A 72,089-nucleotide genomic window follows, 5' to 3' on the forward strand; every position below is an offset into this window, starting at 1 on the left:
TGACATCTCCCTCTCTCCACAGCAGCCTGTGCAGGCTTTTAAACCCTACTCCTTCATCGTGTCTTACCATGGATTACACCAGGCCCTAGAGCACTGATCCCTGCTCTGCCCTCCACTTAATGGATTGTTTGCTTTAAAGCGGGGAAGGGAAGGGGACCTCTCTCTTTCACTCTCTCGTACCCATCCCTCTTGCTTTAGCTTCTCCTTTAAAGCAGAAAACATCTATTACTTTTCCTCTGTGACGATGAATGAGCTCTCTCTCTCTCACTATGCTTTTTGACTCTGGTGATAAAACGATATGCTCCTCACCTCACAATCTCCATGTCCCTCCCTCCCATTGGTCTTTTATCTCAAATTCATTCCTTTGATTACTAACACTTATTCAAGCTCATTTTAATTCAAGTAAAATGTAGCTTTATGTATTCAAATAATGTGCAGCAAAGGTAATTCCCATATAATCTATCCAATTTAATTGAGAAAGAGTTCACCCTTTCTATAGATGTGTTGTAAGAGCCCTATTGTGGGAGTGACCGAGTCTGACTGTGGCGAGACTCTAGCTAATGGACTGAAGCTACATGTTTGGATGCATGAAGCCATCTTGGCGTTTGCAAACTTTAGGTGGCAGAGTTTAGGAGAGCACGCACAAGCACAAACACACAGGCCTGGGGGCAAGTGATTAGAAGGATGAACAACTGGCACTCTATTCATACAGCCACTCAGATCGTTTTTGATATAGAATTGGTACAATCTCCAAGCCTTTACCTCCTTAATTACATGCTAAATATTATGCTTGACTCGGACAAGACAAGGTTGCCGATAACTATTTCATACTTTGCAAAGAAATGTATTCTTGTGCATTGGGAAAATGAAAACCCACCCGCTTTTCACTTGTGGGTAAAAGAAGTTGCAGGTGTTTTTCCATTCGAAAAATTGAAAATGGACTTAAGAGTATAGCGGTCCCACATTCTTGAAACTACGGGCTCCTTTACTGTCTTTATTGGGGAAAAGATTTTAAAAGGTGTTGGGCATCCTGAGACCCAGCGAGTATCCTTGCTTCATAGAAAGAGAGGGAAAGGAAATAATAATAATAATAGTAATAATAATAAGAATTGTACTAGTTGATCTGGAAAAGCTCTGAAAATATAACTGTTTTATGAAAATGTATCTGCTGCTATTTGCCTCCAAGTTATAATGCTAACTGTACATTAGCTAACTGCATTTGCTGCTGATAATGGTACCTGTTGCTATTTGCTATTTGATTTAGTTTGACTTATATATGTATGTTATCTTTATATTATTATTATAATTCTTTTTTGGGGGTCTTTATAATTGTCTGGGGAAAAAATCATTTAAAAAGTATAATAATAAAAGGATAAACAACAGAGAGTGAACTGTTCATCTCCCTGTCCTCCTCCTACTCCTCCCTCCTTCTCTGCCCCAGCCTGGATTGCCAGCAGTGGAATTAATTAGCTGATGACATACATAACATTGGCTTCAAAGCACTTCAAGGCATTTTCTTAATAACAGGCTGCTGTGTAACTCCTTCCGATGATCATGAATGTCGAGCCAACCGCATTCAGCTGCAGTCCTCTAACACTCAGACCTGGGTTCAATTACTATTTGAAATGATTTCAAGTAYATTATCTGTGCTTGATTGAGCTTGCCTGGCTTAATGGAYTAATAGAAAAGTTCAAAAACTGTAAATCCCACCCACCTGGCACTCCAGGTAGCCTAAGCAAACATTTCAAGTATTTGAAAGATTTCAAATAGTAACTGAACCCAGATCCGCTACCAGGTCAAGCACACTATGGGTAGCATCCGAAATKGCATCCTATTCCCTATGTAGTACACTACTTTTAACTAGGGCCCATAGCGGAACATTTTGGACTGGGCCTAGACATTGCATGGCCCTGCTCAAAAGTAGTGCACTATGGAAAAGGGTGCCATTTCAAACTCAGCATAGCCATTCTTATAGCATGATTGTCATCTGAGAGGTCCCTATAGAGCCGTAGGTTGATAAGTTGATGACCCATCAGTTAAGTGATCCTGCATGTCAAGATTCAGTATAAAGAGTAGTGTAACATCTCTACCTCTAAATTATGACTGACTAACTGTCTGTGAGTGACAGGATTGAATGATGATGATGGATAGTATAGGTCCCAAACTGKTTATTATTATGGACGACATCTGAAAAGGTGAATAGGCTACTTTGTAATCAGAACACATGCAGGCTAATGTGCCATCATATATATATATACACTACCGGTCAAAAGTTTTAGAACACCTACTCATTCAAGGGTTTTTCTTTCTTTTTACTGTTTTATACATTGTAGAATAATAGTGAAGACATCCAAACTATGAAATAACACATATGGAATCATGTAGTAACCAAAAAATTGTTAAACAAATCTAAATATATTTGAGATTCTTCAAATAGCCACCCTTTGCCTTGATGACAGCTTTGCACACTCTTCTCATTCTCTCAACCAGCTTCACCTGGAATGCTTTTCCAACAGTCTTGAAGGAGTTCCCACATATGCTGAGCACTTGTTGGCTGCTTTTCTTTCACTCTGCGGTCCAACTCATCCCAAATCATCTCAATTTGGTTGAGGTCGGGGGATTGTGGAGGCCAGGTCATCTGATGGAGCACTCTATCACTCTCCTTCTTGGTAAAATAGCCCTTACACAGCATGGAGGTGTGTTGGGTCATTGTCCTGTTGAAAAACAAATGACAGTCCTACTAAACCCAATCCAGATGGGATGGCGTATCGCTGCAGAATGCTGTGGTAGCCATGCTGGTTAAGTGTGCCTTGAATTCTAAATAAATCAGACAGTGTTACCAGCAAAGCACCCCCACACCATAACACCTCCTCCTCCATGCTTCACAGTGGGAAATACACATGTGGAGATCATCCGTTCACCCACACCATGTCTTACAAAGACAAGGCGGTTGGAACCAAAAATCTCTAATCTCCAACCGGTCTAATGTCCATTGCTCATGTTTCTTGGCCCAAGCAAGTCGCTTCTTATTATTGGTGTCCTTTAGTAGTGGTTTCTTTGCAGCAGTATAACCATGAAGCCCTGATTCACACAGTCTCCTCTGAACAGTTGATGTTGAGATGTGTCTGTTACTTGAACTCTGTGAAAAATGTATTTGGGCTGCAATTTCTGAGACTGGTAACTCTAATGAACTTATCCTCTGCAGCAGAGGTAACTCTGGGTCTTCCATTCCTGTGGCGGTCCTCATGATAGCCAGTTTCATCATAGTGCTTGATGATTTTTGCAACTGCACTTGAAGAAACTTTCAACGTTTTTGAAATGTTCCTTATTGACTGACCTTCATGACTTAAAGTGATGGACTGTTGTTTCTCTTTGCTTATTTGATCTGTTATTGCCATAATATTTACTTGGTCTTTTACCATATAGGGCTATCTTATGTATACCCCCCTTACCTTGTCACAACACAACTGATTGGCTCAAACACATTGAGAAGGAAAGAAATTCCACAAATTAACTTTTAAGAAGGCACACCTGTTAATTGAAATTAATTCCAGGTGACTACCTCATGAAGCTGGTTGAGAGAATGCCAAAAGTGTGCAAAGCTGTCAAGGCAAAGGGTGGCTATTTGAAGAATCTCTAATATAACATATATTTAGATTTGTTTAACACTTTTTTGGTTACTACATGATTCCATATGTGTTATTTCATAGTTTTGATGTCTTCACTATTATCCTACAATGTAGAAAATAGTAAAAACAAAGAACAACCCTTGAATGAGTAGGTGTTCTAAAACTTTTGACAGGTAGTGTGTATATATATATTTTTTTTTTTCTCCCTCCCCTCAGTTGTCCTATGTAAGTGGACAGCCTTTTTTGAATGACAAGCTATATGCCAAAGATGGACAGGACTAGGACAGACACTGATAATTGGCATCATCATCTAGGCTACTTAGTTCASCCGATGCCACGATGAAAGAGAGATAATGTAGTAGACTATTATTGTAGCCTGCTCCCTGTTTGCCAAAGGGACGCAGACTGAGAAAGTATTATTTCCTGAACTACTTATTTTAGTTACATCTCGGTGTCTGGGGTTCGGAAACCACGGCCCCAGGACGCTCGCCGAGGGTGCCCGCCTGCGTCCTAGAACTTGAAGCGTAGGCTACATTTACTATGCATCCGAGCGCTAAGAAGACCTGACACAGCTGGCTACATTTGCTGCTTCGCGCATAAGCGATCTGAAAACGCAGTGCTATTTTCGTTGTTGTTAATTTGATCCGTGTTAGGACCTCGGTTCACAGTTCGGTCAGCCTTCCCTGATACTATTTTCYCGTTTGTTTCAGTAAAGGTTCTCCCGTCACATCGCATTTAGGTCGAGGAGCCCGTGAACTGTGAATGCACCGTGCGCAGGGACATGGGTTGCGCAGAGGTGCCTGCCTTGCTTTGCGCGCTGGGTCCTTGGCTCCGTCGAATTCAAGTGATTCCATGTTCTATTTAGAAACGTTTTCCTTTCTTGTTATAAAACTGTAGGGATTCATGTAAAAAAAAAAAATACTTAGTTCATTAGTTACCAGATTAAGTAGAAATGTGAAAATAATAATAACCCAAATAAAATTGAATTATGTTTTGTTTTATTAATATTAACATAATGTTTAGTCAAAATGCAACTAAAGTGAGATTATATGTTTATTCAAATATATTGTCACAAAACATAGCATATCCTACACAAATCGGCGTGCATGCAACAAGACGAAAAGGCAATTCATCTCAGCACTCTAAAATCACTTTTATTAAAGTCTAAACTAATTTTAGAAATTTGAAAAGCTTATACATTTTTCTATTTAAAAACATAATAACAATGAATAATGTTCTATTGTTATTACTATTTAAGTTACCTGTTTTTCTGCAGTTATGTCCGATGGGCCGTCAACAAGTTTGGTCAGCATTTATTGTGCCTGCCTGCTCGCGTGCGGTTGTGCGCATTCTAGGACGAATTTAGGCTAGAGTCTCGTGGCAAACCATTGAGTAGTGCGCAGTTCTGATAATTTCATTCTCCTATTTTCCTCTGTTGTCATTAATTATTCAAATRTAACCCTATGTTCAAATGAGAAAAATAATGGAATTTTTATTCACCTCAAAGGGAGCATGCAAAATAGGCCTACCTGGTAAATAAATATGTACAGTATTGCGTTAATTTCATAGGCTATGAAAACGGGATTTTATTGCATATGAAATTTAATTGTACAGTATTACAATAGCCAAATTAATTATACAATTCTATTACAGTTTTAGTACAGTTTTAATATTAGGCCTACCTATTTCAAATTGTGTATAGGGAGAATAYCTGTAGGTAACCTATGGGTTATCTCTTTGCACCGTGGATTTGCTCAAACATTTTCAAAAATACGTTGTTGTTCAGGCGTTGTACTATTATTTAGACTATTATAATGAAATATATATTAATTACCGGTTTACATTATATTTACAGGCATACATCTTAGATCAATTTACTCTTGTTACAGGAAAACAAAACAGTTTATTTAGTAGGGTGACATTTCTTATAATTGTAAAAGCACAATGCAATCCCAAATTTGAAGCAACACAAAATAATTGTTTTAACCAGTTTTTTCTGATTGAGATTAAATATGGAGATATTTTACAATTGAGATCTGGAGGTAATGTGGGCATATTTAATGTATTTTAATGATGGTATAGTCTATAATTACATTTTTCTTTACAGAGCTTCCTCGCACAAGTACACTAGACCATTATATTATAGGCCTACTGGACATGCGGTTCACGCGAGGAGAATGTCATGCGCCGAGGACAGAGACGAGAGACAGAATACAAGAGACAGATATGATGTTTGGCACTAAAATTCCATGGCACTTTTCCCCTTTAAACAGCCGATGGCAGTTGACCTAAAAAGGTTAAACAGAGGCTAGCACGTGTTGTTACACCACAGCAGAATTAGGTCATACTAAGTTCATGGAGAATGATACATTTCATAAGCGCATTTTTATAGCCTACATTTCCAAAACATTTAGGCTAGGGGAGGGTGAGTTTGCACATCGGAGAGATGAAAACATATTTTGATGTTAGGTTCACTAAATTCACATTCATGGCGACAGGCGTAGTCACTATTCATGCGTCAGTCTTTCCTATTTTTATCAGACCTCGGTCTTATGTGATGGAATAACGAGGGCAACAGCACACAGGCTACATTGTACAGCACAACAAACACACACACACACTCGGTCGAAAGGGTTGCTACCCTCCACATGTTTTTAATCACAAGAAAGATCCTCAATTAAATGTTCTTACTTATAACAAGACAAACAATGCTTTTGGCCTTTTATCAAATAATGCAGACAAAGGCATATTGCCTTCCACCTCTACTGGAATTCATCCTTATCATTTTATTCCAWAAGGGAACGGATAATTAACTCAACAACAGCACAGACTATTGAGCATACAGACCGGAAATACATTCACCCTTCCCCATTTCGCCAGCAGACGTATGAATAAAACCTTTTTCAAAATGTTGTGAAAACAACAGTAACAGACCATGTGCGCGAGAGGATTGCGCTTAGAGCAGTGCGCAGGGAGAGCGAGTGAGCAAGCACCGGGCCAGCGTCAGTGCGTGCCCATGCATGTTTTCCGTCAGAGCGCATCATCTGCACCAGTTTGAAATATAAAGCCTCATGTAGCCGTGGTTGCTGGCGTTCTCTCTCTCAGATTCAGTTTCAGATAAACTCAAGACCAGACCACGGGCGGCAGTTGCCATGGCATCGGCAGCATATTTCTAGCGCTCTCTCTTTTCCTGTTTGATGCCGTGTGAACTCTTGACCTCGCTGTTAAAAATCCCCAGTAATGGATATGGTTTCATGAGCAGGATATGGACTATATTACTATTTTCCCAGCACACCATGTCACTGTGTACATTTTCCACGAGATCTCGTTCCAAGCAAGGTGGGATGATAGCAGTAGGCCTATTAGCCTACTACTTCAACTATAGAATAGGCCTATATATTCAAGCAGGCATTGTATAGGCCTATGTGTTTAAGCTACAGAGAAAATAACCTGAAGACCATTGTGTCAGCAAGCTCACGGTACACTCTCAAATTGACTTGACTAGGCTATAGCTCTGCTCTTCTCTGCATTACACTCCTGTTCTGCACACTGTGTATATAGGGCCTAATTAGTCTATTTTCACTGGGACCATGTGTTGTGAAATCACTCATGAAAATCCACTGTTGTGGAGGATTGAGCTAAGGGGGCACTCACTGCCAAAAGCCATTTCTGCCCTGGCTGGCTGGAGCCCCAAGCCTCCAAGCCTCTTACTCTGCACCAGTCTATAGGCTAGGCAGTAGGCTACAAACTCAGGCCTGCTGCCACCGATACATCAAACAAACACAACCAGAGCAGACACACTCTAATCCGCTCGTCACGGCCTAGCCAACGAGCCAATGAGATTCCTCTCCCTCCCTCTCTGCTAGCCTCTTGTATTTGCCTCTGGTCCGTTTTACTCATCTCTGCTCGCCCCCTGTGTTTTCTCTCTGTCTCCCTCCTCTCTATCTGTCTCCCTCTCTCTCTATCTTCCCTATCTTCTCTCTCTCTCTGCTCCCTCCCTCCCTCTCACTGCATCCCCTCTCTCCATCTATTTCTCTACCACTTTTATACACCCCATCTACTCTACTCAATACCTAAGTAAAGGAAAACAGTCGTTACAGGCCAGGCCAGACAAGAGTGACTTCATTATACATACATAATCAATGTTTAATCTCCTCTCCTGAAACTGGCGTTGCTCTTCGCACTCTCTGCACAACCATGATATTTTCATCCCGGTAATCGAGATAAAACCAAATTTAATAACTTTCCCTTCCATAACCTGCAAAAAAAGAGAGAAAACATTCATATGGTATCAGACAGTGCCAGATGCCTCTTTCAGAATTTGGATTTTTTTCGGTAACACCTGGGGATATTTGAAGAGTACCTACATAACACATTCATAACCCATACATAATACATTCATAACCCATACATAACACATTCATAACCCATACATAACACATTCATAACCCATACATAACACATTCATAAGCAGCACTCTGCAATACACTACGGCAATACACTCTTGTCACCCTTCTAGAATATTCGAAAGTTCTAAGATTCTGGCTTGGATACTCCTCAATCAACATCCCTACATTACCTGCAGATAAAAGTAACATTTTCAACACATATTTTGTTAATGTTTGGAGGAACCTTTTTACAGTTACATATAGAATTACTTGCAGAGTAAATCTTGTATAGGTTTGAGGTAAATCTGTGTGCTCTCTCTGTGAGTATGGTGTGTGTGGTGTGTGTGTGATGTGTCTGATTGGTGTGTTTGTGTGTGTGTGTGTGTGTGTGTGTGTGTGGTGTGTGTTGGTGTTGTGTGTGTGTGTGTGGTGTGTTGTGTGTGTGTGGTGGGGTGTGTGTGTTGTGTGTTGTGTGTGTGTGGTACAAGTGCGTCCATACATGTGTGTGCTGCGTGCGTGTCGTCCCATGCGCGGTGTGCGTATGTGTGTGTGTGCGTATGTGTGTGTCTATCTATCTAATTCTCTGTCAGTCTGTCATCGGGATTTGCGTTGCAAAGCGCTGTGCAGAGCTGCATAACTCTTTATGTAAGGAGGTCTCAGATGGGGTGAGAGGGTCAGAAGAGGATGGGATCAGCCCAGTGTTTGGACTTGTTTGTGCGTGTGTGTGTGTGAGAGAGGGCGAGAAAGAACGAGAGAAAAGCTGAGGAGATTGAGACAAATACACCAAAATGGGATGCATTCAGCCAGGGACGCAACTTCACTGGGGACGTTTTTTTTATCAGTACAATGTGATACAGAAAAAAAGCAACCGTGTGCTTGAGGACCATGTAGACGCYTCCAAGCGGTCGAGTAGACTGTTTGGAGTGTCCAGCCGGCTGGATTTAGGACAGTGCGGACACCACTGAGCGGGCTGATAGGCTGTGTGAAGGCATAGCTTCTGGAAGGCTGGCTGGACCAGCACGGGAGAGTTGAGCATAGTTCAGTGTGTATGTGTTGCGCTTTTTCACCGAGTTGTAAAAGCAAGCAAGCAGAGCAGAAACTGTCTACTCTTTAGTTGACTGATGTAGCTGACAAGGTAACTGCAGTTTAACTTAACATAAAAAACGAAACTAGTATTTATGCGCAGTGCTGAGCTAGTATTGTAACTGACGTGTAATGTTTTATCCCCTCTCAACTGAGATGAATGAATTAGCTATGCTAGCTAGTAGCTACCACAGCCAGGTCAGCTCTAGCCTCTAGCTACCTGTCAGATAGCGATATGAGGTGGCTATTATTACTATCTAACAGCTGTTGTTTGTATGGACATGTTTTGTAGCCTTTGTTTCGTACAGTTTCAACAGAGAGCTGACCAAAAGTTGGCAAATGTTAGCTATTCTTTTTGCCTCAATCACACTAGACGTGAATCAAACGATGAAGCCATCGGCCAAATGATTGAAGATTGATATTGTGCCATTTTTTCAGTGCAATGTGAATTTTATTAGTCAGTATGGCTATGTAACGTTATTGATCTGTCAGTTTCCCGAGTTAATTCTCTACTTTTCACACTGACAAAGTAATAAGCAGTTCTAAAGTTACAGGCTTCACTGTCATGGTGCACAKTAGAGGTCTGTGTCGGATTTCTTCATCCCGCTCCTGCCCGACTTCCACCCGGTACCGCAAGAACTGGTCCCAAACCCAAGCACAGTCCCGCAATGTTATTTTAGGCGTATGTGACACAGCCCACTTGCCAGCCATGGTCCCAGGAATTTTGCGCCCTATAGGTGATATCAAATGTGCAAAAATCACTTAAGAAATATGTTAAATTACCAGAGATTCTCACATGGCCTTATATTAAGCTATCTGTATTACTGGGCTGAATTAGCCAATATGCTAGATGTAGTTTGAAGAGAGCAGAGTTGGAGAGACGTACACTTTCTCTTGAGATATTTTTATAGCTGTCACGTTCCTGACCTGTTTTCTGTTGTTTTGTATGTGTGTGATGGTCAGGGCGTGAGTTTTGGGTGGGCATTCTATGTTGTGTGTTTCTATGTTGGTTTAGGGTTGCCTGGTATGGCTCTTAATTAGAGGCAGGTGTTTTGCGTTCCTCTAATTAAGAGTCATATTTAGGTAGGTTGTTTCACTGTGTTCGTTGTGGGTGGTTGTTACCTGTCTCTGTGTTTGTGTTCTGCACCAGATAGGTCTGTATCGGTTTTTGTCACGTTTGTTATTTTGGTAGTTGTTTGTAGTGTTCACTGTTCTTTAATTAAACATGTTTAACACTAACTGCGCTGCATTTTGGTCCTCTCCTTCACCCCTGGAAGAAAACCTTTACAATAGCCTACAGGATAAATATGGGTGATCAATATTTAGGCCTTTCTAGACAATGTAGTAAACTATAGCCTAATCATAGGCCTATTTAGGAAGTACATTTCCTTGGAAAGATAACTGCCCCATGCTAAAGCCTACTCTATTTAATTGAGACCACACGTGCACCTGATTGCGCAGGTATGGCTACTGAACTTGAAGCAGCAAGAATGATGACAGCGACCCTTGCTAAATTTTGCATAGGCCAATAGGATATAGTCTATCTTTTAGGGGGACAATTTGCAGGCCGAGACAAATAAATGGGTAATCAATACTTATTGAAAATGAAAAGGTGCAACGCTCGCTCACCATAGTAGACTAACCTATGTATTTATTTACAGACACTAGTAAACAATAGTACAATCATATTTAAGTTAATTTCATATTTAAGTTAACTGCCACGGGATTCTCCGCCCATGTAGGCCGCCTACTCTATTTCAATGAGACCGCACATACTGGCCGCACTTGAACTCTCACGCCCAACTAGGAGAGGTAGGCTACTGAAGTTGAAGCAGTGAATTCTGAGTGTGTGAATAATGTGAAAAATATGTGCTTTTAATACAATAGGTAGGCTCACGCATACAAAGCAGAAAGAGGACCGTTTCCAAATAATCTGCGGGACAACAAAAATACAATATTTTCATCCCAAAGTCGGCTGTCTGTCTCCCTCCTGCAGAACCTGCTGCAATGATCTCTGTCAGGACCKTCAGGCATCCCACGGGAATGCAGCCCTCTAGTGCACAGTCAGTACACAACACTGTGCTCATCATGTCTTAGAAGGATCAGATTGTGACATGGGTCCCAGCAGGGTCAGACAGCCAGGGAAGACCAGTCTACGGAGCTTAGGGGAATTTTGCAGTATATTAACAACATCATTGAATTATATAAAGTTTCATCTTGAATTGACGGCTAGGCCTACAGTAGCTACATGACAGCAGCTTAAGCTTAACGCTACAGTCTGGGATCTGGCAATAATGTATAAATGTACAACAAGGTAATTGTTTGTCATGCCTCACCTTAGAAGGATCAGATGGTGACAAGGGTCTCAACAGGGTCAGGCAGCCAGAGAAGACCAGTCTGTGATGGAGCTGAGGTGAATTTTTGCAGATACAACCACCTTATTCTCTCTGCGCAGTAAACACTGGACAAGCCAGATGCCATTTTAAGCCAGTCTGACAAACCTCCAAAGTTGATTTCCAAACTGTATCAAAGGTTGATAGAGGCTTTTCCCGATGACACATCACATGTAAAACAAAGGTGTGAGGAAGACCTGCTAGAAGCTATTGATGATGATGAATGGATACAGATGTGTTTGAATGCCCAGTCAGGTTCATATCATCTCAGACATAAATTACTGCAGTTTAAGACCATCCATAGAACGTACTATATGCCAGTGAAACTGACTGTCACGCACTCAGAAATGTTATTCCTCTGCTGGAGGTGTAAAACACAAAAAGGGGACATATTTGCATATGTTATGGTCTTGTGAAGGCTGGCTGAAATCTGTCAATGAGAATGTTCTTTTATCTCAGCAAGTCTACAGATTCTCCCTGTTTCTGTTTGCTTGGAAATGTTAATACTGGAGACTGTTGTCTCTCTCCTGTGTAGCCAAGCATTTATAGTGACTAAGAAATGCATTGCCATTAATTGGAAGGTTGGTTATCCTCCCACAATGTCAAGTTATGTATCACTAGCTTTGATTTATTACCAGCTTAAGGGTATACGGGGCAATTTTCATAAGGTCTGGATGGCTTAAATGGATTACAGTATGACTAAAGGAGTCTGTATTGAAAACATGCCCACGCCAGGGGACATACCTATTTAGGAAATCCCTAGCTGTTGGGCTGCTCAGTCCTGGCCCTGGGGGTCTACCGTCCTGTGAGTTGTCACTGGCCTAACACACCCAAAACCAATAATGAATGTTTTACTAAGATCCTAAAGCTGAATGGGGTGTGTTGGGTTGGGGCGCTGCAGGGTGGTGGACCCCTAGGGACAGGTCGGGGCGACCCAGCTATATTGTGTGCAAGTAAAAAGAGCTCTATACTACTATTAGGCCTATGAGATTAAATATATGGAGGATTTGCTGTTTCTGTGTGTTTTTTTGGTTGTGTTTTTTTGTTTCTAAACCTTTTCACTTGGGAAGTAAAAAAATGAAAGGTGGGAACTGGGAAGGAACTTCTGTTGGGAGACAGTTTAGTTATTGACTAGGCTGGTAGGGGTATGGCATGCAGGTGGCTCGGGCTGGCTGGTCGGTCTGGCTGACATTTGATATAGAGAATAAAGACAATCGAAAGTCTTTATATTTTTTGAAGACTTGTACATTTGTTAGGCTATTGGTTAAAGGTGCAACACAATATTACTTTTTGAATTACATTTTATCTCGTTCAGTGTTATTAATCACTTAAACATATGTAATAATAATCTCTTACCTAGCTTGATGACTGTGGACATTTTTGCTTACTTTTTGTTCTAAATAGATATGGCATATTGGATTGGGTAAAAATGCAGGGAATCAGCTTTAGATGCCCAGGTTATGCCAGGTTATGTCCCCCCCCCCACTTCTAAAACCAAAGATGCGCCCCTGCATTCAGCCATGCACAGCTAAAAGGGACAAACATAAATGGGGAAATAAATTATGCACACATTTTTTTTTAAACGGGAAGAGAGAAATAGAAATAGAGGGCATGAGATAGAGAGGGATGAGAGAGATGAGAGAGGGATGCATACAGATATCTGGAATGAGAACGGTTATAGATACCAATGTCTTTGATTCTTGATCCAGCCTGACATTGACGGAAGCGATGATCTGAACTGTGAATCGCAATGCTTGCCTGCCTGGCTTTGACCTGTGAACAGTACAAACAGTATATGAAACACCTTCAAATACTTTAGTGGCGCTTGATTGGGCTTGCCTGGCGTAATGTAACCAATTGAATAGTCCCCTAAAAGTGCAAATCAATCCTGTCTATCTGACACTCCAGAATAAGCTCAATCAAACACTCACAAAAGTAATTTGAAAGAAAATAATTATAATTTGAACCCAGGGAGGTCTCATGCATTCTTCCCTCCCCCCTCTTTCCTCCCCATTTCCCCTGTCTCTATCTCTTTCTCCACAGGGTTAGGGTCATGGCACCCCAGGCGTTTACGTAGAAGGACATGTGAGTTTTGTTGACCTCTCTATCTATCCGTCCGTCCCTTATCTTCCCTTTGTTTCAAGTTTTAATGTCACATGCACAAGTACAGTGAAATGCTTTTCTTGCAAGATCTAACTCAAACAATGCAGTAATCAAGAACAATGTAATACTAAAAATAACAAGGTAGAACAAAAACACATATAAAAACATATTAAAATAAGAAATAAGAAGAACACGATAGAATAATTCCTACCGTTCTTCCTACTTTCCTTCCTCCCTTCCTTCCTCCGCCCCAGAGCTCCCTGTCAAGGCTCCGCAGTGGTCTACGGCGATGACGTTGTTCGTTCTTTCGTTCATTCGTTCATTCGAGGAAAGCACCTTGAACTCAGCAACCACCCCGGCGGTCATGCTCGTCACGTTGCGTAACTCCCCCCCCCCCCCCCCCCCTCCCTCCCTCCCCCCCTCCCCACCTGACCTCTCCATGAACCGTTGCATCGCGCCGGGGGTGACGCTAAACCGTCCCGTTCAGGAGGCAAAGAAGACAGAAGAGCAACAGCGCCTCACCCCTGTCTCCTTCTTCTTCTTCTAAAATCTATATCATAAATCTAAGCAGGCAGACGGCTGAGGATACAACTTTCGTGGTGTATAGGGGTTTGGGTTGACAAACAGGGAAATATGCATGGTCATAGCCTATAGTGGCACTGTATAGGACAGTGTACTTCATGTCCCAAAATATACAGAACAAAAATATCAACGCAACATGTAATGCGTTGGTCCTATGTTTCATGAGCTGAAATAAAAGATAACAGAAATGTGTCAATACGCACAAAAAGCTTATTTTGCACACACATTTGTTAATATCCCTGTCAGTGAGAATTTCTCTTTTGCCAAACTAATCCATCCAACTGACAGGTGTGGCATATCAAGAAGCTGATTTAAAAAACATGATCATTACACAGGTGCACCTTGTGCTGGGGACAATAAAAGGCCACTCTAAAATGTGCAGTTTTGTCACACAACACAATGCCACTAATGTCTCTAGTTTTGAGGGRGTGTGCATTTGGCATGCAGGAATGTCCACCAGAGCTGTTGCTAGACAATTGAATGTTCAGTTCTCTACCATAAACTGCTTCCAACGTCATTTTAGAGAATTTGGCCGTACGTCCAACCGGCCTCACAACCGCAGACAACGTGTAACCACGCCAGCCCAGGACCTCTACATCCTGCTTTTTCACCTGCGGGATCATCTGAGACCAGCCACCAGGACAGCTGATGAAACTGTGGGTTTGCACATCCAAAGATTTTCTGGGTTATGGGCAGGCATAATTTTATTGATGGCAATTTGAATACCACAGAAATACCGTGACAAGATCCTGAGGCCCATTGTCGTGCCATTCCCTTCATCCGCCGCCATAACCTCATGTTTCAGCATGATAATGCATGGCCCCATGTTGCAAGGATCTGTACACAATTCCTGGAAACTGAAAATGTCCCAGTTCTTCCATGGCCTGCATACTCACCAGACAAGTCACCCATTGAGCATGTTTGGGATGCTCTGGATCGATGTGTACGACAGCGTGTTCCAGTTCCAGCCAATATTCAGCAACTTTGCACAGCCATTGAAGAGGAGTTGGACAACATTCAACAGGCCACAATCAACAGCCTGATCAACTCTATGTGAAGGAGATGTGTCACGCTGCATGAGGCAAATGGTGGTCACACCAGATACTGACTGGTTTTCTGTTCCACTCCACTACCTTTTTTTTAAACGGTATCTGTGACCAACATATAGATATTTGTATTCCCAGTCATGTGAAATCCATAGATTAGGGCCTAATGATTTTATTTAAATTGACAGATTTCCTTATATGAACTGTAACTCAGTAAAATCTTTGAAATTGTTGCATGTTGCGCTTATATTTTTGTTCGGTGTACATATATATATWTTTTTTTAATGGAAACTTCTACGTCATCTCAATACAAGAATACGTACATACATTTTTTTCATTGTGTAGTGCTTTTCAAAGAATCTCAAAGCACGTAAAAAGTGAAATAACAAACACAACATTTTAATGGTGGAGATTAAAAGCCTCGGGTCAGTTTAGGATGAAATGGAGGCTGTTTGGGCTGGAAATGCAGTGGAGGTTCAGTGGAGGGGGCATCAATGGAAAAGCCAAAGCTCTTTAACAGCGCACTACACCTGGTTCACTCCATTGGAGCCCCTTCTCTGGCACTGGTCCTCCATTGCCAGGAATGTAACACCCACCTGGGTGATGCCGTGGCTGCTGAAAAGCGCACAAAAAGCCACCACATCTTGGCAGTGGTTAGGAGCATTCCCTGTACAGTGCCTGAACTTCCTTGGTTACCTCTGGACACAGCATGCAGTCCTTGGTTTCAATACTTCCAAACATATTATTCGAAGCCAAACAGCCAGCTAGCTAGCTATCAAGCCAAAATATAGACTTTTCATCACGATCCTGCAACTCTGAGAGTCAAGACCACAGGACATAATGAGCAAACCCTAGAGCAGCCTAACACCCAAAAAATAAATAAAAAATGTAACAAAACACCCTTAAAAATACTAAAAATATGGACAATATTTACAGAAGAATGAACAGAAGTGGAGAATAAAATGAAATAAAATGTGTTGAATAAATGTATTTTCGATTCAAGAACAAGCAGAAAAAATATTTTCAAGAGCGAAGAGAGAGGGGTTGGAGATTTCATTTCACTATGACACCATCTTTTGGACAACAGCGGTCACTGCATTTCAGAGCGTGAAGCCCAACAGAAAAATCTCCTCCAATCCTTTTCATGTATCTATTCCAAAATGCACTACTCATATGTTGACTAAAAACAAATGGAGCTTTGCAATCAGCTCAAACCAATCCAATAGTTACAATTTGACATGAATGAGGCTAGCAAACAATAGCACAGCAGGATTTGAACACTCTCTCCAACCAGTATATCCACAAAGACAAATCCAGACAAATGTAGCTTTTCATAGTAAAATGCCTGCTATATTTTTAGATGACTAGAGTATCATTTCCCTCTGATTTTGATGCATTGCTGTGTGCTGTATTGGATATGAATGTACAGTACGGTATTTGATTTGGAACCTGTTCTGACAGATGCTTGCCCACACACGGTCTCCCCAACCCACCCCCTCCGCCCCCTCTCGGGCCTTTTAGCCAATGGGAGCTAGGCAGACCCTCTGGGGTGTGTCTCATTAGCTAGATTCCAGGACCTGGATCTGGCCCACTGCATGCGCTCAGTCGGAAGAGATGCGGTCCAGAGGGGTCGGCATCATCTGCTTCCTCTCCTGTTGGAGAGGAGAGGAGTGGGAAGAGAAGAAAGGTCTGTTTATTCATACCTGAATATTACAGTCTCTCTCTCTCTCTCTCTCTCGCTCTCTCTCTCTCTCGCGCTCTCTCTCCTAATGACCCTGTCTCTGTCTCTCTGTCTCTCTCCCAATGACCCTTTCTATCTCTCCTCCCCTGTCTCCTGTCTCCTCTTCTGTGCAATTTGCTGCTGTGCTAAGGATATTACTGTGATACACCAGTATTGCTTGTTTTGGGTTTGGATCCATATGTTAAATTGATATTGTGGATGCTCTGTTCTGAGCTATGAGACAGGACCAAACCTAAGACCTGGTAGGGGAGGAGAGAAGAGAGAGAGGAGAGAAGAGCGATGATAAGAGAGGGCTGGGTGGGTGGGTTTAAATAGTCATGCAGAAAGCTGCCTGTAGCCCAAGCCAAGCAAGCTCCCTTATTCAGAGATGCTCTTTGGGGATGATGGTAGAGGGGAGGGGGAGACGGGGTGGAGAGGGAGGAGATAAGCCCCCCTCCTCATGGTCCATCAGCTCTCGTACCCCCATGAGAGACTGGTCTGGTCTGACCAGTCTCTCATCCCCTTCCACTATACACGTCTCTCTACCTCTCTACCTCCAATGCCCAATCTCTCATCTTTCCTTCCACTATACTAACCTCTATCTCTTCTTCCAATGCTTTCAAAACAAGATATAATCAATTACCCCAAAAATGTAGTGAGAGAGAATGTAAAAGAATGCTAGCTTGCCACTACCTTTTCCTGCTAGCTTGCCACTACCTTTTCCTGCTTTACTGCCCACTACAGATCTCCCATCTTCCCTTGTAGCAGAATGTTAGCTTGCCACTACCTTTTCCTGCTAGCTTGCCACTACCTTTTTCTGCTAGCTTGCCACCACCTTTTCCTGCTTTACTGCCCACTACAGATCTCCCATCTCCCCTTGTAGCAGAATGTTAGCTTGCCACTACCTCCACAATCCAAAAGGCTTTCAAAATCAGGCATATAATCAATTGCTGAAAACATTTATTTTTATCAAAATCCGCCATCTGTTCTTTATCATTGAGCATCCAATAAACATGTGTAGGCTTTACTATCTGTCTGTCATGTACAGTAAGCTACTTTTTCCATTATTCAAACTAGTGGGTTGTTTGTGTGCATTTTCATGAATAGAAATCAACCAAGCCATTAACTCCTGTTTTAACAAAGCCATAGAAGTCGTCCCAAATGGCACCCTATTCCCTACATAATGCATTACTTTTGACCAGACCCCTATCAGGTATGTGTACACTGATGTGAGTAGATGGATATACAGGATGACCCGTGGAATGTGAATGGGACCTTTGTCCCACTACATTAACATCATGTGTGTCCAAAATGGCACCCTGTTCCCTATATAGTGCACTTCTTCCCATAGGGCCCTGGTTAAAAGTAGTGTACTGTAAAGGGAGTAGGGTGCCATTTGGAATGAAGACCATGAGAGTGACCCTGAATGGAGAGAGGGCAGTGGGAAAGCGATATGATATGATTTGATACAGTGCAATGGGGTTTTATCACATAACATGATTCACTATTATGATGAGGTAAAAAAAATTAAATAAAAGAATGTTGGTACAAAACGATAGTACTGTTAGACTATGGTTCTGATGGTTCTCAAATGCAATCAAAGCAAATTTGTGGCATAAAGTTCCATGGTAGCGTAGCCATGGTTTTGGAATAACAAATATTTAATGTATGTCTGATGCTTTTCTTACACTGTAAAACCATTAAACATGTGACACATTTAGAACCTACATGTCAGTGTTTAAAACTTAGATTTGCTAATAAGTTTTTGCTAGATTTCCTAATAAACAAGATTAAACATGATTGTCAGCTTTTTCCAGTCAGTTTCCAACCAGGAGAACACCTACAGTATGTTGAGTATGCCAAACATTAGGAACACCTTCCTAATATTGAGTTGCCCAATCATCATTTATTCAAAATATTATTTTAATTAAATCTGGAAATTTGAGTTACAGAATGGTGACAGCGGTTCCTGCTATGCTAAGCTACTGTAGCATCAGACGTTTTTTTTTCTGACCAAGGCCATGAACTACCAACGCGTGACTCTGCTATCCCACGTTGGCGGTGAGTGGACTTTAAATGACACAAAGTGGACATTTGGAAAGACACAAGCATCGTTTTCACCGCACATTTCACATTTGCAAGTTTAGTGAGCAATTACAGTAGGCGGCCTACAGTCCATTAGATACATCCATTGCAATTGGACATTGAAAGAGGAGTGGGGAGATGAGTACAAACCATATCTCTTTTTTTATAGTCAATAAGTGCTTGATAAAAAAAATAACACTCTGAAAGATAGTTGCCCCCTGCAGCGATGTTCAAACACATTGTCAAAATTGACTTCTTTGAGAGAGCATTTCACACATCCAGTCCCCGCTCAATGACAGACCGATGGCATTTGTATGATGATTGGTTACAGAAATGGCAACATTCGCAGCAGCGACAAGTCAATCATTCCACAATTACCATTGAGTGTTTGGCTCTCCTAGAGGTCTGTGAGCTAGAAAAGCTGTTTGCTTTCATATTTTTGTACTACATTTTAGTAATTTAGCAGAGGCACTTATCCAGAGCAACTTACAGCAGTGAGTGGATACATTTTTGTATTTTTTCCCCCAAACTGGTCCCCCATGGGAATTAAACCCACAACCCTGGCCTTGCAAGCACCATGCTTTACCAACTGATCCACATGTCTTTTAGGTTGATATGAAACATTGCCATGAGGTATGGGGGGACATTTCCCCTCCAAAATTCAGAACAGGTCGATTCGTCCCCTCCAGTAATTTCTTTAAAATCTCAAATAAATATTATAGCATACGAACACATAAGCAATGGCAAAATGTGAATAATTGCTGGAAATTTGCTTTACCGGTCGACTTTGGGCACGGAAAACGGTSCAACTCCTCCTTCTCAATTTTCCAACTGAAATGCGGTGTGCCTTTCCTGGCTCATCTACTGTATGTGTAATTCTGGTCATGTGCGCCGCGACCGACGTAGATAGCTCGTTAACTAAGCTAGCCACTTGTAGCTAGCCAGTAACTCCTCCAGTATGTGTTGATGTCATTGCACAGGATTTGTTTTTGGACAGAAGCGGTAGAGATCGGTAAGAAATGGCACTCCTCTAGCCAAAWATCTTATTCATCCATTATATATTTTTTAAGCATTAAATTACCTTGTATGATGGTGCATTGATCAGTTATACCGTTTAAAGACCTTATTTTTTAAATTTTTTGCCCAAAGACGATCTTTAACATACAGTAGCTGTCCAATGTTTCCAGCTTTGAAATAAGAAATATTGCCTATAATTAATGACAATATGAGTTACATAGTTTTCCTTCCAAAAAGCAGCTTTTCTGTGTTGGAATGGTGTTGTTATACCCAAACAACAGAATGGTGTGGGCGTTGTCGTGGAAATTCATACTGAGAGAGACTGTTATTTCTTCAAACAATCATCTTTATTTAATATCGTTTAATTATTGCAATAATGAGGGTGGTCGACCCCACACCCTTGAGTGTTGGACCGAGTAACATAACCTTTACAGAAATACAGAGTACTATATATAGCTGACACTAAAAATTCTTCGTCATGGTTGGTTCCACCCCTCCCATGCAGTCCAAGGAGCATCATAAGCCACTCTGGGTTCATCCAGTCATTATCTGCACAGGGTTGTTGTCTTAACCCCACCCTGGCTTAGTTTCCCAGTTGCAAGGATGATTTTGAGACAATGAGGGATTGTTCTACTCCTAAACTATCTCTAGTAAAACACATTCTTGTATATGTAATGCAGTCTTTAACTCATTTGTCAGCTCAAGCCATCTCTAGTGACCATACGCCCAGATTAGCTGCAAGGAACTAGAGTGGTATTCTTTTTGTGGGTATTTTCTTAAAACTGCATCGTTGGTTAAGGGCTTGTAGGTAAGCATTTCACTGTAAGGTTGTATTACCTGTTGTATTAAGGCACATGTGACAAATACAATTTGATTTGATTTGAAAAACACAGACACTAGTAAGACAAATGTCTTACTATTAGTTAAATATTAATTGTTAACCGTTAATATCAAATAAATCAGGTAAATTCGTAATTTTTCGGTCACAGCGTATACCGGTCATAAAAAATATTCAAGCGAGTAGACTGCTGATTGGCCAGCTCATCCTCCTCAGAAGGATGACATCATCCTCTATGAGAAAATAGCAATCCTTTTTTTAAACGGTCTGTTTGAAATACAAGTTTGAGGTGTTTTTTAATGTATTATTTGTATTTATTTATGCTTTGGCCACAAATATGAGTATAGGATGAGTCAACAACATTGTAGGGGGCATGAGTTAACAGAATATTAACTTTTAAAAGTGATATTTTCACTGGATAGTTACTTTTAAACTGCAAAAAAATCCTCAGACTCATGGCAAAATGTGTTGAAATGCAGAAATGTAGCTGTTTCCCCCCCAATTTTTTTTATTGAGGGGTGTTACGTTCCCCAGTTTCTGTGTTGTAGATTTTGTATTTGAGTGTGTGTGTTTCAGGAGATAGATTCCTGAAAACTCCCCAAGCAGCTGATTGGTCGACCCCAGGCTAATTGATGATTGGAGAGCTGACCCCGCCCCCTCGTCAAGAAGCAGCTGACTATAATCACCATTGCCACCTGAAGATATCAAAGCCAGTGTTCTGTTCAGAAGAGAAGAGACTAGAGGGAGATTGAATATTTTGGAGAAAAGATTAGAGAAAGAGAAATTATTAGAGAGAGAGGATAGGCAGGGAGAGATCATTGAAGGCTGAGGAATGCAGAGAGTTTGATTGAAAGAGAGATATTTGCTGAGAGAGGAGGCTGATGGCTTTGGAGTAATTTACTGTGTTCGTTGTTGCTGGGAGTGGTTGGTATATTCTGTGAGTTTGTTGCTCAGTCAGACAGAGCCTCATTGATGTCCTGTGTTTCTGAGTGTTTGTGAAATTGTTAATAATTATTCTGTTTCATTTGTTCCCAGGGGGGAAGGGGAAGGCACTTAGGGAGTGCTTAGGCAAGAGGCCCGCGGGCATACATATACCCGTAGTATATTTATTGTCTAGGCACACTAGGTAAGAGCTGGGCAGACCACCCCCTGTATTTTGGTTTAGGGCACCAGGTGGTGTTAAGTTAGGTAAGTTAAGTGGATAGGCAGGTTAGATAGGAGAGGGGAAGCTTTGATATTTACTTTCTTTGCTTTGGTTCCGTCCAGCCCCTTTTCCCCATATTACCGTGTAGGAAATAAATCCAAGTAAACGGTAAATTCTGCCTTTGTCGTCCTTTCTCGCACCTACAGTCCATACCTCTTGCACTTCACAGAGAGTTGAGTTGTAGCAGGGAGTTGCGTTCCCTCTTCTCAGAGGCGTGCGCTCCTGTTATCCTTACACTTATATTGTGTTTTCAAAATACCCCTCCATACACCCCTCAAATACCCCCAAGCAAGGAATAATAAGTAATGTCAAACTGTGTAGAATTGCAGGAAATGCGTTTTAAAATGTAAAAACAAACAAATCTGGGGGAGGACCCCATGGACCCTTCATCTACCATTCGTCCCTCCCAATATCTACACCTTAATTTCGCCCTTGGTATAAAAGCTTGACGCTTTTAAAGCCATATAGACTATAACCCACTCATCTAGAATCATATTTTACCTGTCAACCGCAGAGCTGTCTCTGGTGAGATTCCCTGCGGCAATACTTAGCTCCCCTGCCCTCCTAGCAATGAAATATAGGTCAACAAACTTCATAAAGACACATTTAGATTTTATGAAAGGCTGGCTAATGCCCACTGACAAATCTATTTTTATTTCTGTGAAAACACCATGGCAAAATGTGTGGTTGGCCTATCTAATAAAGATGAATGTAGCTCACAAGTTTTAGGCCTATTATACGTGTCGATAAATACTGCTACAGTTCCTTGTTCGCTTCAACACAGAGAAGCACAGTTGAATAAAATCTCAAAAGATGAATTGCAATAATTCAGTAATATTTAATCATTCACATTTTACAATAATGGGATTAGTTTTTCCTGTTTATCTTCTATTTTTTATAAATGTGCCTGTTTTCACAAAGCATCTCAGTGTAGGAGTGTTGATCTAGGATCAGTTTTATCTTTTAAATCTCAATTAATAACATTGCATGGACAAGGGGGGGACCTAATCCCAGATCAGCACTCCAACTCTGCGATACTGTGGATACGGGCCCTGGCCCACTATGACCCTGTATACATTAGCCTACTTCATATTTCACTTATGATGTCTTCATTAAACGTACTGGTGCTTGGACACATTTCAACTCCTTTAATCCAATTTATTATCAACATGTTGAACATCAGCATCTTGAAACGCTCCATCTGCCGTCCACAGAAAGTGATTCAAGATTTCTAACTTGTGGAGAAACTATTCAACTCACATACTGTAAATCCAACTTTTTACCTATAAGCGGTCTTATGGGGTCGTTCCGTGCGAAACTGGAACAAAAAACGACCACAACATTTTGGATCTTTCTGAAATGTAACACATGAAAAAGTCCGTTTGGAGCAAGCATGTTTGGTAAATGTTTGACATTTGTATGTAAAAGGATTGTCAAGGAATAATTCATTGAAGTTGGAATATTTGTGACATTTGTGAACGACTCATCCGTGATTTCTTTTGCTTCTGTAGTTTGGCTCTGTATTTGGTAACTGTTGCATATCTCCTCATCAATTAATGATATTTTATATCAAAAAATATTTAAAAACTACACATGAAATAAAACATCCCGCCATTGGCCTGTTCACAAAGATTTCAAACAACTGATTATTTCCCTCTCATATCATCCCAGTCCATCCTTTGTCTCTCCATTCATCTCTACTCATCCCAACTGAAGATCAGTCTCCATTACATTGATAGTCACCGTTTCCTGCCACCATCTCCTCTATCTTCTCCATTAGCTCTGCTGTTTGAGAGTTGTTCTTCCTGCTGGCCAGAATATGGTGTCTACCGCCGCATTGTCCCACCAGCCACTGGAGGTCCCCATTCCTCAATATGTGCTGCTCAGCGCTCTCCCCTAAAGCTTCCCCCCACGTAAACAGCACCATAGTGCGACGCCAACTATCTTCCCCGAGCACACTCATATGGTGTTCCACCGCTCTCCGATACTTCTGTGTGAATGACAGGTAGGCTGGTAGGACCAGGAGGATAGCGTGGGGACCTGGGTGGGACAGGGAAACACTATGGAAGATGTTCTGGAGCTGTGTTGGGTCTGTGGGGATGGAGGTGTTGCCGTCTGGTCCGTTACGCCACTTTAGCCCAAGTGGTTCGACCACACTGACCTGTCTTCCAGCGATTTGTCCCCGCCATGGCATAGAGATGGACTCAGCTGGGTGTGATGCCTCTCTGCCCAGGATTGTGTACCCTGCTGGGTGACGGGAGGACCAAGTCTCCCCTAACAGTACCAGCCTCAGCTCAGACCTTTGGATGTGTTTAGTGTTTTCTACACTGGGGCCTGGACTTGGAGTTAACTTTAAGTCTGAGATAACGTTTACATCTTCAATTTCCTCATAATTATCCTCCTCTTCCTCCTCTTCACCCATTCTCCCCCTCTTTTTACATTCTTCCGGCCATATCTCATCCTGGCTCCCTCTTTTTAACGGAACACACTCCTTCCCTGTGTTCTGAGAATCCCCTTCCTGTTTGGGATGCTCTCTATTTCTCTCCGTGTCTCCCTCTTCTTCTATCTCCTCTTTCGCCTGTTCTTCCAGATTCTGTCTAGCCTCCTCTTTCTCTTCTGGCGCTGCCATTCTTTCAAACTGACTGTTATTGTTTAAGATTGCAGACGAGGCACATTCCATCATCTTCTGATCTTCCCGGTCTGTGATGCTTCCACTCCTCTCTGGTTCTTTTCCCTGCAGTTCCCGTCCTTCTTTCTCCACCACTCCTACTTCCTGGTACATCATATGGGAATCCTCTATACCCTCTAGTGTCACATTATCATATCTTGCTGTCATGTCACATACATCTCCTCCATGTGCTTCATGGCTTGGTATCAATCCGTTAGGCTCTCTGATCTCCACGTCATAATCTCTGCCATCCGGATCTTTTTCAAAATGGTTCACTTCTCGCTCCTTTTCCTTGAATCTATTATTTGTATTCCTCTGTTCATGCCCTCTCCTCTCTAGTTCTGTTTCAAGTCTTTCTAGACGCTGCTCCCAATTCCTCAACTCTTGCATTTTTTCGTCAAAACCTTCCTCTCTGTTCTTTAGCTCTTGCTGATGGTTTTCCACCTCCCCCTCCAGCTTTTCCATGTCTTGGCTCCTGTTGCTCATATGTTTCCCTTGAATTTCTAGCTCTGTTCTCCTGTTCAGTAACTCTTGCTCTTCATTCTTCAAATTGTGTTCTTTGTTTTCAAGTCCTTGTTTGCTCTCTTGGATCTCTTTCTCTCTTTTTTCCAGAGCTTGTCTATGCTTCTTTATTTCTTCTTCTCTATTCTCCAGGTGAAGCTCCCTTTTCTCAAGGTCTTGTTGTATATTTTCCAATTCTTCTTGTCTTTTGTCCATGTCGCGGTGTCGGTTGTTCACATCCTTTTCCTGGTTTTCCAACCCTTGTTCTCCACATCTCAAATCATGTTCCCTGTTGTCGAGTTCATGTTCTCTGGCCCTCAGTTCTCTCTCTCTTTTTTCCAGATCCTCTCTCTGGTTCTGATGTTCTATCTTCCCACTCCCTTGTTCATTTTCCCTTTCATCCAGCTCTAGTTGACGGTTGTCCTGTTGTCGCTGAAGGTTTTCTAGATCCAGCTCGATTTTCTTAATATTTTCTTCCGAAGTTTTTAAATCATATTCCCTACTATCAAGTTGGTTCTTTCTGTTTTGCAGCTCTTTTTCTATTTTCTCCACATCTTGCTCCTTGCTGCAGATGTTTTGTTCTTGGCTTTCAGACTCTTCTTCCTTTCTTTTCAAGCATTTTTCTTGGCTCCACAACTCCTGTTTCCGTTTTTCTTGTCCTTTCTGTCTTATTTCTAGATCTTCCTCCCAGTTCTTTACTTCTCGTCTTCTACTTTCCAACTCTTCCTCTCTTTTCACTAGCTCTTCCTCTCTTTTCACTAGCTCTTCCTTTCTTTTCACTAGCTCTTCCTCTCCTTTCACTAACTCTTCCTCTCTTTTCACTAGCTCTTCCTCTCCTTTCACTAGCTCTTCCTCTCCTTTCACTAGCTCTTCCTCTCTTTTCACTAGTTCTTCCTCTCTTTTCTCAAGTTCTTACCTTCTTTTCTCAAGTTCTTCTTCTCTATTCACAGCATTTTCTCTCTATTCACTAGCTTTTCCTCTCCTTTCACTAGCTGTTCCTGTCTTTTCACTAGCTCTTCCTCTCCTTTCACTAGCTCTTCCTCTCTTTTCACTAGCTTCCTTTTTTTCACTAGTTCTTCTCTCTTTTCTCATTCTTTCCTCTCCTTTCACTAGCTCTTCCTCTCTTTTCACTAGTTCTTCCTCTCTTTTCTCAAGTTCTTCTCTCTCTTTTCTCAAGTTCTTCTTCTCTTTTCACAAGCATTTTCTCTCTATTCACTAGCTTTTCCTCTCCTTTCACTAGCTGTTCCTGTCTTTTCACTAGCTTTTCCTCTTCTTTAACTTGCACTTCCTCTTCTTTGAATAGCTCTTCTCTCTTTTCACTAGCTTTTCCTCTCCTTTAACTTGGTCTTCCTGTCTTTTCACTAGCTCTTCCTCTCCTTTCACTAGATCTTCCTCTCTTTTCACTAGCACTTCCTCTTGTTTGACTAGCTCTTCCTCTCCTTTCACTAGCGCTTCTTCTCCTTTACTAGCTCTTCCTCTCCTTTCACTAATTCTTCTTCTCTTTTGAATAGCTCCTCCTTTCTTTTCACTAGTTCTTCCTCTCCTTTCACTAATTCTTCTTCTCTTTTGAATAGCTCTTCCCTCTCCTTGCGCTAGATTTTCCTCTCCTTTCACTAGCTCTTCCTCTCTTTTCACTAGCTCTTCCTCTCTTTTCACTCGCTCTCCTCTCCTTTCACTAGCTCTTCCCTGTCTTTCACTAGCTCTTCCTCTCTTTTCATTAGCTCTTCCTCTCCTTTCACTAATTCTTCTTCTCTTTTGAATAGCTCTTCCTCTCCTTTCGCTAGATTTTCCTCTCCTTTCACTAGATCTTCCTCTCTTTTGACTAGCTCTTCCTCTGTTTTCACTAGCCCTTCCTCTCTTTTCTCCAGTTCTTCCTCTCTTTTCACTAGCCTTTCCTCTCCTTTCACTAGCCCTTCCTCTCTTTTAACTAGCCTTTCCTCTCCTTTCACTAGCCCTTCCTCTCTTTTCACTAGCCCTTCCTCTCCTTTCACTAGCCCTTCCTCTCTTTTCACTAGCTCTTCCTCTCCTTTCACTAGCACTTCCTCTCCTTTCACTAGCACTTCTTCTCTTTTCACTAGCACTTCCTCTCCTTTCACTAGCACTTCTTCTCTTTTCACTAGCTCTGCCTCTTTTGTCTCAAGTTCGCATCCTCTGTTATCCAGCAATTCTTTACTTCTTGCTTGTTCTCGTTCCTTCTCATTATACACTCTCTCCCTTTTCTCAAGCTTTTTCTCCTTTTCCTCAGCCGTCTGTTTCAGCTCATTCTGTCTTTCTCTCAGATTCTTCTCATAACACCCTCGTATCTCATCCACCTGTTTCTCTCTCACCTCCTTCTCTTCTTTCATTTTCTCCAGCTCCTTCTGTCTCTCATCGTTCGTCTGTTTCAACGCAGCAACCTCCAGGTCCCGCTCTTCCATAACATGGTGGATTTCCCCATCTTTGTTTTTTAACTGCTCTTCATATCCACAGAGCAGCTCCCTGATGTCAGCCTCCCTGCTCTCCCTCTCGGTCCTCTGAACCCCCTGGTCCCCCTCATACTCCTGACACTTCTTCCTGAGGTTGTCCATCTCTTTCTTCAATTTCACGTTCAGCTCCTGCAGTACCTCAACCTTCCTCTGGCTGTCCCTTAAGCATTCTGTCATGCCTGAAATGTTCCTTCTACTTTCTTCCTCCATTTTCTGCAGTTGGCTGGTAGCACTTTCGTTGTCTTCTAACATCAACCTCATCTCCTCTTCCTTCGTCTTCATTTCCTTTTCATATTCCTGTATCATGTTCATCCTTTCCTTCTCCATCATGGCAGTTAAGTTTTCCAGTTCTGTTTTTGTTTGTTTAATGGTTTGCCTTAAACTGACGAGTTCTCTCTTATTTTCCCCGTCCTTTTGTTTTAAGTTGTTGAGCTCCACTTCTTTCCCTCGTAACTTGTCCATTGACTCGGCATCTCTCCTACTTTTGTCCTCTGTGTGTTGCCGTTGCATTGCCACCGCCTCAGACTCCTGCTGTTCGTTGTTTTCTTTCAGCCGCTCAATTTCTTTTACGTTGTCAACGGATCTCGCCCTCACTTTCACAATCTCTTTTTCTTTCTCTGTAACCAATTGCTGTGTATCAGTTATTTCTTTATTTTTCTTTTCAATGATTTCTTTCAGCTTGCTCATCTCTTTCTTTTCCCTTTCGTCTCTCTTTCTTTGCTCATCCCTCCTTTCTGTCTCCCTTGTCTCAGATAGCAGTCTCACTCCTTCCATCTCTTCCTCTTTTTCATGCAGTTTTCTCTCCATCTCTTCCTCTTTTTCATGCAGTTTTCTCTCCATCTCTTCCTCTTTTTCATGCACTTTTCTCTCCATCTCTTCCTCTTTTTCATGCACTTTTCTCTCCATCTCTTCCTCTTTTTCATGCAGTTTTCTCTCCATCTCTTCCTCTTTTTCATGCAGTTTTCTCTGCATCTCTTCCTCATACTGTAAACGTCTCTCCTCATACAACTGTTTTGACTCATACATCTCGTTCTGTGACGTTTTTCCTCTTTCTATCCATTCCTCTTTTTCTTTTTCTTCCAGGGCTATCCTGTCTTTCAACTCCTCTGCTTCCCTCCTCCATTCCTGATGCTTTCCTCTAAACTCTTCCTCCCTCTCTTTTTTATCTCGTTCTTTCTCCTCGACGACATGCTCAAGGTCGAGCAGTTTCACTTGCTGCTCATCAACTCTCTCGTTCAGCTCTTCAATCTCTCTCTCTTTCTCCTCTCGCTTGATGACTATCTCCTCTAGCTCTCTGCTTCTCTGATCGAGCGCAGCGATGAATCTGTAGTTTTCCGCGGCCAGATCCTGAATCTCTCTCTCCTTATCCTCTGTCAGCCACCTAATCCTCTCCTCCAGTTCGCCCATTTCGTTCTTCCTCCCATCACTCCTTTTCTCTTCCTCCTCCTCCCCTCCATCCTCCTCTTTTTCCACGCCTGACTTCCCCGGAGATTTAACTTTCTTCTTCCGATCGAAAAACCAGCGGATGCTCTTGACCTCCCTCTCCCTCATCCTCTTGAGCTCCATCTCCTGACGCTGCATCTTGTCACCAACCTCTTTGAGACGCTGGTTGGATTTCTCATTCCTCTGTCTGGTGAGGTCGCTGACCTCCTGCACTAGCGACGAGAAGGCCTCGCACCTGTTCCCGGCCACCATCTTCTCGACCTTCTCCAGCAGGCCTGACACCTGAGCGGCGTCCCCACATCCATTCAGATTACTGATGACGTGGTACCTGTCAAGTCAAGTTTTTACTTTTCAGTGCATTATCACAATGTCTCAATACGCCTTACGGAGGAAGATGACGAATTAAACAGAAGAACAAGAAACGACAACAACCAAAACAGAGAGATAAGGACAGCAGACATACCTGCTCCCACACTTCTCCACCAGCCACTTAAGGTCCCTCCCCCCGCTTTGGATGTGCTGCTCAATGCCCACCCCCTCCCTCAGCTGATCCCCATGGGTGAACAGGAGGACAGCATGCCTCCAGACCTCTTCCCCCAGGAGCTCCAGGTGTTCTCTTACAGGTGTGGAACCGACCAGGGTGTCCACCCTCAGGGTGAGGAGCACAGCGTGGGGTCCCGGGGGACACAGGGACACGCTACCCCACACCATCTCCCGCTTTACCCTCTCTGGGGTGGGGCCTGCTACTCCACCTTCCCAACCGGGGGTGTCCACCACGGTGACCAGCCTCATGGCTACCTAAAAATGGCAAAATAAGATACACATTACTGTTGTCTCACAACACACTGACTCGCTTTTGTATTTTATTACTAGGACTGATTTTGCTGATAGTGGCTTTCTGAAGATAACTGTATGATATGTGGTTGTTTTTAACCCATACCATAGTTGAATGCACTGACTGTTAGTCACTCTGAACATAGCGTTTGCTAAATGACTACAATGTAAATGTAAAAACGACCTCTGCTTGGCACCGGGCGCACTCCTCCGTCACTCTCCCTGTCTGGAAGAACCCTGCTGCTTCTCCACCTCCACCCAGTATGGTGTTCCCAGCCGAGCTCTTCCCCGTCTCTCTCTCTCCCAGGAGGACCAGTCTCAGCTCTGGGAGACGACGAGTACCCTTGGAGAATGGTTGTTTCCCATCCCAATCAGAGCCCTGGGATCCAGCGTCATCTGTCAGGGAGAGGGGGCACAAGATTTCAGGGTTGGAATATTTAGTGGTTATCAGAGTGTACTGTATGTCACATCTGTTTAGGTATTCCTATTAGTTTAAGCTTATGTATCTCCCTAGGTCCTATTTCCCATAAGGATAGTAAAATGACATATAGATTGAAAAACATGATCAGAGGTTTTGAATTTAAGACAACAACGTATTCATCACACATCATTTCCGCTTTATGTTTTTTGATACAGTGTTATGCTGGTGAGGAAATATTCTAACTCAGAGAAGATAATCAAATGGGTCATCCTAAACACAGCAGAAACAGAAACGTCACCTTTTTCAGGGCCCTGTCTTTCAAAGATAATTCGTAAAAATCGAAATAACTTCACAGATCTTCATTTTAAAGGGTTTAAACACTGTTTCCCATGTTTGTTCAATGAACCATAAACAATTGATGAACATGCACCTGTGGAACGGTTGTTAAGACACTAATAGCTTACAGACAGTAGGCAATTAATGTCACAGTTATGTAAACTTAGGACACTAAAGAGGCCTTTCTACTGACTCTGAAAACACCAAAAGAAAGATGCCCAGGATCCCTGCTGATCTGCGTGAATGTGCCTTAGGCATGCTGCAAGGAGGCATGAGGACTGCAGACGTGGTTTGTCGTCCTCTCGTTTACTTTTTGGATTTTTTACTTTTTGTATATATTTAAATGTATTTTCAATCTCTTTTCCATTTTTAAATTAAATATATCTTCTGGTAACCCGCCTCACCCAATGTGACACGGATCCGCTATTGTTTAGACCAGAACCTCCATCAGAAGCTAGCCAGCTAATTAGCTATTAGCTATTTAGTCATTGTTAGCCACTGCTAGCGGCCTTTACCTTCTGCACAGACACCAGACGTTTATTCTAGCCTGGATAATACTTGCCAGCCTGCCAGTATCGGACTGTTTTCTTCACTACAACGCCAGATTCCTGCCGTAAACCCTGGACCATTACTCCTGATCATCACAGCTAGCTAGCTGCCACCAAGTGACCCAGCCCCGAAGCTAGCCCCGAGCCAGGCCCACCTCCCGGCCTACTCTGTGATCACTCGGCTACTCAGCAGATGGCTCCCGGACTCTACGCCAACACGGCTAGAATCCACTACTCCACCGGATCCTTGCCGTAAGCTCTGGACCTTTGCATTGGATCATCGCTGCCAGCTAGCTGCTACCGAGTGGCTATAGTGGCTAACGCCCCTGCCCCGAAGCTAGCACCAGTTAGTGGCGAGCCAGGCGCATCTCCCGGCTAGCAAACAAAATTACTGCAACTACAATACCTCTTCCGCCATCTGGCCCGGACCCATTGTCAACACAGCGCCCCGCTGTACCACCACGACTGGTCCACCGACGTAACTCAATCCGCTGTGCTCTCAACTGGGCCTTTGCTGGACGTCGAAGCAGACGCTTCTACTTACCCCGGCCTGCTAACTTTAAACGCTGTGTCTCCCGCGTGCTAGCGTAATAACGACTACCCCGCGGCTTCACTGTTCCATCTATTGCTGTTCACTGGACCCTATGATCACTTGGCTACATAGCTGATGCCTGCTGGACTGTTTATTAATCACGGTACTCCATTTTGTTGATTTTTTGTTTATCTGTCAGCCCCAGCCTCGAACTCAGGCCCTGTGTGTAGTTAACCGACCCTCTCTGCCCATTCATCAACATTTTACCTGTTGTTGTTGTCTTAGCTGATTAGCTGTTGTTGTCTTACCCATTGTTGTCTTAACTAGCTCTCCCAATCAACACCTGTGATTGCTTTATGCCTCACTTTATGTCTCTCTCAAATGTCAATATGCCTTGTACACTGTTGATTAGGATAGTCATCATTGTTTTAGTTTACTGCGGAGCCCCTAGTCCCACTCAACATGCCTCAGATACCTCCTTTGTCCCACCTCCCACACATGCAGTGACCTCACCCAGCATAACTAGCCCGTCCAGAGATGCAAACTCTCTTATCATCCCTCGGTGCCTGGGTTTACCTCCACTGTACCCGCAACCCACCATACCCCTGTCTGTACATTATGCCCTGAATCTATTCTACCATGCCCAGAAATCTGCTCCTTTTATTCTCTGTCCCCAACGCACTAGACAACCAGTTTTGATAGCCTTTAGCCGTACCCTCATCCTACTCCTCTGTTCCTCGGGTGATGTGGAGTTTAACCCAGGCACTGCGTGCACCCAGGCACTCTCATTTGTTGACTTCTGTAACCGAAAAAGCCTTGGTTTCATGCATGTTAACATCAGAAGCCTCCTCCCTAAGTTTGTTTTACTCACTGCTTTAGCACACACCGCAAACCCTGATGTCCTTGCCATGTCTGAATCCTGGCTTAGGAAGGCCACCAAAAATTTGGAGATTTTCATACCCAACTACAACATTTTCCGTCAAGATAGAACTGCCAAAGGAGAGGAGTTGCAATCTACTCCAGAGACAGCCTGCAAAGTTCTGTCATACTTTCCAGGTCTATGCCCAAACAGTTTGAGCTTCTAATTTAAAAAATGTATATCTCCAGAAATAAGTCTCTCACTGTTGCCACCTGTTAGAAACCCCCCTCAGCTCCCAGCTGTGCCCTGGACACCATATGTGAATTGATTGCCCCCCATCTATCTTCAGAGTTTGTACTGTTAGGTGACCTAAACTGGGATATGCTTAACACCCCAGCAGTCCTACAATCTAAGTTGGATGCCCTCAATCTCACACAAATTATCAAGGAACCCACCAGGTACAACCCTAAATCCGTAAACATGGGCACCCTCATAGATATTATCCTGACCAACTTGCCCTCCAAATACACCTCTGCTGTTTTCAATCAGGATCTCAGTGATCACTGCCTCATTGCTTGCATCCGCTATGGGTCCGCGGTCAAACGACAACCCCTCATCACTGTCAAACGCTCCCTAAAATACTTATGCGAACAGGCCTTTCTAATCGACCTGGCCTGGGTATCTTGGAAGGATATTGACCTCATCCCGTCAGTCGAGGATGCCTGGTTGTTCTTTCAAAGTGCTTTCCTCATCATCTTAAATAAGCATGCCCCTATCAAAAAATCTAAGAACAGTTTTAGCCCTTGGTTCACTCCAGACCTGACTGCCCTCGACCAGCACAAAAACATCCTGTGGCAGTCCGCACTAGCATCGAAAAGTCCCCGCGATATGCAACTTTTCAGGGAAGTCAGGAATCAATACACTCAGTCAGTCAGGAAAGCAAAGGCTAGCTTTTTAAAACAGAAATTTGCATCCTGTAGCTTTAACTCCAAAACGTTTTGGTGCACTGTAAAGTCCATGGAGAATAAGAGCACCTCCTCCCAGCTACCCACTGCACTGAGGCTAGGTAACACTGTCACCACCGATAAATCCACGATAATCGAGAATTTCAATAAGCGTTTCTCTACGGCTGGCTATGCTTTCCTCCTGGCTACACCAACCCCGGCCAACCGCTCCGCACCCCCTGCAGCTACTTGCCCAAGCCTCCCCATCTTCTCCTTCACCCAAATCCAGATAGCAGATGGTCTGAAAGAGCTGCAAAACCTGGACCCGTACAAATCAGCTGAGCTAGACAATCTGGACCCTCTCTTTCTAAAATTATCCACCTCCATTGTTGCAACCCCTATTATCAGTCTGTTCAACCTCTCTTTTGTATTGTCCAAGATCCCTAAAGATTGGAAAGCTGCCGCGGTCATCCCCCTGTTCAAAGGGGGTGACACTCTAGACCCAAACTGTTATAGACATATATCCATCCTGCCCTGCCTTTCTAAAGTCTTCGAAAGCCAAGTTAACAAACAGATCACTGACCATTTCGAATCCCACTGTACCTTCTCCGCTGTGCAATCCGGTTTTCAAGCTGGTCACGGGTGCACCTCAGCCAGCTTCAAGGTACTAAACGATATCATAACCGCCATCGATAAAAGACAGTATTGTGCAGCCGTCTTCATCGACCTGGCCAAGGCTTTCGACTCTGTCAATCACTGTATTCTTATCGGCAGACTCAACAGCCTTGATTTCTCAAATGATTGCCTTGCCTGGTTCACCAACTACTTCTCAGACAGAGTTCAGTGTGTCAAATTGGAGGGCCTGTTGTCCGGACCTCTGGCAGTCTCTATGGGGGTTCTACAGGGTTAAATTCTCGGGCCGACTCTTTTCTCTGTGTATATCAACGATGTCGCTCTGATCCACCTCTATGCAGACGACACCATTCTGTATACATCTGGCCCTTCTTTGGACACAGTGTTAACTAACCTCCAAACGAGCTTCAATGCCATACAACACTCCTTCCCTGGCCTCTTAAATGCTAGTAAAACCAAATGCATGCTTTTCAACCGTTCGCTGCCCGTACCCGCCCGCCCGACTAGCATCACTACTCTGGACAGTTCTGACTTAGAATATGTGGACAACTACAAATACCTAGGTGTCTGGCTAGACTGTAAACTCTCCTCCAACATCTCCAATCCAAATGAAATCTAGAATCAGCTTCCTATTTCGCAACAAAGCCTCCTTCACTCACGCCGCCAAACTTACCCTAGTAAAACTGACTATCCTACCGATCCTCGAAATCGGCGATGTCATTTACAAAATAGCTTCCAATACTCTACTCAGCAAACTGGATGCAGTCTATCACAGTGCCATCCGTTTTGTCACCAAAGCCCCTTATACCACCCACCACTGCGACCTGTATGCCCTAGTCGGCTGGCCCTCACTACATATTCGTCGCCAGACCCACTGGCTCCTGGTCATCTATAAGTCTATGCTAGGTAAAGCTCTGCCTTATGTTAGCTCACTGGTCACGATAACAACACCCACCCGTAGCACGCGCTCCAGCAGGTATATCTCACTGGTGATCCCCAAAGCCAACACCTCTTTTGGCCGCCTTTCCTTCCAGTTCTCTGCTTCCAATGACTGGAACGAATTGCCAAAATTGCTGAAGCTGGAGACTTATATTTCCCTCACTAACTTTAAACATCAGCTATCTGAGCAGCTAACCGATCGCTGCAGCTGTACATAGAGTATCTGTAAATAGCCCACCCAATCTACCTACCTCATCCCCATATTGTTTTTACTTACTTTTCTGTTCTTTTGCACACCAGTATTTCTACTTGCACATCCACATCTGCTCATCTATCACTCCAGTGTAAATTTGCTAAATTGTAATTACTTCGCTACTATGGCCTATTTCTTGCCTTACCTCCTTATGCCATTTGCACACACTGTATATAGACATTCTTTTTTTATATTGTGTTATTGACTGTACGCTTGTTTATTCCATGTGTAACTCTGTGTTGTTGTTTGTGTCTCACTGCTTTGCTTTATCTTGGCCAGGTCGTAGTTGTAAACGACAACTTGTTCTCAACTAGCTTACCTGGTTAAATAAAGGGGAAATAACAGGGGCAATAAATTGGGCAATAAATTGGGGCAATAAATTGCAATAAATTGCAATAAATTGCAATATCCATACTGTGAGACGCCTAAGACAGCGCTACAGGGAGACAGGACGGACAGCTGATCATCCTCGCAGTGGCAGACCACGTGTAACAACACCTGCACAGGATCGGACATCACACCTGCAGGACAGGTACAGGATGGCAACAACAACTGCCCGAGTTACACCAGGAACGCACAATCCCTCCATCAGTGCTCAGACTGTCCGCAATATGCTGAGAGAGGCTGGACTGAGGGCTTGTAGGCATGTTGTATGGCAGGTCCTCACCAGACATCACCGGCAAGAACGTCGCCTATGGGCACAAACTCACCGTCGCTGGACCAGGCAAGACTGGCAAAAAGTGCTCTTCACTGACGAGTCGTGGTTTTGTCTCACCAGGGGTGATGGTCGGATTCGCGTTTATTGTCGAAGGAATGAGCGTTACACCGAGGCCTGTACTCTGGAGTTGGATTGATTTGGAGGGGGAGGGTCCGTCATGGTCTGGGGCGGTGTGTCACAGCATCATTGGACTGAGCTTGTTGTCATTACAGGCAATCTCAACGCTGTGTGTTACAGGGAAGACATCCTCCTTCCTCATGTGGTACCCTTCCTGCAGGCTCATCCTGACATGACCCTCCAGCATGACAATGCCATCAGCCATACTGCTCATTCTGTGCGTGATTTCCTGCAAGACAGGAATGTCAGTGCTCTGCCATGGCGAGCGAAGAAACCGGATCTCAATCCCATTGAGCACGTCTGGGACCTGTTGGATCGGAGGGTGAGGGCTAGGGCCATTCCCCCCCAGAAATGTCCGGGAACTTGCAGGTTCCTTGGTGGAAGAGTGGGGTAACATCTCACAGCAAGAACTGGCAAATCTGGTGCAGTCCATGAGGAGGAGATGCACTGCAGTACTTAATGCAGCTGGTGGCCACACCAAATCTGAATGTTACTTTTAATTTTGACCCCCCCCCCCCCTTTGTTCCGGGACACATTATTCAATTTCTGTTAGTCACATGTCTGTGGAACTTGTTCAGTTTATGTCTCAGTTGTTGAATCTTGTTATGTTCATACAAATATTTACACATGTTAAGTTTGCTGAAAATAAACGCAGTTGACAGTGAGAGGACGTTTCTTTTTTTGCTGAGTTTACATTGACACTTTTAAGGAACTCACTCATAAGCACAGCTCTGATGGTACCCCTCTGAGTCTGGGCCTCCATCTGTCTCTGCCTCTTCCGCCGTTCCCTCGCTCTCCTCCTCCCGTCTGCCTCCAACCTCAGGAGGGCAGGATCTGCCCCAAAATGTCCTCCCTTGTTCTCCACCATCTCCACCATCTTCCTCAGTAGCTCCCTTACCTGAGTTCCGTCTCCCCGGCTCTTATTGTCCAGGATATGGTACCTGGAAGACGACAAAACAGAAATAAAAACCTTATTCTTGTTCTTTCCTTTCTTGCACTCAGATAGCTTTTTTTATGTAGACAATTTGACTTGGGATATGTGTTGTGATACGTGGATGTTTTGCCTACATTACCTTCCTTAGCTTAATGCACTGATTATCAATCAATCAATCAAATATATTTATAAAGCCCTTTTTGCATCAGCACTTGTCACAAAGTGCTTATACAGAAACCCAGCCTAAAACCCCAGAGAGCAAGCAATGCAGATGTAGAAGCACGGTGGCTAAGAAAAACTCCATAGAAAGGCAGGAACCTGGGAAGAAACCTAGAGAGGAACCAGGGTCTGAGGGGCGGCCAATCCTCTTCTGGCTGTGCCGGGTGGAGAATATAAGAGTACATGGCCATTAAGGCCAGATCGTTCTTCAAGCTGTTCAAACGTTCATAGATGTTCAGCAGGGTCAAATAATAATCACACTGGTTATAGAGGGTGCAAAATGTCAGCACCTCAGGAGTAAATGTCAGTTGGCTTTTCATAGTCGATAAGATTGTCTGCTAAACTAAATTACTTGCATGTTAAAGTCCATGCTGCAGATTAAATTTGGTAATAAAAGTGAATGTACACTCCTCCAAGATGACAATATCAACCAAAAAATTGCAATATTTTAATTTCATACCTGTTCCCACACCTCCGTAGCAGCTGCTGGAAGGCAGCCCCACCCGTCAGGATCCTCTGCTCCATGGGCACCACACCCAGCTCGTCGCCCCTGGTGAACAGCAACATGGTATGGTCCAACACCCCTTCCCCCAGAGACTCCAGGTGCTCCTCTATTTGCTTCCTGTAGGACTCTGTTACCGAGGCGCAGGAACGTATCACTAGCAGGATAACGTGAGGTCCGGGGGAGCACAGGGACATGCTGCGCAATGTCTCTCTCCGGACCCAGTCGGGGGTGCTGTTGAGCGGGTAGTACCATTCCCAGCCAGGGGTGTCTACCACGGTGACTCGTCTCCCGGTTAGATCGGCTCGCTTTTTCGAGCACTCCTCGGTTGGTCTGCCGCTCTCAAACCCCCCTATTCCTCCCAGAATGGTATTGGCTGCAGAGCTCTTCCCTGTTCCTTTCCTTCCCAGCAGGACTAGCCTAAGTTCTGGAAGAGGGGGAGCACTGGTTGAGTGGTTCAACTCCTTCTGCATAACACCTTGCATACTCTCATCTGTAAAGAAAGAGAGAGAATTGTATTGTACTTCCATAGTGTGACCACAAATTGAGTGACAGAAAGCAAAACTGTGCCTGCTGTGACATCAGTTATTTAGACGTTTACTGATGACTTTTCAAATATTTATGTTTTTTTAGCACCTAAATCAAACAGATTCAAGCTCTAGTCAAAGTAATCATGTACCATCTTCTGTAGTTTCATAAAGAACTTACCACCACCAGTTGAGACCGAAAAGGGAGGGTACGCTTCGCCCTGTGACTCCATCTCTTTTCTTTCTTTCTTTCTCTCTCTCTCTTCTTCCTCTCTTTCCTCTTGCTCTTTTCTTTGGTTGCAGCCTCTCTTCTATAGGAAGGCTTTATTCATGAGTACAGAGCTACTCCCTCAGTCTTGCACAACAATGCAGAGTCATAATCATTTTCTAAAGGCATCACACAGAGCCGGTTGAATGACAATGTACAGAACACAGAACATAGCGGAACACAGAATGTGGAACTTTCAAGTCACGTGACCCACCTGTGGTTTTTTTGAAGCACGCTCATTCTACAACACAGGAAGTAGAGAGCAGGGGATGTTTGCCTTCTTGTGAAGTCAGACCACATTTCGAGCTGGGTGGCGAGATAGAGAAACAGTGCTTTGTGGTAAGTGCTGCTGTGCTCCTCTGTAGCTCACACTGCCCTGTATTAGCATTTTGGTTTAATTGTGCCCTCTACGAGGTTTCAAAACTACATTCCTTTTGACATCACTGTATAATTATTTGTACTTGAATGAACAAGGACTGTATGGAGAGAATTCTGTTAACTGGGGTGTAATCATTAGTCCAAACAGTTTCGTTTTGCAACTAAAACAAGAGTTTCTATTAGACAAATTCAGATAAGTCCCTCCCCAGTTCATTCCGTTTGTTTCCATTTAAGAAACGTTTTGCAACAGAATCAGCGGAATGAATACACCCCATGTGCCCTAAGAACACAGACAGTAGGCAGGTTGCCATTGACCCAGTTGTATTCGACGAAAGTAATGTCGACAAAAAATGTGATTGTGACATGTGTAATGGAAACGGCAGATATAGGATTTTTTTTTTTTAAGATAGCCAACATTTTTATCCATGCGACAGGGGTGGACTTTTATTTTGTCAAACTTTCTTTATTGCGACAAATGATATAAGGAAATCAGTACATTTAAATAAATAAATGAGGCCCTAATCTATGGATTTCATATGACTTTTTTTTTTTTAAAGTAGGGCGTGGATCAGAAAATCAGTCAGTATCTGGTGTGACCACCATTTGCCTCATGCAGCGCGACACATCTCCTTTGCATAGAGTTAATCAGGCTGTTGATTGTGGCCTATGGAATGTTGTTCCACTCCTTCAATGGCTGTGCGAAGTTGCTGGATATTGGCGGGAACTGGAACATGTTGTCGTACACGTTGATTCAGAGCATCCCAAACATGCTAATATGGTGACATGTCTGGTAAATATGCAGGTCATGGAAGAACTGGGACATTTTCAGTTTCCAGGAATTGTGTACAGATCCTTGCGACATGGGGCTATGCATTATCATGCTGAAACATGGAGTGATGGCGGCAGATGAATGGCACAACAATGGGCCTCAGGATCTCGTCACAGTATCTCCGTGCATTCAAATTGCCATCAATAAAATGCAATTGTGTTTGTTGTCCGTAGCTTATACCTGCCCATACCATAACCCCACCTCCACCATGGGGCAAACCGTTCAACCACACAACCCCATACACGTGGTCTGCGGTTGTGAGGCCTGTTGGACGTACTGACAAATTCTCTAAAACGACATTAGAGGTGGCTTATGGTAGAGAAATTAACATTAAATTCTCTGGCAACAGCTCTGGTGGACATTTCTGCAGTCAGCATGCCAATTTCACGCTCCTCAAAACTTAAGACATTTATTGAATTATGTTGTGTGACAAAACTGCACATTTTGGAGTGGCCTTTTATTGTTCCCAGCACAAGATGCACCTGTGTAATGATCATGCTGTTTAATCAGCTTCTTAATATGCCACACCTGTTAGGTGGATGGATTATCTTGATAAAGGAGAAATGCTCAATAACAGGGATATAAACAAATTTGTGCTCCAAATTTGAGAGAAATAAGCTTTTTGTGCGTCTGGAATATTTCTGGGATCTTCTAGGGACTACACTTTATGCAAACTGGAAACCACATATCCTGCGGTCGTATTTATTGTAGCTAGGGATTTTAACAAAGCAAATGTGAGGAAAACGCTACCGAAGTTCTATCAACACATTGACTGTAGTACTCACTCTGGAAAAACACTGGAACACTGCTACTCCCCCTTTCGAGATGCCTACAAGGACCTCCCCCGCCCTCCCTTCGGCAAATCAGATCATGACTCAGGAAACAGGAAACAGCAGAGGGTGCACCCCCCTATCTACATCGACGGGGCCGCAGTGGAGAAGTAGGAAAGCTTCAAGTTCATCGGCGTACACATCACTGACAATCTGAAATGGTCCACCCACACAGACAGTGTGGTGAAGAAGGTGCAACAGCACCTCTTCAACCTCAGGAGGCTGAAGAAATTGTCCCTAAGACCCTCAAACCCCAAACTTTTACAGATGCACAATTGAGAGCATCCTGTCAGGCTGTATCACCACCTGGTACGGCAACTGCACCGCCTGCAACCGTAGTGCTCTCCAGAGGGTGGTGCGGTCTACCCACCGCATCACCAGGGGCACACTGCCTGCCCTCCAGGACACCTACAGCACCCGATGTCACAGGAACGCCAAAAATATCATAAAGGACATCAACCACCCGAGCCACTGCCTGTTCACCCTGCTATCATCCAGAAGTCAAGGTCAGTACAGGTGCATCAAAGCTGGGAAAAACAACTTCTATCTCAAGGCCATCAGACTTTCAAAAATATATTTTTGGCTTTCCTTCCGGTGCTGTACGTGTCCTGGAGGGCAGGCAGTGTGCCCCTGGTGATGCGTTGGACAGACTGCACCACCCTCTGGAGAGCACTACGGTTTCAGGCGATGCAGTTGATACAGCCCGACAGGATGCTCTCAATTGTGCATCTGTAAAAGTTTGTGAGGGATTTAGGTGACCAGCCAAATTTCTTTAGCCTCCTGAGGCTCTGTTGCGCCTTCTTCACCACACAGTCTGTGTGGGTGGTCCATTTCAGATTGTCAGTGATGTGTATGCCAAGGAACTTGAAGCTTTCCACCTTCTCCACTGCGGTCCCGTCGATATAGATAGGGGGGTGCACCCTCTGCTGTTTCCTGAAGACCACGATCATCTCCTTTGTTTTGTTGACGTTGAGTGAGAGGTTGTTTTCCAGGCACCACACTCCCAGAGCCCTCACCTCCTCCCTGTAGGCTGTCTCGTCATTGTAGTGACTGGGTGTATTGATACATCATCCAAAGTGTAATTAATAACTTCACCATGCTCAAGGCGATATGCAATGTCTGCTTTTTTTACAATTTTACCCATCTACCAATGGGTGCCCTTCTTTGCGAGGCATTGGAAAACCTCCCTGGTCTTTGTGGTTGAATATGTGCTTGAAATTCACTGCTCGGCTGAGGGACCTTACAGATAATTGTTTGTGTGGGGTACAGAGATGGGGTAGTGATTCAAAAATCATGTTAAACGCCATTTTGCACACATAGTTAGTCCGTGCAATTTATTATCTGACTTGGTAAGCATATTTATACTCTTGAAGTTATTTAGGCTTACCATGACAAAGGTGTTGAATACTTATTGACTCAAGACATTTAAGCTTTTCATTTTTTATTAATTTGTAAAAAATGTCTAAAAACATAATTCCGCTTTGACATTATGGGGTATTGTGCATAGATCCGTGACACACAATCTAAATGCAATTTTAAATTCAGGCTGAACACAACAAAATGTGGAAAAAGTCAAGGGCTATGAATACTTTCCGAAGGCACTGTATATAGTATGTGAAGCAGGCAAATGCATTTATATATTGGACTGGTATATCTATAAATTTACAGTACCAGTCAAAGTATGGACACACCTACTCATTCCAGGGTTTTTCTTTATTTGTACTATTTTCTACATTGTAGAATAATAATGAAGCCATCAAAACTATGAAATAACATATATGGAATCATGTAGTAACCAAAAAACTGTTAAACAAATCAAAATATATTATATATTTGAGATTCTTCAAAGTAGCCAACCTTCGCCTTGATGACAGCTTTGCACATTCTTGGCATTCTCTCAACCAGCTTCATGAGGTAGTCACCTGGAATGCTTTTCCAACAGTCTTGAAGGAATTCGGACATATGCTGAACACTTGTTGGCTGCTTTTCCTTTACTCTGCGGTCCAACTCATCCCAAACCATCTCAGTTGGGTTGATGTTGGGTGATTGTAGAGACTAGGTCATCTGATGCAGCACTCCATCATTCTCCTTCTTGGTCAAATAGCCCTTACACAGCCTGGAGGTCTGTTTTTGGGTCATTGTCCTGTTGGGTCATTGTCCTTGTTTCAACTGTTTTATTGCTCTGTTAGTAAATGGTTTACCGTCAATTATCAGGACAAATCATAGTCCTGACGAACTAAAACATTCTGTAAATAAGACCTATTGTGATCTGATGTTTAAATTCTTCTTTATGGAAAATGCCTTTATAAATTGTCAATATCTTCATTTATTGTTATCAAGAGTTTATAAAACGTTAATTGTCATGTAAATTACTTTATTAAAACAAGCATAAAATGGATTTGTCATCATGTTTAGTTTTTCCTTTACAACGTCAAATTGAGGTGGATGCGCAATACTGAAATTGAGAAAGCATCTTACAGACAATTTTCTTAAATATTGACTAAACTGAAGGGGCATGCACATGCAGGATCCCCATTCTCTGCCTATTGAAATGTCTCTGTTTCAATGGGCATGACGCCACTGCTTGTTCTGCTTTCTGGTACATCTGTTGGGCTTCACAGACTTTTTTTTACACCTTGGTTCAGTTGTGGGCCTGGCTTTCATAGGTTGCAGCTAACATGTCTGTGGTAACTCGATCAATGCCAATGCCAATGCCAATAACAACGGCAATGCATATATGAATAGTAATACTACTATACCGCAGGTAAGTATACATACACATTCAAAAGTAATTATGTATAGTGTCCACACTATAACCATTTATATTGGGTTTCACAGACTTTTCTTCGCACCTTGGTTCTGTTGTGGTCCTGGCTGTCATGATAGGGTACAGTTTGTTCTCCTAGCTCAGTTCCAGACAGCACAGCAGCACACCATCGTTAGCTTAGCTCACTGCTATGATTCATATTTGCCACTGGCGTCACTAGTGGGGCTAAGACAACCAGACTGTTGTTTTTGGTTTTGGAGAGTTATTTATTTATTTATTATAATATAAATAGATTTGACACATAACATATACGCCTCCTATATTGTATTGTATGTTACATACCAAGGTCATCATGCTAGTTTATAACACACATACTGTACAACACAATAAGCATAACATGTTTATTAATAGTAGTTCGTACTGTAGTTTTGAGCAGCCAAAATTGAAAGCTTTGATTTGTCACTCATAAACAAAATCAACAAGTGCAAATGTGTGATAAAACGGTATTTATCTTAAAGATTGTCTGTTGTCTATTTCCTGAAGATCACTGTGGCCCATTACCACTGACAAGATAATGTAGAAATTGTGTATTCGGAGGCTACAGTGTAAACGTGTGTTAGGTTTACGTCATTCTATTTTATCTCTAATAGTATCAAAACAAAGCTTTAGAGAGACATTCACACGGATTGTGACTGAGCATGGCTTGTCCCCAGTGCTGGCCTGTCTTTCACTGCCTGGCAAACAGAGATGACAATTTCCCCACCCTTTTCTCAAGTTGGCCAAACCGCCACCCAAGGGCCTAATCCTGTCCTTTCCAACCTCAACCCCTCCTACACACAACCCATCGCACAACTAATGCTGGGACTGGTTCGCACACACACACACACACAACAACACACAACACACACACACACACACACCACACACACACACCACACACACACCACACACACCACACACACACACACACGACACACACACACACACCACACACACACACAACACACACACCACACACACACACACACACACACACACACACACACACACTCGCTTCTAGTCCTTAGGAAACTTTGCACACGCATTTCGCTACACTCGCAATAACATCTGCTAACCATGTGTATGCGACCAATACAATTTGATTTGATTTGATTTGACACACACTCACAAGCCCATCCCAGCAACCAACTCACCCTGGGGCTGGCTCTCTTGCAAAACACACACACCACACACACACACACACACACACACACACACACCACACACACACACACACACACACACACACACACACCACACACCACACACACACACACACACACACACACAACACACACACCCCACACAACACACACACACACAACCTATCTCTGCCATGGAGAGGGCCCTTCCCTTTCCTGTATATAAATGGATTCAGAGGGACCCAGCAACAGCCTGTCTTTGTGTGTGAGAGAGACAGACACTCAGCCCCTGAGGATCAACTCTATCAGACAACTGCAGCTTTCCCCTCTTCAACTTCTACAGAGGTGAGTTTACTCTTCAGTGGTCACCGGTCAAGCAATGTTTTCTGTCTCCAATCTTATTTGTTTGATACTGCATGTATTTGACAATGCTTTGATGAAAAGTAATGCGATGCCTCATAGAATGCATCATTTGCAGTACTCTAAATTTAGTTGCAGTACTTTTGTTGTTTTGCTGTATACTAGTACAAACCATTTTTTCCTCTAGGAAACTTCAAATGCTGGTAAAGCAGATTTCTTTATGGGGGGGGGGGGGGGGGGCTGTGGGCTTTATGAGAGTCCTAAATGGAAGCTAATTTTACAGTACCAGAGTGAGAACTGAGTGCTGGTTTGAATGGTTCTTTATTCCACATCATGTAATCTGGTTCAGAATTAGGGTTATTTGCTTCTGTGTTTTTTCTTTTCCTTTACATCCACATTTTGTTGTAAAATGCTGTTAAACTATGGATAATTTTTACCTTTCAGGAGTCACATTTCTACTTTGCACAACGCCTCCGTGTCTAAGTACACACTACATAAAACTGTGTATATGGGGGACATTTTCGTAGCACAGGAGCATTGTGCAAAGTGCAAAAAATATGAAAAACCTAATTATAATCTGGTAGCATGACGAAATTAGAACATATTCTTCAACAATGTGCGTCATAAAGAGAACACAATTTACATATTGCTCCGTTTATGAAACGCTATTTAAATAGTCACCTCTTTGTAACACACATTGTTCAAGAAAAAAATCGAATTAAAGGAAAACTCCACCCAAAAACGATCTTTTGGTATTTGTTTCATTAGTCCATTGTTGACATAGTCCCAAAACATTTTTCTTGTCAGCAATCAAGATTTCAAGATATATAACTTTCAAAATACAGAAATAATCCCTGTATGATGCATTTTGCATCATACGATGCTGTGCTTTGCATAATATGATGCAAATTGCATCATACAGGGAGGATTTCTGTATATTATAATAAGGTTTGCGGTATTTTTTGCACTTTGCACAATAATTTATTTTGCACTATGAACATGTTATCCTATACAAACAGTATTATATGGCATCATCCATTGACTAATAGCTGAAAATAGTAATAACTTGCAGCATTTACACCACAGAAAGGCACAGCGCTGTCCCAGAAAACATCGATAAAAACCTGTGGTGATGTTGTTTCTCCACAATCAGCATTGACCAGCTAATGTTCAGATGAAGGGGGTGACGGCACCATGTGAGCGTGTGTGTGTGCGTGTGCATGTGTGTGTGCCACGGTGAAACAGTGCTCTCACTGTGCAGGTCCATGACTCACCTTTCYAACACTGGCCAGAGACCATCCCACACCCCAAACCTATCTCCTCGACCAGCACAGCACAGCACACGCCCATTACATAACTAAATTCTTAAATCGTTGTTTGTGCCACAAAGCTGCATGACGTATATTGTGCCATACTTACATTTTCATGAAAACAACCATTGTGTATTTAATGACTAAAACAGCATGACCATATTTACATAATAATTTCCATTAAACAACCACCCCCCCCTCCCTCCTAACCTCAAATAAAATAGGCTTTAAAGGGAGAGACCCCCAGGGGATGGTTGGTTGAAGTAATTCCTTTTTCAGTGCTGCTTTATTGACTTACGGTACGTCTCGAGATTTTTATTTACATTTAACCCACTATTAGTAATGTTGCACCACTGCTTGTAGTATACTTGGACTGCCAAGTTTGGACTTAGATATAGTTTGTTAATGTATATTATTACCTAACTAATTGTAAATGTGCAAGGTAATTTGTTAGTTTTACCACAGATACTGGCATAATTGTACTGGTACACTACTCGTTGTGAAAATGATAAAAATTACAAAATTACAACAACAAATAAATACACAATGATTCTAAGCAAAGGAATCTGATGACATTGTTGTGTCCCCCACACACTGACACTAAAGTTTCCCTTGTCATTTACGACCGTTTTCTCTCTTTAATTTGAAGATTAACTGCACAGTCTGGTGACACACTGACCACAAGGGACGGAGAATAACACAACACGCCAAAACAAACAACCAAACACCCCAAAATGTCTGACCTTGCCAACTGCTTTTCTGGAATTACACCCTCAGTAGGCTCCTCTTTAATACAGCACGGAAATAAACAATGAAAGAAAAAATAAACACAGGCTCTACTCAGTGAAACCACAGATCAATTCAAACCTAAGTTTACTGACCTAGTCACTACAATAATGCACACTAATACACACATAGAAGTGGTTCCCAAAGTCCTACTAGCACTGACTTCGCTGATAAGTACTTTGTTGAGGGAAAATGTACTTGATACRATTGTGATGTGTGTTGTCTCACCTAGCTAACTTAAGATGAATGCACTAATTGTAAGTCACTCGGGATAAGRGCGTCAGCTAAATGACGAAAATGTAAAATTTAATATATATAATTGTTTTGACATGTGGTTTGTGTTCAAGTTTACGTGCACCTCATCCAGGTCAGTACTAAAGTTCGCTATTGCTGCCCTACCTCAATGTGAAACAGATGGTTTGTGGGAACAGTTAATCTCTTAGCATCTGCTGCACAACTGGGAGTGTCCTCCCCAAGGGCTAGCTGAATATGAATGGAGTCGTCATGTGATATGATACCATACTGTACCTAGGAAATGTCTGCTTGTCTATTTGACTCTCTGTCTCTGTCTCTGTCTCTGTCTCTGTCTCTGTCTCTGTCTCTGTCTCTGTCTCTGTCTCTGTCTCTGTCTCTGTCTCTGTCTCTGTCTCTCTCTGTTCGTCCGTTTGTCTGTGTCCCAGGCCCGTGAGGTGACGTTTCAGCGCTGGTACCATGTCTGACTCAGAGCCCGCCGCCAAGACACAACCCCAGGTGTCACACCGCGGACGCAGTGCAGCCCCCATCGCCAGCTCCAATGCAGATGGGGAGGAGGTGCCTGAGTTCGAGCCCTTCGGCCTGATGCCCCGAGGACCCCCTCCACTCAAGGGTAAGGAGGAGAAGGAGCCTGTGTGTGTGTGTGGGTGCGTGCACGTGTGTGTGTGTGTTTGAGTGTGTGTGTGGTGTGCGACAGAGAGAGACAGAAGTGTGTTTGTATGTCAGAGTGTTGGTTTGTGAGTCAGTATGTGCCTTGGTCACAAACGATAAGAGACCCTACAATGACACGTTTCCTGTAGATTTAGGATGCTGACTGACAAATGAATGGCATTCCGTTCAGAGTTATCTCAACACACGTCTTCAGACACATCCTGAGTCTACCAGCCTCGTCACTGTTCTCCTTTCCTCAGCATTATCTCCCTAGAACACAAGGCAGGGTTCTGAATAAGAATGGAATGACTGGAATATAGAACCTCTAACAGACTGGAAGCGACTTCAGCTGTCCCCTCATGATGGGTAATTATGAGACCTCAGGATAAGACCCAGATGCAGACAGTTCAAAGTAAAAAAAGTTTATCACAAAAACAGGGGGCAKCTTAAGGGCAGGCAGAGGTCAGTAACCCAGAGCAGAGTCCGAAAGGCACAGAAGGGCAGGCAGGCTCAGGGTCAGGGCAGGCAGAATGGTCAAAACCGGGAAAACTAGAAAACAGGGACTAGAGCGAAAACAGGAGTACGGGAAAAATGCTGGTATGCTTGACGAGACAAGACAAACTGGAAACAGACAAACAGAGAACACAGGTATAAATACACAGGGGATAATGGGGCAGATGGGCGACAGAGGGGGGTGGAGACAAGCACAAAACAGGTGAAACAGATCAGGGTGTGACAGTCATAGCCATCTAAATAATATCTTGTAGCGAGTTTCCCAAAAAGAACAACAACCAACAACAATCACGTTGTTGATCTTCGACTACAGTTCATCATTTTTACTATACGTCACCACAGTCTGCAGACAAAGCTGTCTGTCTATCCCTAAGATGAGAAGGTTCCCAAAGTTGAACACGCAACGTAATCGGCCTTCAGAAAGTCTCTACCACTCTTCATACATTTGAACTTGCAGGATTCCATACGTTACGTTATGTTGAAGATAGAATCGTTAGTTGCTACATCCATTTTTGGACTTATAATTGAATGATATACACACACTGATTCTTGAAGAAGGCAACTTATAAATGCCTCATGATTAGTTCAACTGTTGTACCTCATCAGAACCCAAAACATAAGCTTGTTTTACTCCAATGTTTGTAAACAACGTAAATGTAAACGATGTAAATGCCTCAAAATCTGGTTAAAACTATCATTTAGATATCATGGATGTTCAGTCCTTCAAATCAAAATGTATTAGTCACATGCGCCGAATACAACAGGTGTAGGTAGACCTTACAGTGAAATGCTTACTTATGAGCCCCTAACCAACAATGCAGTTTCAAGAAAATACAGATAAGAATTAGAGATAAAAGTAACAGGTAATTAAAGAGCAGCAGTGAAATGACAATATACAGGGACTATATACAGGGGGTTACTGATACAGAGTCAATGTGTGGGGGCACCGGTTATTTGAGGTAGTATGTACATGTAGGTAGAGTTATTAATGTGACTATGCATAGATGACAACAGAGAGTAGCAGTGGTGTAAAGAGGGCGTGAGAGGGGGTGAGGGATGGGGGGGGGGGGTCAATGCAAACAGTCTGGGTAGCCATTTGACTAGATGTTCAGGAGTCTTATGGCTTGGGGGTAGAATCTGTTTAGAAGCCTCTTGGACCTAGACTTGTCGCTCCGGTACCGCTTGCCGTGCGGTAGCAGAGATAACAGTCTTTGACTAGGGTGACTGGAGTCTTTGACCATTTTTAGGACCTTCCTCTGCATCCATAGCTCTGTCTATGAATTTGAGAGACGTTACATTTCTCCAGGCCCATCCCTCAGCTTTTTGCTGAAACAGAGGTGTATTGGAATAACTGCTCAAGGTCACATGGAAAAATATCAGGGCCCAAGTTACGATGACAAGTCTGCATCTCTCTCTCTCTTCCCTTTTATATTCCTCTCTCCTCATCTCGCTCTTCCTCGTTCTCTTCCTACTCTCCTATCAGAGTTCTTGGACATCTGGGATGTGAACATGCTGCGGAAGCCAGACGAGGTCAATAAGCATCAGCACACCACCCACCTGTATGCCAACGACCACCTCGTCGTTCGCAGGGGACAGGAGTTCCAGCTGAAGGTGACCTTCGACCGTCCCTACAAGCCCTCCGACGACCAGTTTGCTGTGGAGTTCGTCATCGGTGAGATAAAGAAACCCCCACCTAAAAAAGTTTCCTAAGYTAAAAAAGGGCTAACTCTGTATCAGTGGTTACTGGTTAAGAAGTAGTTTACTGTACGCACATCTAGAAACTTGCATCCAGATGCAGGGTACCAAAAGTAAAGTAATGAAAAAAAGATTGTTTTATTATGTTTCAAGTGGCGGTTACATTAATTGCGGGAACATTCATTGTATCTTTTTTTCATTGAATGTTCCCGCACTTAGTTACAACCGCCACTTGAAACATAATAAAACTAAGGAGGAATATGTGCAGGTATTTATCTTTCTTTCCTGTATCAGTGGTTAGGTCTACCATAGGTCTACCATAGCTCTAGTCCAGGGTGTTAGTACGAAGGCTTGGTGTAGGGTGAAGTGGCCCCTAGACCCTGATCTTTGGTCTGTTTTACATTTTCTCCACTAATGGTAAAGGTTAGGATTGAGGAATGGGAAGTTGATCCTAGATCTGTACCTAGAAGAAACTGCACCCCGGAGCCAAAGACCAGAGCTAGGTCTACCCCTGCCCTGACATGTCATTCCCCCTGTTCCTCCTATCCACCAGGGGGCAGTCCCCAGTTCAGTAAGGGCACCTACATYCCTGTGTCTGTGACCAGTGACCGCCAGAGCCCGTGGGCCGGCCGGGTGTTGGACAGCGCAGACAACGTGGTCACGGTGGGGATCACCCCAGCGCCAGACTGCATTGTGGGAAAGTGGCGCACGTACGTGGCGGTGGTGACGCCATATGGAATCCGCAGGACAAGGCAGGACGAGAGTCGAGATGTCTATATCCTGTTCAACCCCTGGGTGGCAGGTCTGTGACACTCACTGATGACAGCAATCACACTAGCCTGTTCCCACAACAGTTGTTTGTGCTGATTGATTGATCGATTTAGCTCTATTAATCTCGTGAGTCTATTCATCTACATTCCGATAATAGATTCCATTCTATTATTCTGGCTTCCTTCCACCAGCTGATTCTGTGTTCCTGGATGATAGCAATGAGAGGGAGGAGTGTGTTCTCAACGAGGTGGGAGTCATCTACCACGGGGCGTTTGACGACGTGTCCGAGCGGCCCTGGAACTTTGGCCAGGTACAGAGAGACCCAGTGCACCACTACTAGCTACGCAATGATTGGTTTGGGTGTGGTGATACGCTATCTGTACCATGCAGAATTAATTTGTAACTACTGTACATGTAAGTCATTATACGTCAAATAGCAGGACGGTTGTGTCTTAGTCCATACACATTACCTGTCTGTCATCTTTTTGTTTTGGCTTTAAGAAACTGTCTGATTCTCTATGCGATCGTCAAAGAAGTTCAGTGAACACTTAACTGAACTTTGCTTGTTGCAGTTTGACTATGGGGTGCTGGATGCGTGTCTGTTCATCATGGATAAAGCTGCCATGCCCATCACCAACAGGGGCGACCCCATCAAAGTAGCCCGGAAGGCCTCAGCCATGGTGAGCGTTACGGGGTTACCACCGGTCCGTACAGAGAACCCATTAAGGTCACAACGTTCTAACAGTACAACCGTTTCACACAGTAGATTTATAGGGGGAAGAAACTCCATGGAGGCTTGAGAAAAGACTCCTTGCCAGAAGACACATTTCCAACCAAATCAAATCACATTGTATTAGTCACATGCGTCGGATACAACAAGTGCAGACCTTACAGTGAAATGTTTACTTACGAGCCCCTAAACAAACAATGCAGTTGAAAAAAAATATGGATAACAATAAGAAAAAGTCACGAGTAATTAAAGAGCAGCAGTAAAATATCAATAGCGAGACTATATATGGGGGGGTACTGGTACAGAGTCAATGTGCGGGGGCACCGGTTAGTCGAGCTAATATGTACATGTAGCTAGAGTTATTAAAGTGACTATGCATAGATGGTAACAACAGAGAGTAGCAGCGTTGTAAAAGAGGAGGAGAGGGGTTGGGGGGCAGTGCAAATAGTCTGGGTAGCCATTTGATTAGATGTTCAGGAGTCTTATGACTTGGGGGTAGAAGCTGTTTAGAAGCCTCTTGGACCTAGACTTGGTGCTCCGGTACCGCTTGCCGTGCGGTAGCAGAGAGAACAGTCTATGACTAGGGTGGCTGGAGTCTTTAACAATTTTTAGGGCCTTTCTCTGACACCGCCTGGTATAGAGGTCCTGGATGGCAGGAAGCTTGGCCCCAGTGATGTACTGGGCCATTCGCACTACCCTCTGTAGTGCCTAGCGGTCGGAGGCCGAGCAGTTGCCATACCAGGCAGTGATGCAACCGGTCAGGATGCTCTCGATGGTGCAGCTGTAGAACCTTTTGAGGATCTGAGGACCCATGCCAAATCTTTTCAGTCTCCTGAGGGGGAATAGGTTTTGTTGTGCCCTCTTCTTTATTTCTACTTGAAGAGAGATTTGTACTTACAACTCATAGGCTTGTAACAGGCTATTTGCATACAAAATGGCACTCTATTTCACATATAATGCATTACTTTTGACCAGGGTATTCCCTATATAATGCATTACTTTTGACCAGGGTATTCCCTATATAATGCATTACTTTTGACCAGGGCCCATAAGGCTCTGTTCAAAAGAAGTGCACTGTAAAGGAAATAGGGTGCCATTTTGGATGCAGAGAACCGTATGTTTGCCTCTCTCTCCCAGCTGAACTCTCGTGACGACGACGGGGTGCTGGTGGGGAGCTGGAGTGGTGACTACACCTACGGAGTGGCACCCACCTCCTGGACTGGAAGTACTGAGATCCTCCTCAACTACTCCAGCAGCAAGATGCCCGTCTGCTATGCCCAGTGCTGGGTCTACGCTGCTGTCTTTAACACCTGTGAGACCTGCATAAGGCTACAATATTCTCCAAACTTTCAGAAAATTCAATTTTTTCTGAAATCTGTAATGATTCCAGAAATGTTTAACTAGGATTTCCCAAAAATCATTTAGGCAAAGTTTTGGGGTTTTTACAATGCTAATGAGTGAAATATTTGGGAGGATTTCATAATTAATCACTCATTAATTTCCTACTATTTGATGTGAAGAATTCTCCCAAAAAGTCTGAATTTCTTTTGTTGTTGCTGATGATACAGTTTCTTTCCTTCCCCCTCGGCAGTCTTGCGCTGTCTGGGCATCCCCGCCAGGGTTGTCACCAACTTCTTCTCTTCCCACGACAATGACGGCAACCTGAAAACTGACATCATCCTGGATGAGAACGGCAGAATTGACAAGCAACGCACCAAGGACTCTATCTGGTAGAATTGTTCCAGTGGCAGACAAATCACTTTCTGATTTGATTTGATTTGATTTGAGCATTTAAAAATACAATTCATGAGTGGAGAGACTGCATTTACAATGATTTATGGTAATGTCAAATAATGGAATGGATGTGTTGCCGTAGGAACTACCATTGCTGGAACGAGTGCTACATGAGCAGGCCAGACCTTCCTCAAGGGTTTGGGGGCTGGCAGGCTGTGGATGCTACGCCCCAAGAGACCAGTGATGGTGAGGTGTTCATACACACAAGCATGTACGCACGCACACACACACACACACACATATACTGTAGAAACAGGCACAGGCACTCACACACGCGCACACATACGCAGAAACAAACACACACCCACAGAAACACACACACACATACACACACACAATTTAACTGACCATGTTATAATTTTTACATAACCATGTTATGAAATGTACATGCTGTGTAGTTACTATATTATATCATTATTTGGGATATTACTAATACCTAATGTGTCTTTCATTGTATCCAGGGATGTACAGGTGTGGCCCTGCATCCGTCCAGGCCATCAAACATGGCCAGATCTGCTTCCCGTTCGACGCACCTTTCGTGTTTGCTGAGGTAAATACTACAACAATGGGCCATCCTAGTGGCGCAAAACACCAACTGCACAGGACAGTATACAAAATGTTACAACCCCTATGTCACTTCCCAAGACAGTCCATTTTTTGTTTGCATCAGTTTGAATCAGTGAGCTCAATTGTAGTAGTGAACATACGGTACCAGTACATGTGTTCTGGTATTACTAGTATATGACTTATATATGACTWAACATATCAATAGATGACTAATTACTGGAATTTGACATGATGAATGTGTCCCATTTTTTCTATAGGTGAACAGTGATGTGGTGTTCTACTCACGGAACCCCAGAGATGGAACCCTGGAGCCGGTCAAAGTCAACAGCAGCCATGTTGGTAGGATGGTGGTGACCAAAGCTCCCGGCCAGGACACTCGGCGTGACATCACTGACCAGTACAAGTTCCCCGAAGGTAAGAGAGGAGAGAGGAGGGAGTGTCACAGAGCAAAAGCGTAAAGGGACGCTTTCCCGAACACAGATTAAAAAGGACCTATGCAGAAATCACTCCACCATTTCCTGCTGGCTAAAATTCTAATAGTAAGCCTAATTTCAGTTTACGTGACAAAACAAGCAAGTATCATGTAGAGAATCATTGTACCGTCTAAACCGCTGTATTTTCAGCTGTTTGAAGCTGGTGTACAAAACTGAAAGTAAACGACACAAAAATGAAATTTAAGCATGGGTAGCATATAAATAGTGCACAGAACAAATCTAACATTTCTTGGACTTGCTTTCAATGAGAATGATAGATCTATAACTCAAATTTATATGTGAATTTAAACTCCATTAAAACTGCATTGTTGATTAAGGGCTTGTAAGTAAGCATTTCACTGTAAGGTCTACTACATCTGTTGTATTCGGCCATGTGACAAATAACATTTGATTTGATTTAAATGTTAAAAGAAGGGTTTTGTCTCTGTGTGAACGAGGTACGACCACTCTAAAAACCCAGATTCTAAATGTGGACTACTTCTGAATCAAACCGTATAATCTTTCCCTTTCATCTGTGGTCTCCCACATCCACAGGTAGCCCAGAGGAGCGCACGGTTCTGGAGAAGGCAGAGGAGTACGGTTGTCAGCGTGAGAAGGCCATCCTTCCAGAGGCTGACGTGGAGCTGGACATGCCCCTGATCGAGGTGAGGGTGGGGGATGACTTCGAGCTGAAGCTGGAGTTCAACAACAAGAGTGGCCAGGCTCGCACCGGGGACGTGTATGTCAGTGGCAACGTGGTGTATTACACAGGAGTCACCAGCTCTGAGTTCCTCTTCAAGACCCTTAAAGTGACATTGGATCCCATGAAAGGTGGGCAGGTGGGGGAGGAGGGGTGGTGTGTGTGGGTTGGTGGGTGGGTTCTTGTAAGATCAATATTCTAGTTACTAGTGGCAAGCCAGTTGAACTCCAATATTTCTAAAGCAAGACCCAACAAAATACATGAAAATTAAAGTAAAACTCAAGGAGACAAAGCATATCCTAAGAAAGTCATCTCTGTGTGTCCACAGCTGAGAAGAAAGTGATCCAGGTGCGTTCCCAGGACTACATGAGAAAGCTGGTGGAGCAGGCCAACCTCCACTTCATCGCTACTGGGAAGGTCAARGAGACGGGTCAGATTGTCACCGCCATGAGGGTCGTCACTCTTCACAACCCCAAACTCTCTGTCCAGGTCAGAGGTCATGTTTTTAGGAGTGGTAATATGCTCACAGCCTGAAACAAATCAATTTGTACTCTATAGAGCAGGGGTGTCAAACATACGTCCCCCCCGCAGGGGGTCCAATCGGGCACATTTTTTAATGTTTTTTTGGGGGTGGGGGGGTGCGAACTCAATATACTTTAAAATGACAAAAACCAAATCGAAACTGTAGAAATTATAATGGACCCGCATTCATATACTATCTTGACTGTGTTCAGCGTCGCTAATAATCAGCTAAATGAACAAGACAGTCAGGGAGCACTGAAAAATTCATCGAGGACTATTTTGGGCTAATTTTGACGGCGAGGAAATATAACCAATTTTCAGTGCAGCCCTCCGGACCTCGTTGAAGACCGGATAAAGACTGAATTCTGCTAAATGAGTTTGACATCCCTGGTATAGAATACAAAGTATTTTCCAAATATGCTCAGTTTATCGATCCTTGCTGGGTCTTCACGGACAGGATCAGGACCAACTCTCATCCCCTCTCTGTAGGTGTCTGGTCTGGCTAAGGTAAGTGAGGAGATGTTTGTGACTGTGGAGTTCACCAACCCGTTCAAGTTCAACCTGGAGGATGTGTACATTCGCGTGGAGGGGCCAGGAGTCATGCCACCCAAGTATAAACATTACGGGTGAGCAGAGTGATACCTGTATGTGTGTGTGTGTGTTTTGTGTGCGTGTGTGTGTGTGTGTGCATACTCATGTGTGTGTATATGTGTGTATTCCAGTCTGATCCTGGCTGGCTCGTCCCTGACGTGGACAGAGAGTTTTACCCCACGAAGGGAGGGACCCACCAAGCTGATGGCCAGCCTGGACTGTGCTGCACTCAGGCAGGTGTACGGTCAGGCCCAGCTGACCGTCAAGCCCTGAGCAGCACAAGGGAGATGGCACAGCTATACAAGACATCTATAGCACAGCTGGACAGCCTATTTACAGCTCAGTTACAGCCCAGCAAGCAACAATTAAGAGATTTGTTGTTTTTTCTTTTTCTTCTTCTTCTTCTTGGATGGATCATGTAATTTCACAAGAGGCAATATTTTTTAACTATGCAACATTTAGTGTAGTTCAATGTATTTGTTTTCATTTATATACAAGGAAAACACTACTACATCACAGCTAATACAGCCCAGCTACAGTTTAGAGATTGGACTTGAATATTAGGCCTAATACATGGTTCAATCTATCTTCACAAGAGATGCAACATTTTCTTACCACAAGATGCTACATTTATTGAAATTTATGAAAAGTTCAATATCCCTGTTTTCTTTTCTTTTTTGACTTCTATGCGAGAGAAGTACTTATATAACCCAAATTAAAAAGATGAACATGAATATGATTGCATGTTATCAATTATTGTGTTTTTATGGCAATATACTTTGGTTTTGAAAGGTCCAGATAAGATCTTTTGAAATGAAATATTGAATGTATCCCATCGGCCTACATGCATGCTGTCAAAATTATAATTCTTCGAGCATCCAGTTCTAAGTTTGAAGTTGTGGACCTTGCCCTATGCGCGACAGGGATGAGTGAGTAAGTGACTTGAGCACTTCTGTGCTTCGTTCACTTCCGCACAAGTCTAGGGGTTTCTTTCATAGGCTGTGTTTACACAGCCATCCTAAGGATTTTACTTCATGTACAATTTTTTTCCCTGTACTGTTCTGACAGTTTTATATGTCTCCCATATCAGATTAGCGCATTCACACTGTCGTATTCTCTGAAATAGCACGCAGATGCAATGCTCATTTCCGTTCACTGTTCCAATCAAAATTTGGTGTGGTTGTAAGGACTGGGTGTCGGAGTGCGAAGTCAGGCGCAGGAAGACAGAGGATTCAATGATAACGTTCATTTAATGAACCACGGAGAAACAACGGCCACCCAACTTGACACTGGGTGCTCACAATAAACTGCCCCAGACACGGGGAACGAAAACAGTTCAGAAATGTACTCCAACATACACAAACACGTAACGTCAGACTAACAAACACCAAGCTTACAAATAAACAATCCCGCACAAAGAAACGRGCGGGCCGGMTGACWGATAAAGCCCAACTAATTAAGAACAAACACAAAACAGGTGTAACCAATGAACACATAAGGAGGGGGAGAWAAGGATCAGTGGCAGCTAATAGGCCGGTGACGACGACCGCCGAGCGCCACCCGAACGGGAAGGAGAGCCTGCCTCGGTCGGAGTCGTGACAGTGGTAGTCTTGGTGATGGCAGGTCATGTGCAAAAAATATATACTACATGTACAAACACGTATATGGTATGAATCAGAACTCAAAAGACCAGATTCCATGTGTTTTCTTTCTGTTTACACACTGGGAAAAGATCAGATATSTATCAGATATACCAAATAAGTGTCAAAAGATCAGAASTGGGCTGCCTGTGTAAACATTAAATGTTTCAAGCTATTATTTTAASAAAACTATTTAAGAATAGTATCCTCTTTTATACACTGAGACCGACTCTGTTCAACAGTAGGYCTATGCGTGTCCAGCAAAGGCCAACATGATATTACCTGATATCATACTACAATCTCTATTTTGCCGGACTTAAATCTAAAAAACATAATTTGAAAATGAGCCAGAAATACAAGAGTATTTATTTTATATGTAGGACATAAAGCATGATGAAACTAAGAGGCTCAAAGTGAAAGTGTAGTTACTTACTAACACAAGCAGCACAGCCTCATACAACTGTCTGAAACATACCGTTGAAGTCGGAAGTTTACATACACCTTAGCCAAATACATTTCAACTCAGTTTTTCATAATTCCTGACATTTAATCCTGGTAAAAATTCCCTGTCTTAAGTCAGTTAGGATCACCACTTTACTTTAAGAATGTGAAATGTCAGAATAATAGTAGAGAGAATGATTTATTTCAGCTTTTATTTCTTTCATCACATTCCCAGTAGGTCAGAAGTTTACATACACTCAATTAGTATTTGCTAGCATTGCCTTTAAATTGTTTAACTTGGGTCAAACGTTTCGGGTAGCCTTCCACAAGCTTCCCACAATAAGTTTGGTGAATTTTGGCCCATTTTTTCTAGACAGAGCGAGTGTAACTGAGTCAGATTTGTAGGCCTCCTTACTCACACACGGTTTTTCTGTTCTGCCCACAAATTTTCAAAAGGATTGAGGTCAGGGATTTGTGATGGCCACTCCAATACCTTGACTTTGTTGTCCTTAAGCCATTTTGCCACAACTTTGGAAGTATGCTTGGGGTCATTGTTCATTTGGAAAACGCATTTGAGAACAAGCTTTAACTTCCTGACTGATGTCTTAAGATGTTGCTTCAATATATCCACATAATTTTCCTCACACGATGACATCTATTTTGTGAAGTGCACCAGTCCTTCCTGCAGCAACGCACCCCCACAACATGATGCTTCCACCCTCTAGCTTCATGGTTGGGATGGTGTTCTTCGGCTTGCAAGCTTCCCCCTTTTTCCTCCAAACATAACGATGGTCATTATGGCCAAACAGTTCATGGTCCCATGGTGTTTCTACTTGCGTACTATTGTTTGTACAGATGAACATGGTACCTTCAGGCATTTGGAAATTGCTCCCAAGGATGGACCAGACTTGTGGAGGTCTACAATTTTTTTCTGAGGTCTTGGCTGACTTCTTTGGATTTTCCCATGATGTCAAGCAAAGAGGCACTGAGTTTGAAGGTAGGCCTTGAAATACATCCACAGGTACACCTCCAATTGACTCAAATTATGTCAATTGGCCTATCAGAAGCTTCTAAAGCCATGACATAATTTTCTGGAATTTTCCAAGCTGTTTAAAGGCACAGTCAACTTAGTGTATGTAAACATCTGACCCACTGGAATTATGATACAGTGAATTATAAGTGAAATAATCTGTCTGTAAACAATTGTTGGAAAAATGACTTGTGCCATGCGCAAAGTAGATGTCCTACCGACTTGCCAAAACTATAGTTTGTTAACAAGAAATTTGTGTAGTAGTTGAAAAGCGAGTTTTAATGACTCCAACCTAAGTGTATGTAAACTTCCGACTTCAACTGTACTACACAATGTGGTGAGGCTGTTGGTCGAGGTGTATACAGTGCATTCGGAAAGTATTCAGAACCCTTGACTTTTTCCACATTTTGTTACGTTACAGCCTTATTCTAAAATGTTTTTTTTTTTTTTTATCTTCAGTCTACACACAATACCCCATAATGACAAAGCAAAAACTGGTTTTCAGAAATGTTTGCAAATGTATCAAAGATAAAAACTGAAATATCACATTTACATAAGTATTCAGACCCTTTACTCAGTACTTTGTTGAAGCACCTTTGTCAGTGATTACAGCCTTGAGTGTTCTTGGGTATGACGCTGCAAGCTTGGCACACCTGTATTTGGAGAGTTTCTCCCACTCTTCTCTGCAGATCCTCTCAAGCTCTGTCAGGTTTGATGGGGAGCGTCGCTGCACAGCTATTTTCAGGACTCTCCAGAAATGTTAGATCGGGTTCAAGTACGGGCTCTGGCTGGCCCACTCAAGGACAGACTTGTACCAAAGCCACTCCTGCGTTGTCTTGGCTGTGTGTTTAGGGTTATTGTCCTGTTGGAAGGTGAACCTTTGCCCCAGTCTGAGGTCCTGAGCGCCCTGGAGCAGATTTTCATCAAAGATCTCTCAGTACTTTGCTCCGTTCAGCTTTCCCTCAACCCTGACTAGTCTCCCAGTCCCTGCCACTGAAAAACATCATCACAGCATGATGCTGCCACCACCATGCTTCACCGTAGGGATGGTGCCGGGTTTTCTCCAGGCGTGACGCTTGGCATTCAGGCATTCAGAGAATCTTGTTTCTCATGATCTGAGAGTCCTTTTGGTGCCTTTTGGCAAACTCCAACTGGGCTGTCATGTGCCTTTTACTGAGGAGTGGCTTCCGTCTGGCCACTACCATAAAGGCCTAATTGGTGGAGTACAGCAGAGATGGTTGTCCTTCTGGAGAGTTTTCCCATTTCCACAGAGGACCTCTGGAGCTCTGTCAGAGTGACCATCAGGTTCTTGGTCACCTCCCTGACCAAGGCCCTTGTCCCCCGATTGCTCAGTTGGGCCGGGCGGCCAGCTCTAGGAAGTCTTGGTGGTTCCAAACTTCTTCCATTTAAGAATGATGTAGGCCACTGTGTTCTTGGGGACCTTCAATGCTGCAGAAATGTTTGGGTAACTTTCCCCAGATCTGTGCCTCGACATAATCCTGTCTCTGAGCTCTACGGACAATTCCTTCGACCTCATGGCTTGGTTTTTGCTCTGACATGCGCTGTCAACTGTGGGACCTTATATAGACAGGCGTGTGCCTTTACAAATCATGTCCAATCAATTGAATTTACCACAGGTGGACTCCAATCAAGTTGTAGAAACATCTCATGTAAACAGGATGCATCTGAGCTCAATGTCGAGTCTCATAGCAAAGGGTCTGAATACTTATGTAAATAAGGTATTTCTGTTTTGTCATTATGTGGTATGGTATGTAGATTGATGAGGAAAAATTTTATTTAATCCATTTTAGAATTGGGCTGTAATGTAACAAAATGTGGAAAAAGTCAAGGGGTCTGAATACTTTCCGAATGCACTGTACATGCACTTGCACTCTGTACAAGAAAACAATGATATCAAATTAAAGAAAATGAATAGTATACTACTTCTACTTATAAAAAAATTGTCTACAAATTAAAAGAACAAAGTAATTTATCATAGCGCATAGGTTTATGATCAGAGGCGAAGTGAGAGTGAAGATGCTTTACAGGCACCTTTGGTGTTCATGATGATATAAACCACAAAGTGTAGGGGTTGATATGAAGTCACGTGATTGGGGAGAAGTGTGTGTGTGTGTGTGTGTGTGCGTGTGTGTGTACTTTGTACGTGTGTGCCTATAACTGTGTGTGTGCCCTGTGTGAGTGTCCTTCTGTTCCTTTTCTTAAGTCAGAAAATCATAACCTGAAGTTGCTGCGACAAGACACAAATGTAACAGATTAGAGTGTGGGATACTTCATCACAATCCTTAAAACATAATGAGCTCCTCGTCTGTGATTTGGAGAAGATGGCTTCCGTGTGATAAGGTGAGTGTGTTGTTCTGTTTCTTTGTGAACACATTGAGATGATAGAAAGACTCCACTTTGAAGTCTATGTTGTTTTGTCGATTTTAGTTACTYAGAAATAGTTTGACGCAATTTTCTGGAAGAAAATATAGTTATGAATTATATTAATAAGCGCAATAAGAATCCCAGGAGAAAGGCTCATAAGGGAAACCTCTGCCATATAAGTCCAACATTCAGCAAGAAAGTTAAAGATGGATTTCTCGCAAATCTATGCACATCCAACATAAATAATGATATTCTATTTCTGTGATTTACACAATTCCCAAACAATGGTCACCCGAACCCAGTTGGAAAATGAGCTATAGAAARAMAAAWARRAARAAAAWAAATGCAGACGTTTCTGTGCAGACAAACTACTCCAAAATATCTGTTGTACTTCATCGTAACATTTGTGTCAAATATGTTGTACATCAGTTGTACAACTTGAGCGTGCAGAGGGCCAGTATGTGTCATTGTTAATTGTAAAGAGAAAATGATCTGCATTCCGCAATCAATACTGGAGCTATTTATATTTGAGTAATTTACCAGAAACTCTTAATCAGCATTGGATACAGTTAGCGCATTCACCTTAAAAGGTTAAATCCACTCAAAAACGAAATGTTGGTATTTTTTTACATTAAGTCCAGTGTTGTTACAGTCCAAAGTGTTTTGCATGTCAGCAGTCAAGTTTTCACAATATTTGACTTTCAAGGCGCAAAGTGCCACTAGCCACATTATCAGGCCGGTGACACTTTGCTTCTACTTAAACTAGAACTGACTTCTATTGGAATGATGCCGATTTATTACAAAAACATTTATGAGATCAAATGTAGCCAATCCATTTTGTTATTATAGAAAACAGACATGTACTGTATCAGTTAAACCAACCATACACTGTGTTTACTGCAATAAATAGCAGAAAATGATTGATAAAACTTAACACAACTAAAATATGTAGCAGGTATTGTAGATTATTTAATATGAATTTAATCTTTACACTTTATCTTACAAAACTTCCGTATATCCTTTCAATTGTAGATAGTGAAACCACAGGAGGTTGGTGGCACCTTAACTGGGGAGAACGTGCTCGTGGTAATGGCTAGAGCAGAGTCAGTGGAATGGTATCTTAATGCCATTCCATTCACTCCATTCCAGCCATTATTATGAGCTGTCCTCCCCTCAGCAGCCTCCATTGAGTGAAATAATTCCTTTGCTTGAAGCATCTTAACCACAGATGAGGGTGAATATCTTCATAATAATAWTTWTTTTTACACTTTTTCTCCCTAATKTCGTGATATCCAATTGGTAGTTACAGTCTTGTCCCATCGCTGCAACGAACCCGGGTCTGTAGTGACTGGGGAGGCGGGTGAGTATCTTCTGAGTATCTACTGATTCTGTTGGAGAGCTTTATACTAAATCATATAACTAAGGACACATTGCCATGTGTTTGATCCCATTCCATTCACTCCATTCCAGACATTATTATGAGCCGTCCTCCCCTCAGCAGCCTCCATTGAGTGAAACAATTCCTTTGCTTGAAGGCATCTTAACCACAGATGAGGGTGAGTATCTACTGATTTTGTTGCAGAGCTTTATTCATATAACTAAGGGATCTTTGTATTCTGTATTCTGTCCATTAATGATGCTATTTCTTTGTCAGATGTCATCATAAAAGACATAAAACTTGTTCTGATTGGAGGTTATGGAAAGAATTTAGTTGGAAACATCATCCTAGGACTAAATACGTTTACACGGTGGACATCATTTTAAAAGACATATGTGAGGATAGATCGGAATTGGCACATCACATTGCTTCGCACACCAGGCTCATTTAGACATTTAAATAGTGACAATCATATAAAATAGGAAACTGTACATTGAGTGCAAAGCTTATTTAGCCCTGAACCTCACGTCATCCTTCTATACTGAACAAAACTATAAACACAACATGCAACAATTTTACTGAATCACAGTTCATATAAGGAAATTAGTCAATTTAAATAAAAAAATTATGCCATAATCAATGGATTTTACATGATTGTGCAGGGGCGCAGTCATGGGTGGGCCTGGGAGGGAATAGGCCCACCCACCTCCCAGGCCTACCCTTTTCCCCACAAAAGGTCTTTATTACAGACAGAAATAATCAGTTTCATCAGCTGTCCGAGTGGCTCTTCTCAGATTATCCCACAGGTGAAGAAGCCGGATGTGGAGGTCCTGGGCTGGTGTGGTTACACATGGTCTGTGGTTGTAAGGCCGGTTGGAAGCACTGCCAAATTCTCTAAAACAACGCTGGAGGCAGCTTATGGTAGAGAAATTAACATTTAATTATCTGGCAACAGCTCTGGTGGACATTCCTGCAGTCAGAATGCCAATTGCACACTCCCTCAACTTCTGTGGCATTGTGTTGTTACAAAACTGCACATTTCAGAGTGGTCTATTATTGTCCCCAGCACAAGGTGCACCTGTGTAATGATCATGCTGGTTAATCAGCTTCTTGATATGCCACATCTGTCAAGTGGATGGATTATCTTGGCAAAGGAGCAATGCTCACTAACAAGGATGTAAACAAATTGGTGCACAAAATTGGAGAAAAATGATTTTTTTTGTGCTATGGAACATCACATGGGATCTTGTATCAGCTCATGAAACATGGAAGCAACACTTGTTGCATTTATATTTTTGTTCAGTATAGTTATTAAAGTAGGTTGCAGGAAGTCTCACCTTTGGAAAATAACAGGAAGACAGGCATTGGACACACTTTTACTGAAGCAGTTTGGGACCACACCATGGWGTTGATGACCTAATAAAACAATGTCAAAATAGGTATCACGTTTTCCATACAAATAGAAAACATGATACAGAAGCTCCTGAAAATCCATAGACAAAACAGCTTAACAGATAAAAACATTTTTTATTCAGGAGAATCCCATTGAATCAGGCTATTCATTTAAGTGCAGATGCATATCCTTATACTAAACRKAACCGAAAACACCCCAGCCTGTTTTGATCACAGATCCTGAGCATTTCAGCTGTTTGTCATTGATTTAGACCCACAATTTCTTACAGATTTGATACACATTTAAATAACGGTTAAATAAAACATTTAAAAAAACATGAAGACCTATATTTAATCAGGATTTGACAAACAAAAGCCTGACTAGGATCCTGACTTCCCCCACTTCATATTTGTTACCAATTACCACATTGTTACTTACCTTACAGATCACAAAGTCAGCTAATTTCCACCCTATTCATATGCAAATACATTTGATTCATACACTGGCTTGTCTGGCTGGCATGTATTCATTTTAAACAGGCCTTCCCTTATCTACACTGAAATAATATTAGTCCTCTATAATGATTTTAAAAAACATAGCTCATTAGTACACTCTTGTGGTTGACTATATATCTATTGTATGTCTTAYGATACAACAATTAATAATGTGGAACAAATACCATCAAGGGATACGTTACAATTCACAATAACAAACACCTTATGAAACAGATGTGAAAAACAATCTAGCAATAATTTAGATTTAAATACATAAACGTTGATATTTCATTGGTACATGTGTCAATTTACTTTCAGATTTTTTGTACACTCACATGGCAATCAGACTGAAATACTGAATTCTGGTGTGTGGAATAGAGAGGAGGTGGGTGCTGTTTGGATGAGAGGTTCTGCCTGTCACTTGTTTTCAACAGGTAGTAAGTCTTGGAAGGTKGACTCGATGAGRGAAACTGCAAAGTCCAGGCGCTGCTGCCCTCTTTGTTCTGAGTGTTTGCAGTGCTAGKGTTTTTAGCTAACMTGTGCAGCTCACATTATGTGCSCTGGACGATAGTTTTCTYGCTTTTTCTTRGCAGATAATGACAACTTGACAATAACAGTAGCTGATGTAATGAAAAGTTGGACAGTGGTTGGTAATGGAGGACATCAGGTGRATCCACRTCTGGGTGTTAGGCAGAACCCCTAGGTCCTGGAGAACAGAAGCAGAGTAAAGGGAACAGGGTAGGAGACAGACGTAAACAAGCAAAGGTTAAATTATTATCAGGCATGTAAAAATACAGYTATTGAATTATTTAATTTGAATGTTTGATTAGACATGCAATAATGTTAATGGCAGACAGAAAAGAAAGGATACCCGTCTCATTTTTGATGTCAGTGGGGTTGGTAAGGGATGGTCCCTGGAAAAGATAGAGATGAGTTGTGAGAGAAACTCCAGGGTGGTGTCATGACCACTGGAGTCCTACACCTTAACGGTACGTACCTGGAAGTGGTGGTTACTTAGCGTGACCCAGTGGTTAGCCTTGAGATTGACTATTTGGAGAAACCACTGGGCCAGTGTTGGTACTGCTGACAGCATGGTGATGCCACCCCCCACGAGTAGGCAATTGCAAATAGTTATCATCTGAGATTTTATATTCACCTTAACGGATGGTGAGCCCAGCTAGGAGCGAAAGAGCACCAAGCTTTCCCAGGTCTCGTCTTCCTTTCGTCCTTCTTCCAAGCCAAGTAATTTGCCCGGATGTCGAAGCACTTGGTCCCCTTAATTCTCCTCCGGTGGCTCTCCTTTATCTCATATGCCTTGTCCATGTTCAGTCTCACCTTGACTGATAATAGAAATAAATGCAATTATATTTCATATTATTACAAATACATCTCTTATATAGCTCTTGGAAGGCCAGAAAATAAATTAACACCGACAATAATTTTGACCTGGTCAAAAACCTCCACATCCTTCTCAGTCCGTGCCTGAAGGTGGTCCTTGAAGGCGTTCTGATCTGGTTCGACAACTTCCACCACATCAGGTGGAGTATCAGTGAACTCAAAAGTACGTTATACAAAAAGTCAATCACACATTTTTTATACTACAGTATAGGCAATAGTTTTATATACAAATGCATTGTTTACCTCAGTAAACAGCTGCGGATCCCGTCCGTACAGTAGGCAAAAGGGTGAGTACTCTGGAGGCTTGGACGCTAATGTTGAGTGCAAAGATAATTACCTTCAGGTTGTTCTGCCACCATTCCTGGAACCCGTCAAGGCCTTGCCCATGGCAGTCTAGAGGGTGTGGTTGGTCCGTTCATCCAAACCTGGAGGAGGGGGTAGGAAAGGGATATCTATTGACAATGATTAAGTACCATGGAAAAACAAAAACGAATTGTAAAAAAAACAACAACAAAAAACATTGGTGACAAAATATAACCTATAACATCTGTAACTTGTTCCAGAGTACACGACCTCGGTCACTCAAGATGACCTCAGGAGAACCATGGGTGTTGAAGACATCATCGCCTTGGAGGTGGCCTCGCCAGTCTGGTCCTTGATGGGTATCATACAAAAGAAAATAGATGTTGGGTTCCAAGCAGCTTTTTTCAATGGGTTACAGAAGGGAATTTAGAGTTAAGTACATTCTCTTCTTTTACAGACCTTAATGGGTATTGCCTCCACCCACTTGGTAACATAATCAGTCGCCATCAGGCTAGACTGGTACTCACTTAAGCAGAAGGTGACAACTTGAAACATTGTGTTCTCTCTGATATGACATTCATTGAAATCATAATAATTTTAGATATAATAGAATGTGATCGATAACCAAACTTATTTCACATGCCCAGCTGTCCACATCCTTGACAATCCCATGCAAAAAGTGTATGTTGATTTTGGMAATCATGCGCTTCACTCCGAAATGGCCAACATGCATCTCGGTCAGCATGGGTTCCTTCTCAGTGAAAATCACCCTCCTGTGTGGCTGGCCATCCTTCGGGGGGAAGGATGGCCAGCCACACAGGAGGGTGATTTTCACTGTAGGTACATGTGATTGCCTAACAAGTTTGAAGACAAGAGTTGTTGAAATACTCAAGTCTATCTAATTTTGCACAACTGACTTTCTCCGTTTCTCTCTCGCCACCATCTCTCTCTGTCTTTCACTCTTTTCCCACCTCTCTCTTTCATTCTCACCCTTTATTTCTCCCTACTCTGTCTGTGTGTCTGTCTAGCAAAGACACCTAGTTAAGGGCATTTGGAATGACCATAATTGCTTAGACCTATCTATTTGATTGATCAGAGTTAACTTATAACTAGATACCTCAATATGACAGTCATATAACTAAATGTATAACTAGCAACTTCTGGATGATCAACTACCTAGATTGAAAATGGCTGTTCATAGCTAAATCCTTCCAGTTATGTAATAGAAGCGAACTGCTTATTAATTAACGTTACTCTGAATAGTGAATTTCTGCCCCCTACGAATGTTGCGCCTCTTGTCGAGATCAGTGGTGCCATAGTACTTCGCCTGGTTGGAAAKATGAAATAAGACCTCCTCGAGGGATGCCATTGAAGTGCAAGCTAACGTAACATACAAACTGAAAGCTACAAAAACAATTAGCTAGCTAGCTAACGTTAGCTAAAAAAAACTGTCTRGCTAACGTTAGCTAGGCTGATGTAAGTAAACAAGTTTTAACGTTGGCTAGCAATTTAAATCCAAAACAACTTCAATTATTTATTCCTATTTAACAATATTTTGTTACATAAAGACAAATATATGGTAAAGACAAATAAACACTCGCCATCTTCTTCTAACGTTTGTTAGACTACATACGAGGTCTTCTTTGATATTATGGCGGYCTGCATACAAATCTCACAAGCGCATGCCGCCGCCCACTGCCCTGGCTTTATATCAAGCCAAATAATTAACAAACTGCCAACGCCCATCCTACAGGCTCTGGGACCTGAGAAAGAAAAGCATCTTCGGACAGTGTTCTTTTTCAATGTTTCGGCAGTCCTGGAAACCTAAAAACCTTTCTTGCAGGGGGACACTATTTGGCATGATTTTTCAATTGTTTTCCATAAATGACTACTGTAGTGGAAGGATGAGAAGGTGATAATACTCCTGACAGGCTGGCGTTCCCGTGGAAGTCGTGGGGTCACTGACGCCAGGAGAGGTGTGCGAATTAAATTGTCATGTTTGGATTGTTCAAGAGTGCGTAAAGAGATATGAATTTTGATATATTTTATTGCACTGTTCAGAGGGAGCGACAAGAGTGCGCTCCTATCATTTAAATATAGTTGATTAGATTAGAATCTGGTTGTTTTCCTTTCTTTAACTTTTTCCTGCGCCATACTGTATGTGTACCCAATTCGGCTGAATGTAATGCTATTAATAAGCTTGAAATGTTTTCCTATTTTGCATAGGTTAACCATTGTGATGAATGTGTAGTTGCACACCGGGACAAAGATCATACTTTTWTAAGAAATGTCTGATGAAACAAAAAGAGAACTGTTTGGCCATAATGACCATCGTTATGTTTGGAGGAAAAAGGGGGAGGCTTGTAAGCCGAAGAACACCATCCCAACCGTGAAGCACGGGGGTGGCAGCATCATGTTGTGGGGGTGCTTTGCTGCAGGAGGGACTGGTGCACTTCACAAACTAGATGGCTTCATGAGGAAGGAAAATTATGTGGATATATTGAAGCAACATCAGCTTGGTCGCAAATGGGTCTTCCAAATGGACAATGACCCCCAAGCGTACTTCCAAAGTTGTGGCAAAATGGCCTGAAGACAACAAAGTCAAGGTATTGGAGTGACCGTCACAAAGCCCTGACCTCAATCCTATAGAAAATTTGTGGGCAGAACTGAAAAAGCGTGTGCGAACAAGGAGGCCTTCAAACCCGACTCAGTTACACTAGCTCTGTCAGAAGGAATGGGCCAAAATTCACCCAACTTATTGTGGGAATCTTGTGGAAGGCTACCCGAAACGTTTGACCCAAGTAAAACAATTTAATGGCAATGCTACCAAATACTAATTGAGTGTATGTAAACTTCTGACCCACTGGGAATGTGATGAAAGAAATARAAGCTGAAATAAATAATTCTCTATTATTCTGACATGTCACATTCTTAAAATAAAGTGGTGATCCTAATCCTAACTGACCTAAAACAGGGAATTTTTACTAGGATTAAATGTCAGGAATTGTGAAAAACTGAGTTTAAATGTATTTGGCTACGGTGTRTGTAAACTTCAACTGTAGATTTATCCGTCCATAACACTTTTTTCCAATCTTCCTCTATCCCCTGTCTGTGTTATTTTGCCCATCTTAATCTTTTCTTTTTATTGGCCAGTCTGAGATATGGCTTTTTCTTTGCAACTCTGCATAGAAGGCCAGCATCCCGGAGTCGCCTCTTCACTGTTGACGTTGAGACTGGTGTTTTGCGGGTACWATTTAATGAAGCTGCCAGTTGAGGACTTGTGAGGTATCTGTTTCTCAAACTAGACACTCTAATGTACTTGTTCTCTTGCTCAGTTGTGCACCGGGCCTCCCACTCCTCTTTCTACTCTGGTTAGAGACAGTTTGCGCTGTTCTGTGAAGGGAGTAGTACACAGCATTGTACGAGATCTTCAGTTTTTTGGCAATTTCTCGTATGGAATAGCCTTCATATCTCAGAACAAGAATAGACTGATGAGTTTCAGAAGAAAGTTCTTTGTTTCTGGCCATTTTGAGTCTGTAATCGAACTCACAAATGCTGATGCTCCAGATACTCAACTAGTCTAAAGGCCAGTTTTATTGCTTCTTTAATCAGAACAACAGTTTTCAGCTATAGTAACATAATTGCAAAATGGTTTTCTAATGATCAATTAGCCTTTTAAAATGATAAACTTGGATTAGCTAACACAACGTGCCATTGGAACACAGGAGTGATGGTTGCTGATAATGGGCCTCTGTACACCTATGTAGATATTGCATTAGAAATCMGCCGTTTCCAGCTACAATAGTCATTTACAACATGAAAAATGTCTACACTATATTTCTGATCAATTTTATGTTATTTTAATGGACAAAAAAAARKKSTTTTYCYTWAAAAACAAGGAAATGTCTAAGTGGCCCCAAACTTTTGAATGATAGTGTACAATAACATCGATTACATATTTCTGCAGTGTCAAGTGGAAACAACCAACCCAGTTACACATGGACAATCCATTGGCTGTCCCTGTGACTGAATAAATAGCAACGCATTACAATGAAAAGAACAGCTTCTTGAACTGCGTTCCCATACACATTTTTTGAATGAATTGGCAGTGTTTATTTTMTTTTATGATGTTATTTTTCAATACAAAAGCTACTACTAAATGATCTTCCTTCCGTCAACAAGTCCTTATATACTGGAAGTTATTGTACAAACACAACTTCAGACCACATAACAGAATGTATCTGTTGTTTCTCAACATGCCAATTTGGAACAAGTGTTAGTGATATTGTCTGTTGTCCACCTGTTAGATAGGAATGGGAATATTATGCTGTATGAGGATTTCTGTGTAAAATCGACWTTCAGTGCAATCGCCAACTATTTGGTGAAGTTATTTAGAGTATCCCAAAGTCTTTTGCGCTGATGGTTAAAAACACAGTACCTCATATGGTCGACATCCTTCATTTGTCATCTTTACTGATTGATGGGCATGAGTTCACAAGTGATAAATTGCCTAACAAAGAAATCTGTCATCTCTTAACTGACAATTGATCTCCTATGCTATTCAGCAGAAATTCCACATCTCAAATTTATACTAAGCCTATTATTAGGACATTTCGTACTAATTACTTGTCTTTTCATATACCATCTAAAGCAAACGAATTGTACTTTAAAATATTTAAAAATAACTTTCCTTTGGCATAGATTCAATTGTTATCACAATAACAGTGTATTTTGTGACTCAGAAACAGACCATTTGTTTTTCCTTTGTGCTTAAGTTAGTACATTTTGGAGTGACATGTATGACTGGTTAGAAACAAAAATCTTTCCAATAACCCAGTTTAATAGATATAACGTAACGTTCGGTATAATAATGGAAGATAAGAACATAGAAGTTCTATTGAATGTTATATTTATTTTGGGTACATTTTGTATTCATAAAAGTATATGCATAAAATTACAGCTTTTGCTTATTGCTTTTCAGAAAGAATTGTTGAATTACTTTTTTTATTGAAATGTATGAAGTGGAAAAAAGTTGGCAAAAGGACTCCTGAAATGAATTAGAGTTATTAGAAGACCCGATTGCTTAAGTTAGGCCTTATTTGTAGCCTATATTTTATTTTCGTATTATTTATTTTGGTTTGTTTATTTAGTTATGTTGTACCTCCTGTGCACTCTGTT

The 72,089-nt window shown here is 42.5% G+C and overlaps 2 protein-coding genes and 2 long non-coding RNA genes across 4 annotated transcripts; 1 reads left to right on the forward strand and 3 right to left on the reverse strand.

The window, feature by feature from the left end:
• Nucleotides 1–10,825: 10,825 nt before the first annotated feature.
• On the reverse strand, nucleotides 10,826–13,885 carry LOC139029452 (uncharacterized). The gene is made up of 3 exons (XR_011481769.1): nucleotides 13,808–13,885; nucleotides 11,437–13,266; nucleotides 10,826–11,261 (listed from the first exon to the last, which is right to left on the reverse strand). It is a non-coding gene; the product is annotated as an uncharacterized lncRNA (long non-coding RNA).
• A 9,017-nt stretch (nucleotides 13,886–22,902) lies between these two features.
• Nucleotides 22,903–38,917, reverse strand: LOC111980505 (trichohyalin). Its single transcript, XM_024134621.2, has 8 exons — nucleotides 38,663–38,917; nucleotides 37,913–38,447; nucleotides 37,017–37,240; nucleotides 30,184–30,395; nucleotides 29,629–29,963; nucleotides 26,914–29,493; nucleotides 26,413–26,591; nucleotides 22,903–26,168 (listed from the first exon to the last, which is right to left on the reverse strand). The coding sequence occupies exons 1-8, from the start codon at nucleotides 38,712–38,714 to the stop codon at nucleotides 23,806–23,808; spliced, it is 6,480 nt and encodes a 2,159-aa protein (XP_023990389.2). The 5' UTR covers nucleotides 38,715–38,917; the 3' UTR covers nucleotides 22,903–23,805.
• Nucleotides 38,918–44,985: 6,068 nt separating this feature from the next.
• f13a1b (coagulation factor XIII, A1 polypeptide b) lies at nucleotides 44,986–57,183 on the forward strand. Its single transcript, XM_023971708.2, has 15 exons — nucleotides 44,986–45,079; nucleotides 47,871–48,055; nucleotides 50,090–50,278; nucleotides 50,855–51,103; nucleotides 51,264–51,382; nucleotides 51,645–51,752; nucleotides 52,940–53,114; nucleotides 53,394–53,532; nucleotides 53,679–53,782; nucleotides 54,058–54,146; nucleotides 54,421–54,577; nucleotides 55,192–55,467; nucleotides 55,665–55,825; nucleotides 56,348–56,484; nucleotides 56,581–57,183. The coding sequence occupies exons 2-15, from the start codon at nucleotides 47,902–47,904 to the stop codon at nucleotides 56,720–56,722; spliced, it is 2,199 nt and encodes a 732-aa protein (XP_023827476.1). The 5' UTR covers nucleotides 44,986–45,079; nucleotides 47,871–47,901; the 3' UTR covers nucleotides 56,723–57,183.
• A 7,575-nt stretch (nucleotides 57,184–64,758) lies between these two features.
• On the reverse strand, nucleotides 64,759–68,643 carry LOC139023073 (uncharacterized). Its single transcript, XR_011474234.1, has 4 exons — nucleotides 67,147–68,643; nucleotides 66,367–67,033; nucleotides 66,082–66,124; nucleotides 64,759–65,916 (listed from the first exon to the last, which is right to left on the reverse strand). It is a non-coding gene; the product is annotated as an uncharacterized lncRNA (long non-coding RNA).
• Between the last annotated feature and the right edge of the window lie 3,446 nt (nucleotides 68,644–72,089).

Source organism: Salvelinus sp. IW2-2015, linkage group LG3 (genome assembly GCF_002910315.2).
Source record: "Salvelinus sp. IW2-2015 linkage group LG3, ASM291031v2, whole genome shotgun sequence".
Lineage (NCBI taxonomy): Eukaryota > Metazoa > Chordata > Actinopteri > Salmoniformes > Salmonidae > Salvelinus > Salvelinus sp. IW2-2015.

Excerpts from the sequence above, each read along its gene's own strand:
- LOC111980505 (XM_024134621.2), bottom strand. The coding sequence starts at position 38,714 with ATGGAGTCACAGGGCGAAGCGTACCCTCCCTTTTCGGTCTCAACTGGT. Across the intron at positions 30,396-37,016 it reads CATCAGAGCTGTGCTTATGA|ATGACGCTGGATCCCAGGGC; the intron begins GTGAGTTCCTTA and ends TCTCCCTGACAG. Across the intron at positions 29,964-30,183 it reads GCGCCCGGTGCCAAGCAGAG|GTAGCCATGAGGCTGGTCAC; the intron begins GTCGTTTTTACA and ends TGCCATTTTTAG.